This window comes from Ambystoma mexicanum, chromosome 1q (assembly GCF_040938575.1).
Source record: "Ambystoma mexicanum isolate Mex_15411 chromosome 1q, UKY_AmexF1_1, whole genome shotgun sequence".
In the NCBI taxonomy this organism is placed as follows: Eukaryota; Metazoa; Chordata; class Amphibia; order Caudata; family Ambystomatidae; genus Ambystoma; species Ambystoma mexicanum.
In genome coordinates, this window is record NC_090922.1 from 1,542,806,804 (window position 1) to 1,542,878,892 (window position 72,089).

A 72,089-nucleotide genomic window follows, 5' to 3' on the forward strand; every position below is an offset into this window, starting at 1 on the left:
CCAATATAATGAGATCATGACATCTATCGCCAAGACCTTAGCACTCCCAATATAATGAGATCATGATATAGATTGCCAGGACTTTAGCACCTACCAATATAATGAGATCATGACATAGATTACCAAGACCTTAACACCTCCCAATATAATGAGATCATAACATCTATCACCAAAACCTTAGCACCTCCCAATATAATGAGATCATGACATCTATCATCAAGACCTTATCACCTCCCAATATAATGAGATCATGACATCTATCACCAATACCTTAGCACCTCCCAATATAATCAGATCATGACATCTACCACCAAAACCTTAGCAACTCCCACTGTAATGAGATCATGACATCACCAAGACCTTAGCACCTCCCAATATAATGAGATCATAACATCTATCACCAAGACCTTAGCACCTCCCAATATAATGAGATCATGACATCTACCACCAAGACCTTAGTACCTTCCAATATAATCAGATCATGACATCTATCACCAAGACCTTAGCACCTCCCAATATAATGAGATCATGACATCTATCACCAAGACCTTAGCCCCTCCCAATATAATACGATCATGACATCACCAACACCTTAGCACCTCCCAATATAATGAGATCATGACATCTACCACCAAGCCTTAGCACCTCCAAATATAATGAGATCATGACATCTACCACCAATACCTTAGCACCTCCAAATATAATGAGCTCATGACATCTATCACCAAGACCTTAGCACCTCCCAATATAATGAGATCATGACATCTATCACCAAGACCTTAGCACCTCCCAATATAATGAGATCATGACATCTATCGCCAAGACCTTAGCACCTCCCAATATAATGAGATCATGACATCTATCGCCAAGACCTTAGCATTCCCAATATAATGAGATCATGACATAGATTACTAAGACTTTAGCACCTCCCAATATAATGAGATCATGACATAGATTACCAAGACCTTAACACCTCCCAATATAATGAGATCATGACATCTATCACCAAAACCTTAGCACCTCCCAATATAATGAGATCATGACATCTATCACCAAGAACTTAGCGCCTCCCAATATAATGAGATCATGACATCTATCACCAAGAACTTAGCACCTCCCAATATAATGAGATCATGACATCTACCACCAAGACCTTAGCAACTCCAAATATAATGAGCTCATGACATCTATCACCAAGACCTTAGCACCTCCCAATATAATGAGATCATGACATCTATCACCAAGACCTTAGCACCTCCCAATATAATGAGATCATGACATCTATCGCCAAGACCTTAGCACCTCCCAATATAATGAGATCATGACATCTATCGCCAAGACCTTAGCACTCCCAATATAATGAGATCATGACATAGATTACCAAGACTTTAGCACCTACCAATATAATGAGATCATGACATAGATTACCAAGACCTTAACACCTCCCAATATAATGAGATCATGGCATCTATCACCAAAACCTTAGCACCTCCCAATATAATGAGATCATGACATCTATCACCAAGACCTTAGCACATCCCAATATAATGAGATCATGACATCTACCACCAAGACCTGAGCACCTCCCAATATAATGAGATCATGACATCCACCACCAAAATCTTAGCAACTCCCAATATAATGAGATAATGACATCACCAAGACCTTAGCACCTCCCAATATAATGAGATCATGACATCTATCATCAAGACCTTAGCACCTCCCAATATAATGAGATCATGACATCCACCACCAAAACCTTAGCAACTCCCAATATGAGATAATGAAATCACCAAGACCTTAGCACCTCCCAATATAATGAGATCATGACATCAATCACCAAGAATTTAGCACCTCCCAATATAATGAGATCATGACATCTATCACCAAGACCTTAGCACCTCCCAATATAATGAGATCATAACATCTATCACCAAGACCTTAGCACATCCCAATATAATGAGATCATGACATCTACCACCAAGACCTGAGCACCGCCCAATATAATGAGATCATGACATCAGCAATACCTTAGCATCTCCCAATATAATGAGATCATGACATCTATCATCAAGACCTTAGCACCTCCCAATATATGAGATCATGACATCCACCACCAAAACCTTAGCAACTCCCAATATAATGAGATAATGACATCACCAAGACCTTAGCACCTCCCAATATAATGAGATCATGACATCTATCGCCAAGACCTTAGCACCTCCCAATATAATGAGATCATGACATCTACCACCAAGACCTTAGCACCTCCCAATATAATGAGATCAGGACATCTACCACCAAGACCTTAGCACCTCCCAATATAATGAGATCATGACATCCACCACCAAAACCTTAGCACCTCCCAATATAATGAGATAATGACATCACCAAGACCTTAGCACCTCCCAATATAATGAGATCATGACATCTATCACCAAGACCTTAGCACCTCCCAATATAATGAGATCATGACATCTATCACCAAGACCTTAACACCTGCCCATATAATGAGATCATGACATCTATCACCAAGACCTTAGCACCTCTGAATATAATGAGATCATGACATCTATCACCAAGACCTTAGCACCTCCCAATATAATGAGATCATGACATCTATCACCAAGACCTTAGCACCTCCCAATATAATGAGATCATGACATCTATCAGCAAGACCTTAGCACATCCCAATATAATGAGATCATGACATCTATCAACAAGACCTAAGCACCTCCCAATATAATGAGATAATGACATCTATCAACAAGACCTTAGCACCTCCCAATATAATGAGATCATGACATCACCAAGACCTTAGCACCTCCCAATATAATGAGATCATGGCATCTATCACCAAGACCTTAGCACCTCTCAATATAATGAGATCATGACATCTATCACTAAGACCTTAGCACCTCCCAATATAATGAGATCATAACATCTATCACCAAGACCTTAGCACCTCCCAATATAATGAGATCATGACATCTACCACCAAGACCTTAGCACTTCCCAATATAATGAGATCATGACATCTATCACCAAGACCTTAGCACCTCCCAATATAATGAGATCATGACATCAATCACCAGGACCTTAGCACCTCCCAATATAATGAGATCATGACATCTATCACCAAGACCTTAGCACATCCCAATATAATGAGATCATGACAGCTACCACCAAGACCTTAGCACCTCCAAATATAATGAGATCATGACATCTATCACCAAGACCTTAGCACCTCCCAATATAATGAGATCATGACATCTATCACCAAGACCTTAGCACATCCCAATATAATGAGATCATGACATCTACCACCAAGACCTGAGCACCTCCCAATATAATGAGATCATATCATCCACCACCAAAACCTTAGCAACTCCCAATATAATGAGATAATGACATCACCAAGACCTAAGCACCTCCCAATATAATGAGATCATGACATCTATCATCAAGACCTTAGCACCTCCCAATATAATGAGATCATGACATCCACCACCAAAACCTTAGCAACTCCCAATTTAATGAGATAATGACATCACCAAGACCTTAGCACCTCCCAATATAATGAGATCATAACATCAATCACCAAGCACTTAGCACCTCCCAATATAATGAGATCATGACATCTATCACCAACGCCTTAGCACCTCCCAATATAATGAGATCATGGCATCTATCACCAAGACCTTAGCACCTCCCAATATAATGAGATCATGACATCTATCACCAAGACCTTAGCACCTCCCAATATAATGAGATCATGACATCTATCACCAAGACCTTAGCACCTCCCAATATAATGATATCACATCTATCACCAAGACCTTAGCACCTCCCAATATAATGATATCACATCTATCACCAAGACCTTAGCACCTCCCAATATAATGATATCACATCTATCACCAATACCTTAGCACCTCCCGATATAATCAGATCATGATATCTACCACCAAGACCTTAGCACCGCCCAATATAATGAGATCATGACATCACCAATACCTTAGCACCTCCCAATATAATGAGATCATGACATCTATCACCAAGACCTTAGCACCTCCCAATATAATGAGATCATGACATCTATCACCAAGACCTTAGCACCTCCCAATATAATGAGATCATGACATCTATCGCCAAGACCTTAGTACCTCCCAATATAATGAGATCATGACATCTATCAGCAAGACCTTAGCACCTCCCAATATAATGAGATCATGACATCTATCACCAAGACCTTAGCACCTCCCAATATAATGAGATCATGACATCTATCACCAAGACCTTAGCACTTCCCAATATAATGAGATCATGACATCACCAACACCTTAGCACCTCCCAATATAATGAGATCATGACATCTACCACCAAGCCTTAGCACCTCCCAATATAATGAGATCATGACATCTACCACCAAGACCTTAGCACCTCCAAATATAATGAGCTCATGACATCTATCGCCAAGACCTTAGCACCTCCCAATATAATGAGATCATGACATCTATCACCAAGACCTTAGCACCTCCCAATATAATGAGATCATGACATCTATCACCAAGACCTTAGCATCTCCCAATGTAATGAGATCATGACATCAATCACGAAGACCTTAGCACCTCCCAATATAATGAGATCATGACATCACCAACATCTTAGCACCTCCCAATATAATGAGATCATGACATCTATCACCAACACCTTAGCACCTCCCAATATAACGAGATCATGACATCTACCACCAAGCCTTAGCACCTCCCAATATAATGAGATCATGACATCTACCACCACGACCTTAGCACCTCCAAATATAATGAGCTCATAACATCTATCACCAAGACCGTAGCACCTCCCAATATAATGAGATCATGACATCTATCACCAAGACCTTAGCACCTCCCAATATAATGAGATCATGACATCTATCGCCAAGATCTTAGCACCTCCCAAGATAATGAGATCATGATATCTATCGCGAAGACCTTAGCACCTCCCAATATAATGAGATCATGACATCTACCACCAAGACCTTAGAACCTCCCAATATAATGAGATCATGACATCTATCACCAAGACCTTAGCACCTCCCAATATAATGAGATCATGACATCACCAACACCTTAGCACCTCCCAATATAATGAGATCATGACATCTATCACCAACACCTTAGCACCTCCCAATATAATGAGATCATGACATCTACCACAAAGCCTTAGCACCTCCCAATATAATGAGATCATGACATCTATCGCCAAGACCTCCCAATATAATGAGATCATGACATCTACCACCAAGACCTTAGCACCTCCCAATATAATGAGATCATGACATCACCAAGACCTTAACACCTCCCAATATAATGAGATCATGACATCTACCACCAAGACCTTAGCACCTCCAAATATAATGAGCTCATGACATCTATCACCAAGACCTTAGCACCTCCAAATATAATGAGCTCATGACATCTATCACCAAGACCTTAGCACCTCCCAATATAATGAGCTCATGACATCTATCACCAAGACCTTAGCACCTCCCAATATAATGAGATCATGACATCTATCACCAAGACCTTAGCACCTCCCAATATAATGAGATCATGACATCACCAACACCTTAGCACCTCCCAATATAATGAGATCATGACATCTATCACCAACACCTTAGCACCTCCCAATATAATGAGATCATGACATCTACCACCAAGACCTTAGCACCTCCCCATATAATGAGATCATGACATCACCAAGACCTTAACACCTCCCAATATAATGAGATCATGACATCTATCGCCAAGACCTCCCAATATAATCAGATCATGACATCTACCACCAAGACCTTAGCACCTCCCAATATAATGAGATCATGACATCTATCACCAAGACCTTAGCACATCCCAATATAATGAGATCACATCTACCACCAAGACCTTAGCACCTCCCAATATAATGAGATCATGACATCACCAAGACCTTAACACCTCCCAATATAATGAGATCATGACATCTATCGCCAAGACCTCCCAATATAATCAGATCATGATATCTACCACCAAGACCTTAGCACCGACCAATATAATGAGATCATGACATCACCAATACCTTAGCACCTCCCAATATAATGAGATCATGACATCTATCACCAAGACCTTAGCACCTCCCAATATAATGAGATCATGACATCTATCACCAAGACCTTAGCACCTCCCAATATAATGAGATCATGACATCTATCGCCAAGACCTTAGTACCTCCCAATATAATGAGATCATGACATCTATCAGCAAGACCTTAGCACCTCCCAATATAATGAGATCATGACATCTATCACCAAGACCTTAGCACCTCCCAATATAATGAGATCATGACATCTATCACCAAGACCTTAGCACTCCCAATATAATGAGATCATGACATAGATTACTAAGACTTTAGCACCTCCCAATATAATGAGATCATGACATAGATTACCAAGACCTTAACACCTCCCAATATAATGAGATCATGACATCTATCACCAAAACCTTAGCACCTCCCAATATAATGAGATCATGACATCTATCACCAAGAACTTAGCACCTCCCAATATAATGAGATCATGACATCTATCACCAAGAACTTAGCACCTCCCAATATAATGAGATCATGACATCTACCACCAAGACCTTAGCACCTCCAAATATAATGAGCTCATGACATCTATCACCAAGACCTTAGCACCTCCCAATATAATGAGATCATGACATCTATCGCCAAGACCTTAGCACCTCCCAATATAATGAGATCATGACATCTATCGCCAAGACCTTAGCACTCCCAATATAATGAGATCATGACATAGATTACCAAGACTTTAGCACCTACCAATATAATGAGATCATGACATAGATTACCAAGACCTTAACACCTCCCAATATAATGAGATCATGACATCTATCACCAAAACCTTAGCACCTCCCAATATAATGAGATCATGACATCTATCACCAAGACCTTAGCACATCCCAATATAATGAGATCATGACATCTACCACCAAGACCTGAGCACCTCCCAATATAATGAGATCATGACATCCACCACCAAAACCTTAGCAACTCCCAATATAATGAGATAATGACATCACCAAGACCTTAGCACCTCCCAATATAATGAGATCATGACATCTATCATCAAGACCTGAGCACCTCCCAATATAATGAGATCATGACATCCACCACCAAAACCTTAGCAACTCCCAATATGAGATAATGACATCACCAAGACCTTAGCACCTCCCAATATAATGAGATCATGACATCAATCACCAAGAACTTAGCACCTCCCAATATAATGAGATCATGACATCTATCACCAAGACCTTAGCACCTCCCAATATAATGAGATCATAACATCTATCACCAAGACCTTAGCACATCCCAATATAATGAGATCATGACATCTAACACCAAGACCTGAGCACCGCCCAATATAATGAGATCATAACATCAGCAATACCTTAGCATCTCCCAATATAATGAGATCATGACATCTATCATCAAGACCTTAGCACCTCCCAATATAATGAGATCATGACATCCACCACCAAAACCTTAGCAACTTCCAATATAATGAGATAATGACATCACCAAGACCTTAGCACCTCCCAATATAATGAGATCATGACATCTATCGCCAAGACCTTAGCAACTCCCAATATAATGAGATCATGACATCTACCACCAAGACCTTAGCACCTCCCAATATAATGAGATCAGGACATCTACCACCAAGACCTTAGCACCGCCCGATATAATGAGATCATGACATCTACCACCAAAACCTTAGCAACTCCCAATATAATGAGATCATGACATCACCAAGACCTTAGCACCTCCCAATATAATGAGATCATGACATCTATCACCAAGACCTTAGCACCTCCCAATATAATGAGATCATGACATCTATCGCCAAGACCTTAGCACCTCCCAATATAATGAGATCATGACATCTATTGCCAAGACCTTAGCACTCCCAATATAATGAGATCATGACATAGATTACTAAGACTTTAGCACCTCCCAATATAATGAGATCATGACATAGATTACCAAGACCTTAACACCTCCCAATATAATGAGATCATGACATCTATCACCAAAACCTTAGCACCTCCCAATATAATGAGATCATGACATCTATCACCAAGAACTTAGCACCTCCCAATATAATGAGATCATGACATCTATCACCAAGACCTTAGCACCTCCCAATATAATGAGATCATGACATCTACCACCAAGACCTTAGCACCTCCAAATATAATGAGCTCATGACATCTATCACCAAGACCTTAGCACCTCCCAATATAATGAGATCATGACATCTATCACCAAAACCTTAGCACCTCCCAATATAATGAGATCATGACATCTATCACCAAGAACTTAGCACCTCCCAATATAATGAGATCATGACATCTATCACCAAGAACTTAGCACCTCCCAATATAATGAGATCATGACATCTACCACCAAGACCTTAGCACCTCCAAATATAATGAGCTCATGACATCTATCACCAAGACCTTAGCACCTCCAAATATAATGAGCTCATGACATCTATCACCAAGACCTTAGCACCTCCCAATATAATGAGATCATGACATCTATCGCCAAGACCTTAGCACCTCCCAATATAATGAGATCATGACATCTATCGCCAAGACCTTAGCACTCCCAATATAATGAGATCATGACATAGATTACCAAGACTTTAGCACCTACCAATATAATGAGATCATGACATAGATTACCAAGACCTTAACACCTCCCAATATAATGAGATCATGACATCTATCACCAAAACCTTAGCACCTCCCAATATAATGAGATCATGACATCTATCACCAAGACCTTAGCACATCCCAATATAATGAGATCATGACATCTACCACCAAGACCTGAGCACCTCCCAATATAATGAGATCATGACATCCACCACCAAAACCTTAGCAACTCCCAATATAATGAGATAATGACATCACCAAGACCTTAGCACCTCCCAATATAATGAGATCATGACATCTATCATCAAGACCTGAGCACCTCCCAATATAATGAGATCATGACATCCACCACCAAAACCTTAGCAACTCCCAATATGAGATAATGACATCACCAAGACCTTAGCACCTCCCAATATAATGAGATCATGACATCAATCACCAAGAACTTAGCACCTCCCAATATAATGAGATCATGACATCTATCACCAAGACCTTAGCACCTCCCAATATAATGAGATCATAACATCTATCACCAAGACCTTAGCACATCCCAATATAATGAGATCATGACATCTAACACCAAGACCTGAGCACCGCCCAATATAATGAGATCATGACATCAGCAATACCTTAGCATCTCCCAATATAATGAGATCATGACATCTATCATCAAGACCTTAGCACCTCCCAATATAATGAGATCATGACATCCACCACCAAAACCTTAGCAACTTCCAATATAATGAGATAATGACATCACCAAGACCTTAGCACCTCCCAATATAATGAGATCATGACATCTATCACCAAGAACTTAGCACCTCCCAATATAATGAGATCATGACATCTATCACCAAGACTTTAGCACCTCCCAATATAATGAGATCATGACATCTACCACCAAGACCTTAGCACCTCCAAATATAATGAGCTCATGACATCTATCACCAAGACCTTAGCACCTCCCAATATAATGAGATCATGACATCTATCACCAAGACCTTAGCACCTCCCAATATAATGAGATCATGACATCTATCAGCAAGACCTTAGCACATCCCAATATAATGAGATCATGACATCTATCAACAAGACCTAAGCACCTCCCAATATAATGAGATAATGACATCTACCACCAAAACCTTAGCAACTCCCAATATAATGAGATCATGACATCACCAAGACCTTAGCACCTCCCAATATAATGAGATCATGACATCTACCACCAAAACCTTAGCAACTCCCAATATAATGAGATCATGACATCACCAAGACCTTAGCACCTCCCAATATAATGAGATCATGACATCTATCACCAAGACCTTAGCACCTCCCAATATAATGAGATCATGACATCTATCGCCAAGACCTTAGCACCTCCCAATATAATGAGATCATGACATCTATTGCCAAGACCTTAGCACTCCCAATATAATGAGATCATGACATAGATTACTAAGACTTTAGCACCTCCCAATATAATGAGATCATGACATAGATTACCAAGACCTTAACACCTCCCAATATAATGAGATCATGACATCTATCACCAAAACCTTAGCACCTCCCAATATAATGAGATCATGACATCTATCACCAAGACCTTAGCACCTCCCAATATAATGAGATCATGACATCTACCACCAAGACCTTAGCACCTCCAAATATAATGAGCTCATGACATCTATCACCAAGACCTTAGCACCTCCCAATATAATGAGATCATGACATCTATCACCAAGACCTTAGCACCTCCCAATATAATGAGATCATGACATCTATCACCAAGACCTTAGCACCTCCCAATATAATGAGATCATGACATCTATCGCCAAGACCTTAGCACCTCCCAATATAATGAGATCATGACATCTATTGCCAAGACCTTAGCACTCCCAATATAATGAGATCATGACATAGATTACTAAGACTTTAGCACCTCCCAATATAATGAGATCATGACATAGATTACCAAGACCTTAACACCTCCCAATATAATGAGATCATGACATCTATCACCAAAACCTTAGCACCTCCCAATATAATGAGATCATGACATCTATCACCAAGAACTTAGCACCTCCCAATATAATGAGATCATGACATCTATCACCAAGACTTTAGCACCTCCCAATATAATGAGATCATGACATCTACCACCAAGACCTTAGCACCTCCAAATATAATGAGCTCATGACATCTATCACCAAGACCTTAGCACCTCCCAATATAATGAGATCATGACATCTATCACCAAGACCTTAGCACCTCCCAATATAATGAGATCATGACATCTATCAGCAAGACCTTAGCACATCCCAATATAATGAGATCATGACATCTATCAACAAGACCTAAGCACCTCCCAATATAATGAGATAATGACATCTATCAACAAGACCTTAGCACCTCCCAATATAATGAGATCATGACATCACCAAGACCTTAGCACCTCCCAATATAATGAGATCATGGCATCTATCACCAAGACCTTAGCACCTCTCAATATAATGAGATCATGACATCTATCACTAAGACCTTAGCACCTCCCAATATAATGAGATCATAACATCTATCACCAAGACCTTAGCACCTCCCAATATAATGAGATCATGACATCTACCACCAAGACCTTAGCACTTCCCAATATAATGAGATCATGACATCTATCACCAAGACCTTAGCACCTCCCAATATAATGAGATCATGACATCAATCACCAGGACCTTAGCACCTCCCAATATAATGAGATCATGACATCTATCACCAAGACCTTAGCACATCCCAATATAATGAGATCATGACAGCTACCACCAAGACCTTAGCACCTCCAAATATAATGAGATCATGACATCTATCACCAAGACCTTAGCACCTCCCAATATAATGAGATCATGACATCTATCACCAAGACCTTAGCACATCCCAATATAATGAGATCATGACATCTACCACCAAGACCTGAGCACCTCCCAATATAATGAGATCATATCATCCACCACCAAAACCTTAGCAACTCCCAATATAATGAGATAATGACATCACCAAGACCTAAGCACCTCCCAATATAATGAGATCATGACATCTATCATCAAGACCTTAGCACCTCCCAATATAATGAGATCATGACATCCACCACCAAAACCTTAGCAACTCCCAATATAATGAGATAATGACATCACCAAGACCTTAGCACCTCCCAATATAATGAGATCATAACATCAATCACCAAGCACTTAGCACCTCCCAATATAATGAGATCATGACATCTATCACCAACGCCTTAGCACCTCCCAATATAATGAGATCATGGCATCTATCACCAAGACCTTAGCACCTCCCAATATAATGAGATCATGACATCTATCACCAAGACCTTAGCACCTCCCAATATAATGAGATCATGACATCTATCACCAAGACCTTAGCACCTCCCAATATAATGATATCACATCTATCACCAAGACCTTAGCACCTCCCAATATAATGATATCACATCTATCACCAAGACCTTAGCACCTCCCAATATAATGATATCACATCTATCACCAATACCTTAGCACCTCCCAATATAATCAGATCATGATATCTACCACCAAGACCTTAGCACCGCCCAATATAATGAGATCATGACATCACCAATACCTTAGCACCTCCCAATATATTGAGATCATGACATCTATCACCAAGACCTTAGCACCTCCCAATATAATGAGATCATGACATCTATCACCAAGACCTTAGCACCTCCCAATATAATGAGATCATGACATCTATCGCCAAGACCTTAGTACCTCCCAATATAATGAGATCATGACATCTATCAGCAAGACCTTAGCACCTCCCAATAAAATGAGATCATGACATCTATCACCAAGACCTTAGCACCTCCCAATATAATGAGATCATGACATCTATCACCAAGACCTTAGCACTTCCCAATATAATGAGATCATGACATCACCAACACCTTAGCACCTCCCAATATAATGAGATCATGACATCTACCACCAAGCCTTAGCACCTCCCAATATAATGAGATCATGACATCTACCACCAAGACCTTAGCACCTCCAAATATAATGAGCTCATGACATCTATCGCCAAGACCTTAGCACCTCCCAATATAATGAGATCATGACATCTATCACCAAGACCTTAGCACCTCCCAATATAATGAGATCATGACATCTATCACCAAGACCTTAGCATCTCCCAATGTAATGAGATCATGACATCAATCACGAAGACCTTAGCACCTCCCAATATAATGAGATCATGACATCACCAACATCTTAGCACCTCCCAATATAATGAGATCATGACATCTATCACCAACACCTTAGCACCTCCCAATATAATGAGATCATGACATCTACCACCAAGCCTTAGCAGCTCCCAATATAATGAGATCATGACATCTACCACCACGACCTTAGCACCTCCAAATATAATGAGCTCATAACATCTATCACCAAGACCGTAGCACCTCCCAATATAATGAGATCATGACATCTATCACCAAGACCTTAGCACCTCCCAATATAATGAGATCATGACATCTATCGCCAAGATCTTAGCACCTCCCAAGATAATGAGATCATGATATCTATCGCGAAGACCTTAGCACCTCCCAATATAATGAGATCATGACATCTACCACCAAGACCTTAGCACCTCCCAATATAATGAGATCATGACATCTATCACCAAGACCTTAGCACCTCCCAATATAATGAGATCATGACATCACCAACACCTTAGCACCTCCCAATATAATGAGATCATGACATCTATCACCAACACCTTAGCACCTCCCAATATAATGAGATCATGACATCTATCGCCAAGACCTCCCAATATAATGAGATCATGACATCTACCACCAAGACCTTAGCACCTCCCAATATAATGAGATCATGACATCACCAAGACCTTAACACCTCCCAATATAATGAGATCATGACATCTACCACCAAGACCTTAGCACCTCCAAATATAATGAGCTCATGACATCTATCACCAAGACCTTAGCACCTCCAAATATAATGAGCTCATGACATCTATCACCAAGACCTTAGCACCTCCCAATATAATGAGCTCATGACATCTATCACCAAGACCTTAGCACCTCCCAATATAATGAGATCATGACATCTATCACCAAGACCTTAGCACCTCCCAATATAATGAGATCATGACACCACCAACACCTTAGCACCTCCCAATATAATGAGATCATGACATCTATCACCAACACCTTAGCACCTCCCAATATAATGAGATCATGACATCTACCACCAAGACCTTAGCACCTCCCAATATAATGAGATCATGACATCACCAAGACCTTAACACCTCCCAATATAATGAGATCATGACATCTATCGCCAAGACCTCCCAATATAATCAGATCATGACATCTACCACCAAGACCTTAGCACCTCCCAATATAATGAGATCATGACATCTATCACCAAGACCTTAGCACATCCCAATATAATGAGATCACATCTACCACCAAGACCTTAGCACCTCCCAATATAATGAGATCATGACATCACCAAGACCTTAACACCTCCCAATATAATGAGATCATGACATCTATCGCCAAGACCTCCCAATATAATCAGATCATGATATCTACCACCAAGACCTTAGCACCGCCCGATATAATGAGATCATGACATCACCAATACCTTAGCACCTCCCAATATAATGAGATCATGACATCTATCACCAAGACCTTAGCACCTCCCAATATAATGAGATCATGACATCTATCACCAAGACCTTAGCACCTCCCAATATAATGAGATCATGACATCTATCGCCAAGACCTTAGTACCTCCCAATATAATGAGATCATGACATCTATCAGCAAGACCTTAGCACCTCCCAATATAATGAGATCATGACATCTATCACCAAGACCTTAGCACCTCCCAATATAATGAGATCATGACATCTATCACCAAGACCTTAGCACTCCCAATATAATGAGATCATGACATAGATTACTAAGACTTTAGCACCTCCCAATATAATGAGATCATGACATAGATTACCAAGACCTTAACACCTCCCAATATAATGAGATCATGACATCTATCACCAAAACCTTAGCACCTCCCAATATAATGAGATCATGACATCTATCACCAAGAACTTAGCACCTCCCAATATAATGAGATCATGACATCTATCACCAAGAACTTAGCACCTCCCAATATAATGAGATCATGACATCTACCAGCAAGACCTTAGCACCTCCAAATATAATGAGCTCATGACATCTATCACCAAGACCTTAGCACCTCCCAATATAATGAGATCATGACATCTATCGCCAAGACCTTAGCACCTCCCAATATAATGAGATCATGACATCTATCGCCAAGACCTTAGCACTCCCAATATAATGAGATCATGACATAGATTACCAAGACTTTAGCACCTACCAATATAATGAGATCATGACATAGATTACCAAGACCTTAACACCTCCCAATATAATGAGATCATGACATCTATCACCAAAACCTTAGCACCTCCCAATATAATGAGATCATGACATCTATCACCAAGACCTTAGCACATCCCAATATAATGAGATCATGACATCTACCACCAAGACCTGAGCACCTCCCAATATAATGAGATCATGACATCCACCACCAATACCTTAGCAACTCCCAATATAATGAGATAATGACATCACCAAGACCTTAGCACCTCCCAATATAATGAGATCATGACATCTATCATCAAGACCTTAGCACCTCCCAATATAATGAGATCATGACATCCACCACCAAAACCTTAGCAACTCCCAATATGAGATAATGACATCACCAAGACCTTAGCACCTCCCAATATAATGAGATCATGACATCAATCACCAAGAACTTAGCACCTCCCAATATAATGAGATCATGACATCTATCACCAAGACCTTAGCACCTCCCAATATAATGAGATCATAACATCTATCACCAAGACCTTAGCACATCCCAATATAATGAGATCATGACATCTAACACCAAGACCTGAGCACCGCCCAATATAATGAGATCATGACATCAGCAATACCTTAGCATCTCCCAATATAATGAGATCATGACATCTATCATCAAGACCTTAGCACCTCCCAATATAATGAGATCATGACATCCACCACCAAAACCTTAGCAACTTCCAATATAATGAGATAATGACATCACCAAGACCTTAGCACCTCCCAATATAATGAGATCATGACATCTATCGCCAAGACCTTAGCAACTCCCAATATAATGAGATCATGACATCTACCACCAAGACCTTAGCACCTCCCAATATAATGAGATCAGGACATCTACCACCAAGACCTTAGCACCGCCCGATATAATGAGATCATGACATCTACCACCAAAACCTTAGCAACTCCCAATATAATGAGATCATGACATAGATTACCAAGACCTTAACACCTCCCAATATAATGAGATCATGACATCTATCACCAAAACCTTAGCACCTCCCAATATAATGAGATCATGACATCTATCACCAAGACCTTAGCACATCCCAATATAATGAGATCATGACATCTACCACCAAGACCTGAGCACCTCCCAATATAATGAGATCATGACATCCACCACCAAAACCTTAGCAACTCCCAATATAATGAGATAATGACATCACCAAGACCTTAGCACCTCCCAATATAATGAGATCATGACATCTATCATCAAGACCTTAGCACCTCCCAATATAATGAGATCATGACATCCACCACCAAAACCTTAGCAACTCCCAATATGAGATAATGACATCACCAAGACCTTAGCACCTCCCAATATAATGAGATCATGACATCAATCACCAAGAACTTAGCACCTCCCAATATAATGAGATCATGACATCTATCACCAAGACCTTAGCACCTCCCAATATAATGAGATCATAACATCTATCACCAAGACCTTAGCACATCCCAATATAATGAGATCATGACATCTAACACCAAGACCTGAGCACCGCCCAATATAATGAGATCATGACATCAGCAATACCTTAGCATCTCCCAATATAATGAGATCATGACATCTATCATCAAGACCTTAGCACCTCCCAATATAATGAGATCATGACATCCACCACCAAAACCTTAGCAACTTCCAATATAATGAGATAATGACATCACCAAGACCTTAGCACCTCCCAATATAATGAGATCATGACATCTATCGCCAAGACCTTAGCAACTCCCAATATAATGAGATCATGACATCTACCACCAAGACCTTAGCACCTCCCAATATAATGAGATCAGGACATCTACCACCAAGACCTTAGCACCGCCCGATATAATGAGATCATGACATCTACCACCAAAACCTTAGCAACTCCCAATATAATGAGATCATGACATCTACAAGACCTTAGCACCTCCCAATATAATGAGATCATGACATCTATCACCAAGACCTTAGCACCTCCCAATATAATGAGATCATGACATCTATCGCCAAGACCTTAGCACCTCCCAATATAATGAGATCATGACATCTACAAGACCTTAGCACCTCCCAATATAATGAGATCATGACATCTATCACCAAGACCTTAGCACCTCCCAATATAATGAGATCATGACATCTATCGCCAAGACCTTAGTACCTCCCAATATAATGAGATCATGACATCTATCAGCAAGACCTTAGCACCTCCCAATATAATGAGATCATGACATCTATCACCAAGACCTTAGCACCTCCCAATATAATGAGATCATGACATCTATCACCAAGACCTTAGCACTCCCAATATAATGAGATCATGACATAGATTACTAAGACTTTAGCACCTCCCAATATAATGAGATCATGACATAGATTACCAAGACCTTAACACCTCCCAATATAATGAGATCATGACATCTATCACCAAAACCTTAGCACCTCCCAATATAATGAGATCATGACATCTATCACCAAGAACTTAGCACCTCCCAATATAATGAGATCATGACATCTATCACCAAGAACTTAGCACCTCCCAATATAATGAGATCATGACATCTACCAGCAAGACCTTAGCACCTCCAAATATAATGAGCTCATGACATCTATCACCAAGACCTTAGCACCTCCCAATATAATGAGATCATGACATCTATCGCCAAGACCTTAGCACCTCCCAATATAATGAGATCATGACATCTATCGCCAAGACCTTAGCACTCCCAATATAATGAGATCATGACATAGATTACCAAGACTTTAGCACCTACCAATATAATGAGATCATGACATAGATTACCAAGACCTTAACACCTCCCAATATAATGAGATCATGACATCTATCACCAAAACCTTAGCACCTCCCAATATAATGAGATCATGACATCTATCACCAAGACCTTAGCACATCCCAATATAATGAGATCATGACATCTACCACCAAGACCTGAGCACCTCCCAATATAATGAGATCATGACATCCACCACCAAAACCTTAGCAACTCCCAATATAATGAGATAATGACATCACCAAGACCTTAGCACCTCCCAATATAATGAGATCATGACATCTATCATCAAGACCTTAGCACCTCCCAATATAATGAGATCATGACATCCACCACCAAAACCTTAGCAACTCCCAATATGAGATAATGACATCACCAAGACCTTAGCACCTCCCAATATAATGAGATCATGACATCAATCACCAAGAACTTAGCACCTCCCAATATAATGAGATCATGACATCTATCACCAAGACCTTAGCACCTCCCAATATAATGAGATCATAACATCTATCACCAAGACCTTAGCACATCCCAATATAATGAGATCATGACATCTAACACCAAGACCTGAGCACCGCCCAATATAATGAGATCATGACATCAGCAATACCTTAGCATCTCCCAATATAATGAGATCATGACATCTATCATCAAGACCTTAGCACCTCCCAATATAATGAGATCATGACATCCACCACCAAAACCTTAGCAACTTCCAATATAATGAGATAATGACATCACCAAGACCTTAGCACCTCCCAATATAATGAGATCATGACATCTATCGCCAAGACCTTAGCAACTCCCAATATAATGAGATCATGACATCTACCACCAAGACCTTAGCACCTCCCAATATAATGAGATCAGGACATCTACCACCAAGACCTTAGCACCGCCCGATATAATGAGATCATGACATCTACCACCAAAACCTTAGCAACTCCCAATATAATGAGATCATGACATAGATTACCAAGACCTTAACACCTCCCAATATAATGAGATCATGACATCTATCACCAAAACCTTAGCACCTCCCAATATAATGAGATCATGACATCTATCACCAAGACCTTAGCACATCCCAATATAATGAGATCATGACATCTACCACCAAGACCTGAGCACCTCCCAATATAATGAGATCATGACATCCACCACCAAAACCTTAGCAACTCCCAATATAATGAGATAATGACATCACCAAGACCTTAGCACCTCCCAATATAATGAGATCATGACATCTATCATCAAGACCTTAGCACCTCCCAATATAATGAGATCATGACATCCACCACCAAAACCTTAGCAACTCCCAATATGAGATAATGACATCACCAAGACCTTAGCACCTCCCAATATAATGAGATCATGACATCAATCACCAAGAACTTAGCACCTCCCAATATAATGAGATCATGACATCTATCACCAAGACCTTAGCACCTCCCAATATAATGAGATCATAACATCTATCACCAAGACCTTAGCACATCCCAATATAATGAGATCATGACATCTAACACCAAGACCTGAGCACCGCCCAATATAATGAGATCATGACATCAGCAATACCTTAGCATCTCCCAATATAATGAGATCATGACATCTATCATCAAGACCTTAGCACCTCCCAATATAATGAGATCATGACATCCACCACCAAAACCTTAGCAACTTCCAATATAATGAGATAATGACATCACCAAGACCTTAGCACCTCCCAATATAATGAGATCATGACATCTATCGCCAAGACCTTAGCAACTCCCAATATAATGAGATCATGACATCTACCACCAAGACCTTAGCACCTCCCAATATAATGAGATCAGGACATCTACCACCAAGACCTTAGCACCGCCCGATATAATGAGATCATGACATCTACCACCAAAACCTTAGCAACTCCCAATATAATGAGATCATGACATCTACAAGACCTTAGCACCTCCCAATATAATGAGATCATGACATCTATCACCAAGACCTTAGCACCTCCCAATATAATGAGATCATGACATCTATCGCCAAGACCTTAGCACCTCCCAATATAATGAGATCATGACATCTATTGCCAAGACCTTAGCACTCCCAATATAATGAGATCATGACATAGATTACTAAGACTTTAGCACCTCCCAATATAATGAGATCATGACATAGATTACCAAGACCTTAACACCTCCCAATATAATGAGATCATGACATCTATCACCAAAACCTTAGCACCTCCCAATATAATGAGATCATGACATCTATCACCAAGAACTTAGCACCTCCCAATATAATGAGATCATGACATCTATCACCAAGACCTTAGCACCTCCCAATATAATGAGATCATGACATCTACCACCAAGACCTTAGCACCTCCAAATATAATGAGCTCATGACATCTATCACCAAGACCTTAGCACCTCCCAATATAATGAGATCATGACATCTATCACCAAGACCTTAGCACCTCCCAATATAATGAGATCATGACATCTATCAGCAAGACCTTAGCACATCCCAATATAATGAGATCATGACATCTATCAACAAGACCTAAGCACCTCCCAATATAATGAGATAATGACATCTATCAACAAGACCTTAGCACCTCCCAATATAATGAGATCATGACATCACCAAGACCTTAGCACCTCCCAATATAATGAGATCATGGCATCTATCACCAAGACCTTAGCACCTCTCAATATAATGAGATCATGACATCTATCACTAAGACCTTAGCACCTCCCAATATAATGAGATCATAACATCTATCACCAAGACCTTAGCACCTCCCAATATAATGAGATCATGACATCTACCACCAAGACCTTAGCACTTCCCAATATAATGAGATCATGACATCTATCACCAAGACCTTAGCACCTCCCAATATAATGAGATCATGACATCAATCACCAGGACCTTAGCACCTCCCAATATAATGAGATCATGACATCTATCACCAAGACCTTAGCACATCCCAATATAATGAGATCATGACAGCTACCACCAAGACCTTAGCACCTCCAAATATAATGAGATCATGACATCTATCACCAAGACCTTAGCACCTCCCAATATAATGAGATCATGACATCTATCACCAAGACCTTAGCACATCCCAATATAATGAGATCATGACATCTACCACCAAGACCTGAGCACCTCCCAATATAATGAGATCATATCATCCACCACCAAAACCTTAGCAACTCCCAATATAATGAGATAATGACATCACCAAGACCTAAGCACCTCCCAATATAATGAGATCATGACATCTATCATCAAGACCTTAGCACCTCCCAATATAATGAGATCATGACATCCACCACCAAAACCTTAGCAACTCCCAATATAATGAGATAATGACATCACCAAGACCTTAGCACCTCCCAATATAATGAGATCATAACATCAATCACCAAGCACTTAGCACCTCCCAATATAATGAGATCATGACATCTATCACCAACGCCTTAGCACCTCCCACTATAATGAGATCATGGCATCTATCACCAAGACCTTAGCACCTCCCAATATAATGAGATCATGACATCTATCACCAAGACCTTAGCACCTCCCAATATAATGAGATCATGACATCTATCACCAAGACCTTAGCACCTCCCAATATAATGATATCACATCTATCACCAAGACCTTAGCACCTCCCAATATAATGATATCACATCTATCACCAAGACCTTAGCACCTCCCAATATAATGATATCACATCTATCACCAATACCTTAGCACCTCCCAATATAATCAGATCATGATATCTACCACCAAGACCTTAGCACCGCCCAATATAATGAGATCATGACATCACCAATACCTTAGCACCTCCCAATATAATGAGATCATGACATCTATCACCAAGACCTTAGCACCTCCCAATATAATGAGATCATGACATCTATCACCAAGACCTTAGCACCTCCCAATATAATGAGATCATGACATCTATCGCCAAGACCTTAGTACCTCCCAATATAATGAGATCATGACATCTATCAGCAAGACCTTAGCACCTCCCATTATAATGAGATCATGACATCTATCACCAAGACCTTAGCACCTCCCAATATAATGAGATCATGACATCTATCACCAAGACCTTAGCACTTCCCAATATAATGAGATCATGACATCACCAACACCTTAGCACCTCCCAATATAATGAGATCATGACATCTACCACCAAGCCTTAGCACCTCCCAATATAATGAGATCATGACATCTACCACCAAGACCTTAGCACCTCCAAATATAATGAGCTCATGACATCTATCGCCAAGACCTTAGCACCTCCCAATATAATGAGATCATGACATCTATCACCAAGACCTTAGCACCTCCCAATATAATGAGATCATGACATCTATCACCAAGACCTTAGCATCTCCCAATGTAATGAGATCATGACATCAATCACGAAGACCTTAGCACCTCCCAATATAATGAGATCATGACATCACCAACATCTTAGCACCTCCCAATATAATGAGATCATGACATCTATCACCAACACCTTAGCACCTCCCAATATAATGAGATCATGACATCTACCACCAAGCCTTAGCACCTCCCAATATAATGAGATCATGACATCTACCACCACGACCTTAGCACCTCCAAGTATAATGAGCTCATAACATCTATCACCAAGACCGTAGCACCTCCCAATATAATGAGATCATGACATCTATCACCAAGACCTTAGCACCTCCCAATATAATGAGATCATGACATCTATCGCCAAATTCTTAGCACCTCCCAAGATAATGAGATCATGATATCTATCGCGAAGACCTTAGCACCTCCCAATATAATGAGATCATGACATCTACCACCAAGACCTTAGCACCTCCCAATATAATGAGATCATGACATGTATCACCAAGACCTTAGCACCTCCCAATATAATGAGATCATGACATCACCAACACCTTAGCACCTCCCAATATAATGAGATCATGACATCTATCACCAACACCTTAGCACCTCCCAATATAATGAGATCATGACATCTACCACCAAGCCTTAGCACCTCCCAATATAATGAGATCATGACATCTATCGCCAAGACCTCCCAATATAATGAGATCATGACATCTACCACCAAGACCTTAGCACCTCCCAATATAATGAGATCATGACATCACCAAGACCTTAACACCTCCCAATATAATGAGATCATGACATCTACCACCAAGACCTTAGCACCTCCAAATATAATGAGCTTATGACATCTATCACCAAGACCTTAGCACCTCCAAATATAATGAGCTCATGACATCTATCACCAAGACCTTAGCACCTCCCAATATAATGAGCTCATGACATCTATCACCAAGACCTTAGCACCTCCCAATATAATGAGATCATGACATCTATCACCAAGACCTTAGCACCTCCCAATATAATGAGATCATGACATCACCAACACCTTAGCACCTCCCAATATAATGAGATCATGACATCTATCACCAACACCTTAGCACCTCCCAATATAATGAGATCATGACATCTACCACCAAGACCTTAGCACCTCCCAATATAATGAGATCATGACATCACCAAGACCTTAACACCTCCCAATATAATGAGATCATGACATCTATCGCCAAGACCTCCCAATATAATCAGATCATGACATCTACCACCAAGACCTTAGCACCTCCCAATATAATGAGATCATGACATCTATCACCAAGACCTTAGCACATCCCAATATAATGAGATCACATCTACCACCAAGACCTTAGCACCTCCCAATATAATGAGATCATGACATCACCAAGACCTTAACACCTCCCAATATAATGAGATCATGACATCTATCGCCAAGACCTCCCAATATAATCAGATCATGATATCTACCACCAAGACCTTAGCACCGCCCGATATAATGAGATCATGACATCACCAATACCTTAGCACCTCCCAATATAATGAGATCATGACATCTATCACCAAGACCTTAGCACCTCCCAATATAATGAGATCATGACATCTATCACCAAGACCTTAGCACCTCCCAATATAATGAGATCATGACATCTATCGCCAAGACCTTAGTACCTCCCAATATAATGAGATCATGACATCTATCAGCAAGACCTTAGCACCTCCCAATATAATGAGATCATGACATCTATCACCAAGACCTTAGCACCTCCCAATATAATGAGATCATGACATCTATCACCAAGACCTTAGCACTCCCAATATAATGAGATCATGACATAGATTACTAAGACTTTAGCACCTCCCAATATAATGAGATCATGACATAGATTACCAAGACCTTAACACCTCCCAATATAATGAGATCATGACATCTATCACCAAAACCTTAGCACCTCCCAATATAATGAGATCATGACATCTATCACCAAGAACTTAGCACCTCCCAATATAATGAGATCATGACATCTATCACCAAGAACTTAGCACCTCCCAATATAATGAGATCATGACATCTACCACCAAGACCTTAGCACCTCCAAATATAATGAGCTCATGACATCTATCACCAAGACCTTAGCACCTCCCAATATAATGAGATCATGACATCTATCGCCAAGACCTTAGCACCTCCCAATATAATGAGATCATGACATCTATCGCCAAGACCTTAGCACTCCCAATATAATGAGATCATGACATAGATTACCAAGACTTTAGCACCTACCAATATAATGAGATCATGACATAGATTACCAAGACCTTAACACCTCCCAATATAATGAGATCATGACATCTATCACCAAAACCTTAGCACCTCCCAATATAATGAGATCATGACATCTATCACCAAGACCTTAGCACATCCCAATATAATGAGACCATGACATCTACCACCAAGACCTGAGCACCTCCCAATATAATGAGATCATGACATCCACCACCAAAACCTTAGCAACTCCCAATATAATGAGATAATGACATCAACAAGACCTTAGCACCTCCCAATATAATGAGATCATGACATCTATCATCAAGACCTTAGCACCTCCCAATATAATGAGATCATGACATCCACCACCAAAACCTTAGCAACTCCCAATATGAGATAATGACATCACCAAGACCTTAGCACCTCCCAATATAATGAGATCATGACATCAATCACCAAGAACTTAGCACCTCCCAATATAATGAGATCATGACATCTATCACCAAGACCTTAGCACCTCCCAATATAATGAGATCATAACATCTATCACCAAGACCTTAGCACATCCCAATATAATGAGATCATGACATCTAACACCAAGACCTGAGCACCGCCCAATATAATGAGATCATGACATCAGCAATACCTTAGCATCTCCCAATATAATGAGATCATGACATCTATCATCAAGACCTTAGCACCTCCCAATATAATGAGATCATGACATCCACCACCAAAACCTTAGCAACTTCCAATATAATGAGATAATGACATCACCAAGACCTTAGCACCTCCCAATATAATGAGATCATGACATCTTTCGCCAAGACCTTAGCAACTCCCAATATAATGAGATTATGACATCTACCACCAAGACCTTAGCACCTCCCAATATAATGAGATCAGGACATCTACCACCAAGACCTTAGCACCGCCCGATATAATGAGATCATGACATCTACCACCAAAACCTTAGCAACTCCCAATATAATGAGATCATGACATCACCAAGACCTTAGCACCTCCCAATATAATGAGATCATGACATCTATCACCAAGACCTTAGCACCTCCCAATATAATGAGATCATGACATCTATCGCCAAGACCTTAGCACCTCCCAATATAATGAGATCATGACATCTATTGCCAAGACCTTAGCACTCCCAATATAATGAGATCATGACATAGATTACTAAGACTTTAGCACCTCCCAATATAATGAGATCATGACATAGATTACCAAGACCTTAACACCTCCCAATATAATGAGATCATGACATTTATCACCAAAACCTTAGCACCTCCCAATATAATGAGATCATGACATCTATCACCAAGAACTTAGCACCTCCCAATATAATGAGATCATGACATCTATCACCAAGACCTTAGCACCTCCCAATATAATGAGATCATGACATCTACCACCAAGACCTTAGCACCTCCAAATATAATGAGCTCATGACATCTATCACCAAGACCTTAGCACCTCCCAATATAATGAGATCATGACATCTATCACCAAGACCTTAGCACCTCCCAATATAATGAGATCATGACATCTATCGCCAAGACCTTAGCACCTCCCAATATAATTAGATCATGACATCTATCGCCAAGACCTTAGCACTCCCAATATAATGAGATCATGATATAGATTACCAAGACTTTAGCACCTACCAATATAATGAGATCATGACATAGATTACCAAGACCTTAACACCTCCCAATATAATGAGATCATAACATCTATCACCAAAACCTTAGCACCTCCCAATATAATGAGATCATGACATCTATCATCAAGACCTTAGCACCTCCCAATATAATGAGATCATGACATCTATCACCAATACCTTAGCACCTCCCAATATAATCAGATCATGACATCTACCACCAAAACCTTAGCAACTCCCACTATAATGAGATCATGACATCACCAAGACCTTAGCACCTCCCAATATAATGAGATCATAACATCTATCACCAAGACCTTAGCACCTCCCAATATAATGAGATCATGACATCTACCACCAAGACCTTAGTACCTTCCAATATAATCAGATCATGACATCTATCACCAAGACCTTAGCACCTCCCAATATAATGAGATCATGACATCTATCACCAAGACCTTAGCACCTCCCAATATAATACGATCATGACATCACCAACACCTTAGCACCTCCCAATATAATGAGATCATGACATCTACCACCAAGCCTTAGCACCTCCAAATATAATGAGATCATGACATCTACCACCAATACCTTAGCACCTCCAAATATAATGAGCTCATGACATCTATCACCAAGACCTTAGCACCTCCCAATATAATGAGATCATGACATCTATCACCAAGACCTTAGCACCTCCCAATATAATGAGATCATGACATCTATCGCCAAGACCTTAGCACCTCCCAATATAATGAGATCATGACATCTATCGCCAAGACCTTAGCATTTCCAATATAATGAGATCATGACATAGATTACTAAGACTTTAGCACCTCCCAATATAATGAGATCATGACATAGATTACCAAGACCTTAACACCTCCCAATATAATGAGATCATGACATCTATCACCAAAACCTTAGCACCTCCCAATATAATGAGATCATGACATCTATCACCAAGAATTTAGCACCTCCCAATATAATGAGATCATGACATCTATCACCAAGAACTTAGCACCTCCCAATATAATGAGATCATGACATCTATCACCAAGAACTTAGCACCTCCCAATATAATGAGATCATGACATCTACCACCAAGACCTTAGCACCTCCAAATATAATGAGCTCATGACATCTATCACCAAGACCTTAGCACCTCCCAATATAATGAGATCATGACATCTATCACCAAGACCTTAGCACCTCCCAATATAATGAGATCATGACATCTATCGCCAAGACCTTAGCACCTCCCAATATAATGAGATCATGACATCTATCGCCAAGACCTTAGCACTCCCAATATAATGAGATCATGACATAGATTACCAAGACTTTAGCACCTACCAATATAATGAGATCATGACATAGATTACCAAGACCTTAACACCTCCCAATATAATGAGATCATGACATCTATCACCAAAACCTTAGCACCTCCCAATATAATGAGATCATGACATCTATCACCAAGACCTGAGCACCTCCCAATATAATGAGATCATGACATCCACCACCAAAACCTTAGCAACTCCCAATATAATGAGATAATGACATCACCAAGACCTTAGCACCTCCCAATATAATGAGATCATGACATCTATCATCAAGACCTTAGCACCTCCCAATATAATGAGATCATGACATCCACCACCAAAACCTTAGCAACTCCCAATATGAGATAATGACATCACCAAGACCTTAGCACCTCCCAATATAATGAGATCATGACATCAATCACCAAGAATTTAGCACCTCCCAATATAATGAGATCATGACATCTATCACCAAGACCTTAGCACCTCCGAATATAATGAGATCATAACATCTATCACCAAGACCTTAGCACATCCCAATATAACGAGATCATGACATCTACCACCAAGACCTGAGCACCGCCCAATATAATGAGATCATGACATCAGCAATACCTTAGCATCTCCCAATATAATGAGATCATGACATCTATCATCAAGACCTTAGCACCTCCCAATATAATGAGATCATGACATCCACCACCAAAACCTTAGCAACTCCCAATATAATGAGATAATGACATCACCAAGACCTTAGCACCTCCCAATATAATGAGATCATGACATCTATCACCAAGACCTTAGCACCTCTCAATATAATGAGATCATGACATCTATCACTAAGACCTTAGCACCTCCCAATATAATGAGATCATAACATCTATCACCAAGACCTTAGCACCTCCCAATATAATGAGATCATGACATCTACCACCAAGACCTTAGAACTTCCCAATATAATGAGATCATGACATCTATCACCAAGACCTTAGCACATCCCAATATAATGAGATCACATCTACCACCAAGACCTTAGCACCTCCCAATATAATGAGATCATGACATCACCAAGACCTTAACACCTCCCAATATAATGAGATCATGACATCTATCGCCAAGACCTCCCAATATAATCAGATCATGATATCTACCACCAAGACCTTAGCACCGCCCGATATAATGAGATCATGACATCACCAATACCTTAGCACCTCCCAATATAATGAGATCATGACATCTATCACCAAGACCTTAGCACCTCCCAATATAATGAGATCATGACATCTATCACCAAGACCTTAGCACCTCCCAATATAATGAGATCATGACATCTATCGCCAAGACCTTAGTACCTCCCAATATAATGAGATCATGACATCTATCAGCAAGACCTTAGCACCTCCCAATATAATGAGATCATGACATCTATCACCAAGACCTTAGCACCTCCCAATATAATGAGATCATGACATCTATCACCAAGACCTTAGCACTCCCAATATAATGAGATCATGACATAGATTACTAAGACTTTAGCACCTCCCAATATAATGAGATCATGACATAGATTACCAAGACCTTAACACCTCCCAATATAATGAGATCATGACATCTATCACCAAAACCTTAGCACCTCCCAATATAATGAGATCATGACATCTATCACCAAGAACTTAGCACCTCCCAATATAATGAGATCATGACATCTATCACCAAGAACTTAGCACCTCCCAATATAATGAGATCATGACATCTACCACCAAGACCTTAGCACCTCCAAATATAATGAGCTCATGACATCTATCACCAAGACCTTAGCACCTCCCAATATAATGAGATCATGACATCTATCGCCAAGACCTTAGCACCTCCCAATATAATGAGATCATGACATCTATCGCCAAGACCTTAGCACTCCCAATATAATGAGATCATGACATAGATTACCAAGACTTTAGCACCTACCAATATAATGAGATCATGACATAGATTACCAAGACCTTAACACCTCCCAATATAATGAGATCATGACATCTATCACCAAAACCTTAGCACCTCCCAATATAATGAGATCATGACATCTATCACCAAGACCTTAGCACATCCCAATATAATGAGACCATGACATCTACCACCAAGACCTGAGCACCTCCCAATATAATGAGATCATGACATCCACCACCAAAACCTTAGCAACTCCCAATATAATGAGATAATGACATCAACAAGACCTTAGCACCTCCCAATATAATGAGATCATGACATCTATCATCAAGACCTTAGCACCTCCCAATATAATGAGATCATGACATCCACCACCAAAACCTTAGCAACTCCCAATATGAGATAATGACATCACCAAGACCTTAGCACCTCCCAATATAATGAGATCATGACATCAATCACCAAGAACTTAGCACCTCCCAATATAATGAGATCATGACATCTATCACCAAGACCTTAGCACCTCCCAATATAATGAGATCATAACATCTATCACCAAGACCTTAGCACATCCCAATATAATGAGATCATGACATCTAACACCAAGACCTGAGCACCGCCCAATATAATGAGATCATGACATCAGCAATACCTTAGCATCTCCCAATATAATGAGATCATGACATCTATCATCAAGACCTTAGCACCTCCCAATATAATGAGATCATGACATCCACCACCAAAACCTTAGCAACTTCCAATATAATGAGATAATGACATCACCAAGACCTTAGCACCTCCCAATATAATGAGATCATGACATCTTTCGCCAAGACCTTAGCAACTCCCAATATAATGAGATCATGACATCTACCACCAAGACCTTAGCACCTCCCAATATAATGAGATCAGGACATCTACCACCAAGACCTTAGCACCGCCCGATATAATGAGATCATGACATCTACCACCAAAACCTTAGCAACTCCCAATATAATGAGATCATGACATCACCAAGACCTTAGCACCTCCCAATATAATGAGATCATGACATCTATCACCAAGACCTTAGCACCTCCCAATATAATGAGATCATGACATCTATCGCCAAGACCTTAGCACCTCCCAATATAATGAGATCATGACATCTATTGCCAAGACCTTAGCACTCCCAATATAATGAGATCATGACATAGATTACTAAGACTTTAGCACCTCCCAATATAATGAGATCATGACATAGATTACCAAGACCTTAACACCTCCCAATATAATGAGATCATGACATTTATCACCAAAACCTTAGCACCTCCCAATATAATGAGATCATGACATCTATCACCAAGAACTTAGCACCTCCCAATATAATGAGATCATGACATCTATCACCAAGACCTTAGCACCTCCCAATATAATGAGATCATGACATCTACCACCAAGACCTTAGCACCTCCAAATATAATGAGCTCATGACATCTATCACCAAGACCTTAGCACCTCCCAATATAATGAGATCATGACATCTATCACCAAGACCTTAGCACCTCCCAATATAATGAGATCATGACATCTATCGCCAAGACCTTAGCACCTCCCAATATAATTAGATCATGACATCTATCGCCAAGACCTTAGCACTCCCAATATAATGAGATCATGATATAGATTACCAAGACTTTAGCACCTACCAATATAATGAGATCATGACATAGATTACCAAGACCTTAACACCTCCCAATATAATGAGATCATAACATCTATCACCAAAACCTTAGCACCTCCCAATATAATGAGATCATGACATCTATCATCAAGACCTTAGCACCTCCCAATATAATGAGATCATGACATCTATCACCAATACCTTAGCACCTCCCAATATAATCAGATCATGACATCTACCACCAAAACCTTAGCAACTCCCACTATAATGAGATCATGACATCACCAAGACCTTAGCACCTCCCAATATAATGAGATCATAACATCTATCACCAAGACCTTAGCACCTCCCAATATAATGAGATCATGACATCTACCACCAAGACCTTAGTACCTTCCAATATAATCAGATCATGACATCTATCACCAAGACCTTAGCACCTCCCAATATAATGAGATCATGACATCTATCACCAAGACCTTAGCACCTCCCAATATAATACGATCATGACATCACCAACACCTTAGCACCTCCCAATATAATGAGATCATGACATCTACCACCAAGCCTTAGCACCTCCAAATATAATGAGATCATGACATCTACCACCAATACCTTAGCACCTCCAAATATAATGAGCTCATGACATCTATCACCAAGACCTTAGCACCTCCCAATATAATGAGATCATGACATCTATCACCAAGACCTTAGCACCTCCCAATATAATGAGATCATGACATCTATCGCCAAGACCTTAGCACCTCCCAATATAATGAGATCATGACATCTATCGCCAAGACCTTAGCATTTCCAATATAATGAGATCATGACATAGATTACTAAGACTTTAGCACCTCCCAATATAATGAGATCATGACATAGATTACCAAGACCTTAACACCTCCCAATATAATGAGATCATGACATCTATCACCAAAACCTTAGCACCTCCCAATATAATGAGATCATGACATCTATCACCAAGAATTTAGCACCTCCCAATATAATGAGATCATGACATCTATCACCAAGAACTTAGCACCTCCCAATATAATGAGATCATGACATCTATCACCAAGAACTTAGCACCTCCCAATATAATGAGATCATGACATCTACCACCAAGACCTTAGCACCTCCAAATATAATGAGCTCATGACATCTATCACCAAGACCTTAGCACCTCCCAATATAATGAGATCATGACATCTATCACCAAGACCTTAGCACCTCCCAATATAATGAGATCATGACATCTATCGCCAAGACCTTAGCACCTCCCAATATAATGAGATCATGACATCTATCGCCAAGACCTTAGCACTCCCAATATAATGAGATCATGACATAGATTACCAAGACTTTAGCACCTACCAATATAATGAGATCATGACATAGATTACCAAGACCTTAACACCTCCCAATATAATGAGATCATGACATCTATCACCAAAACCTTAGCACCTCCCAATATAATGAGATCATGACATCTATCACCAAGACCTGAGCACCTCCCAATATAATGAGATCATGACATCCACCACCAAAACCTTAGCAACTCCCAATATAATGAGATAATGACATCACCAAGACCTTAGCACCTCCCAATATAATGAGATCATGACATCTATCATCAAGACCTTAGCACCTCCCAATATAATGAGATCATGACATCCACCACCAAAACCTTAGCAACTCCCAATATGAGATAATGACATCACCAAGACCTTAGCACCTCCCAATATAATGAGATCATGACATCAATCACCAAGAATTTAGCACCTCCCAATATAATGAGATCATGACATCTATCACCAAGACCTTAGCACCTCCGAATATAATGAGATCATAACATCTATCACCAAGACCTTAGCACATCCCAATATAACGAGATCATGACATCTACCACCAAGACCTGAGCACCGCCCAATATAATGAGATCATGACATCAGCAATACCTTAGCATCTCCCAATATAATGAGATCATGACATCTATCATCAAGACCTTAGCACCTCCCAATATAATGAGATCATGACATCCACCACCAAAACCTTAGCAACTCCCAATATAATGAGATAATGACATCACCAAGACCTTAGCACCTCCCAATATAATGAGATCATGACATCTATCACCAAGACCTTAGCACCTCTCAATATAATGAGATCATGACATCTATCACTAAGACCTTAGCACCTCCCAATATAATGAGATCATAACATCTATCACCAAGACCTTAGCACCTCCCAATATAATGAGATCATGACATCTACCACCAAGACCTTAGAACTTCCCAATATAATGAGATCATGACATCTATCACCAAGACCTTAGCACATCCCAATATAATGAGATCACATCTACCACCAAGACCTTAGCACCTCCCAATATAATGAGATCATGACATCACCAAGACCTTAACACCTCCCAATATAATGAGATCATGACATCTATCGCCAAGACCTCCCAATATAATCAGATCATGATATCTACCACCAAGACCTTAGCACCGCCCGATATAATGAGATCATGACATCACCAATACCTTAGCACCTCCCAATATAATGAGATCATGACATCTATCACCAAGACCTTAGCACCTCCCAATATAATGAGATCATGACATCTATCACCAAGACCTTAGCACCTCCCAATATAATGAGATCATGACATCTATCGCCAAGACCTTAGTACCTCCCAATATAATGAGATCATGACATCTATCAGCAAGACCTTAGCACCTCCCAATATAATGAGATCATGACATCTATCACCAAGACCTTAGCACCTCCCAATATAATGAGATCATGACATCTATCACCAAGACCTTAGCACTCCCAATATAATGAGATCATGACATAGATTACTAAGACTTTAGCACCTCCCAATATAATGAGATCATGACATAGATTACCAAGACCTTAACACCTCCCAATATAATGAGATCATGACATCTATCACCAAAACCTTAGCACCTCCCAATATAATGAGATCATGACATCTATCACCAAGAACTTAGCACCTCCCAATATAATGAGATCATGACATCTATCACCAAGAACTTAGCACCTCCCAATATAATGAGATCATGACATCTACCAGCAAGACCTTAGCACCTCCAAATATAATGAGCTCATGACATCTATCACCAAGACCTTAGCACCTCCCAATATAATGAGATCATGACATCTATCGCCAAGACCTTAGCACCTCCCAATATAATGAGATCATGACATCTATCGCCAAGACCTTAGCACTCCCAATATAATGAGATCATGACATAGATTACCAAGACTTTAGCACCTACCAATATAATGAGATCATGACATAGATTACCAAGACCTTAACACCTCCCAATATAATGAGATCATGACATCTATCACCAAAACCTTAGCACCTCCCAATATAATGAGATCATGACATCTATCACCAAGACCTTAGCACATCCCAATATAATGAGATCATGACATCTACCACCAAGACCTGAGCACCTCCCAATATAATGAGATCATGACATCCACCACCAAAACCTTAGCAACTCCCAATATAATGAGATAATGACATCACCAAGACCTTAGCACCTCCCAATATAATGAGATCATGACATCTATCATCAAGACCTTAGCACCTCCCAATATAATGAGATCATGACATCCACCACCAAAACCTTAGCAACTCCCAATATGAGATAATGACATCACCAAGACCTTAGCACCTCCCAATATAATGAGATCATGACATCAATCACCAAGAACTTAGCACCTCCCAATATAATGAGATCATGACATCTATCACCAAGACCTTAGCACCTCCCAATATAATGAGATCATAACATCTATCACCAAGACCTTAGCACATCCCAATATAATGAGATCATGACATCTAACACCAAGACCTGAGCACCGCCCAATATAATGAGATCATGACATCAGCAATACCTTAGCATCTCCCAATATAATGAGATCATGACATCTATCATCAAGACCTTAGCACCTCCCAATATAATGAGATCATGACATCCACCACCAAAACCTTAGCAACTTCCAATATAATGAGATAATGACATCACCAAGACCTTAGCACCTCCCAATATAATGAGATCATGACATCTATCGCCAAGACCTTAGCAACTCCCAATATAATGAGATCATGACATCTACCACCAAGACCTTAGCACCTCCCAATATAATGAGATCAGGACATCTACCACCAAGACCTTAGCACCGCCCGATATAATGAGATCATGACATCTACCACCAAAACCTTAGCAACTCCCAATATAATGAGATCATGACATAGATTACCAAGACCTTAACACCTCCCAATATAATGAGATCATGACATCTATCACCAAAACCTTAGCACCTCCCAATATAATGAGATCATGACATCTATCACCAAGACCTTAGCACATCCCAATATAATGAGATCATGACATCTACCACCAAGACCTGAGCACCTCCCAATATAATGAGATCATGACATCCACCACCAAAACCTTAGCAACTCCCAATATAATGAGATAATGACATCACCAAGACCTTAGCACCTCCCAATATAATGAGATCATGACATCTATCATCAAGACCTTAGCACCTCCCAATATAATGAGATCATGACATCCACCACCAAAACCTTAGCAACTCCCAATATGAGATAATGACATCACCAAGACCTTAGCACCTCCCAATATAATGAGATCATGACATCAATCACCAAGAACTTAGCACCTCCCAATATAATGAGATCATGACATCTATCACCAAGACCTTAGCACCTCCCAATATAATGAGATCATAACATCTATCACCAAGACCTTAGCACATCCCAATATAATGAGATCATGACATCTAACACCAAGACCTGAGCACCGCCCAATATAATGAGATCATGACATCAGCAATACCTTAGCATCTCCCAATATAATGAGATCATGACATCTATCATCAAGACCTTAGCACCTCCCAATATAATGAGATCATGACATCCACCACCAAAACCTTAGCAACTTCCAATATAATGAGATAATGACATCACCAAGACCTTAGCACCTCCCAATATAATGAGATCATGACATCTATCGCCAAGACCTTAGCAACTCCCAATATAATGAGATCATGACATCTACCACCAAGACCTTAGCACCTCCCAATATAATGAGATCAGGACATCTACCACCAAGACCTTAGCACCGCCCGATATAATGAGATCATGACATCTACCACCAAAACCTTAGCAACTCCCAATATAATGAGATCATGACATCTACAAGACCTTAGCACCTCCCAATATAATGAGATCATGACATCTATCACCAAGACCTTAGCACCTCCCAATATAATGAGATCATGACATCTATCGCCAAGACCTTAGCACCTCCCAATATAATGAGATCATGACATCTACAAGACCTTAGCACCTCCCAATATAATGAGATCATGACATCTATCACCAAGACCTTAGCACCTCCCAATATAATGAGATCATGACATCTATCGCCAAGACCTTAGTACCTCCCAATATAATGAGATCATGACATCTATCAGCAAGACCTTAGCACCTCCCAATATAATGAGATCATGACATCTATCACCAAGACCTTAGCACCTCCCAATATAATGAGATCATGACATCTATCACCAAGACCTTAGCACTCCCAATATAATGAGATCATGACATAGATTACTAAGACTTTAGCACCTCCCAATATAATGAGATCATGACATAGATTACCAAGACCTTAACACCTCCCAATATAATGAGATCATGACATCTATCACCAAAACCTTAGCACCTCCCAATATAATGAGATCATGACATCTATCACCAAGAACTTAGCACCTCCCAATATAATGAGATCATGACATCTATCACCAAGAACTTAGCACCTCCCAATATAATGAGATCATGACATCTACCAGCAAGACCTTAGCACCTCCAAATATAATGAGCTCATGACATCTATCACCAAGACCTTAGCACCTCCCAATATAATGAGATCATGACATCTATCGCCAAGACCTTAGCACCTCCCAATATAATGAGATCATGACATCTATCGCCAAGACCTTAGCACTCCCAATATAATGAGATCATGACATAGATTACCAAGACTTTAGCACCTACCAATATAATGAGATCATGACATAGATTACCAAGACCTTAACACCTCCCAATATAATGAGATCATGACATCTATCACCAAAACCTTAGCACCTCCCAATATAATGAGATCATGACATCTATCACCAAGACCTTAGCACATCCCAATATAATGAGATCATGACATCTACCACCAAGACCTGAGCACCTCCCAATATAATGAGATCATGACATCCACCACCAAAACCTTAGCAACTCCCAATATAATGAGATAATGACATCACCAAGACCTTAGCACCTCCCAATATAATGAGATCATGACATCTATCATCAAGACCTTAGCACCTCCCAATATAATGAGATCATGACATCCACCACCAAAACCTTAGCAACTCCCAATATGAGATAATGACATCACCAAGACCTTAGCACCTCCCAATATAATGAGATCATGACATCAATCACCAAGAACTTAGCACCTCCCAATATAATGAGATCATGACATCTATCACCAAGACCTTAGCACCTCCCAATATAATGAGATCATAACATCTATCACCAAGACCTTAGCACATCCCAATATAATGAGATCATGACATCTAACACCAAGACCTGAGCACCGCCCAATATAATGAGATCATGACATCAGCAATACCTTAGCATCTCCCAATATAATGAGATCATGACATCTATCATCAAGACCTTAGCACCTCCCAATATAATGAGATCATGACATCCACCACCAAAACCTTAGCAACTTCCAATATAATGAGATAATGACATCACCAAGACCTTAGCACCTCCCAATATAATGAGATCATGACATCTATCGCCAAGACCTTAGCAACTCCCAATATAATGAGATCATGACATCTACCACCAAGACCTTAGCACCTCCCAATATAATGAGATCAGGACATCTACCACCAAGACCTTAGCACCGCCCGATATAATGAGATCATGACATCTACCACCAAAACCTTAGCAACTCCCAATATAATGAGATCATGACATAGATTACCAAGACCTTAACACCTCCCAATATAATGAGATCATGACATCTATCACCAAAACCTTAGCACCTCCCAATATAATGAGATCATGACATCTATCACCAAGACCTTAGCACATCCCAATATAATGAGATCATGACATCTACCACCAAGACCTGAGCACCTCCCAATATAATGAGATCATGACATCCACCACCAAAACCTTAGCAACTCCCAATATAATGAGATAATGACATCACCAAGACCTTAGCACCTCCCAATATAATGAGATCATGACATCTATCATCAAGACCTTAGCACCTCCCAATATAATGAGATCATGACATCCACCACCAAAACCTTAGCAACTCCCAATATGAGATAATGACATCACCAAGACCTTAGCACCTCCCAATATAATGAGATCATGACATCAATCACCAAGAACTTAGCACCTCCCAATATAATGAGATCATGACATCTATCACCAAGACCTTAGCACCTCCCAATATAATGAGATCATAACATCTATCACCAAGACCTTAGCACATCCCAATATAATGAGATCATGACATCTAACACCAAGACCTGAGCACCGCCCAATATAATGAGATCATGACATCAGCAATACCTTAGCATCTCCCAATATAATGAGATCATGACATCTATCATCAAGACCTTAGCACCTCCCAATATAATGAGATCATGACATCCACCACCAAAACCTTAGCAACTTCCAATATAATGAGATAATGACATCACCAAGACCTTAGCACCTCCCAATATAATGAGATCATGACATCTATCGCCAAGACCTTAGCAACTCCCAATATAATGAGATCATGACATCTACCACCAAGACCTTAGCACCTCCCAATATAATGAGATCAGGACATCTACCACCAAGACCTTAGCACCGCCCGATATAATGAGATCATGACATCTACCACCAAAACCTTAGCAACTCCCAATATAATGAGATCATGACATCTACAAGACCTTAGCACCTCCCAATATAATGAGATCATGACATCTATCACCAAGACCTTAGCACCTCCCAATATAATGAGATCATGACATCTATCGCCAAGACCTTAGCACCTCCCAATATAATGAGATCATGACATCTATTGCCAAGACCTTAGCACTCCCAATATAATGAGATCATGACATAGATTACTAAGACTTTAGCACCTCCCAATATAATGAGATCATGACATAGATTACCAAGACCTTAACACCTCCCAATATAATGAGATCATGACATCTATCACCAAAACCTTAGCACCTCCCAATATAATGAGATCATGACATCTATCACCAAGAACTTAGCACCTCCCAATATAATGAGATCATGACATCTATCACCAAGACCTTAGCACCTCCCAATATAATGAGATCATGACATCTACCACCAAGACCTTAGCACCTCCAAATATAATGAGCTCATGACATCTATCACCAAGACCTTAGCACCTCCCAATATAATGAGATCATGACATCTATCACCAAGACCTTAGCACCTCCCAATATAATGAGATCATGACATCTATCAGCAAGACCTTAGCACATCCCAATATAATGAGATCATGACATCTATCAACAAGACCTAAGCACCTCCCAATATAATGAGATAATGACATCTATCAACAAGACCTTAGCACCTCCCAATATAATGAGATCATGACATCACCAAGACCTTAGCACCTCCCAATATAATGAGATCATGGCATCTATCACCAAGACCTTAGCACCTCTCAATATAATGAGATCATGACATCTATCACTAAGACCTTAGCACCTCCCAATATAATGAGATCATAACATCTATCACCAAGACCTTAGCACCTCCCAATATAATGAGATCATGACATCTACCACCAAGACCTTAGCACTTCCCAATATAATGAGATCATGACATCTATCACCAAGACCTTAGCACCTCCCAATATAATGAGATCATGACATCAATCACCAGGACCTTAGCACCTCCCAATATAATGAGATCATGACATCTATCACCAAGACCTTAGCACATCCCAATATAATGAGATCATGACAGCTACCACCAAGACCTTAGCACCTCCAAATATAATGAGATCATGACATCTATCACCAAGACCTTAGCACCTCCCAATATAATGAGATCATGACATCTATCACCAAGACCTTAGCACATCCCAATATAATGAGATCATGACATCTACCACCAAGACCTGAGCACCTCCCAATATAATGAGATCATATCATCCACCACCAAAACCTTAGCAACTCCCAATATAATGAGATAATGACATCACCAAGACCTAAGCACCTCCCAATATAATGAGATCATGACATCTATCATCAAGACCTTAGCACCTCCCAATATAATGAGATCATGACATCCACCACCAAAACCTTAGCAACTCCCAATATAATGAGATAATGACATCACCAAGACCTTAGCACCTCCCAATATAATGAGATCATAAAATCAATCACCAAGCACTTAGCACCTCCCAATATAATGAGATCATGACATCTATCACCAACGCCTTAGCACCTCCCACTATAATGAGATCATGGCATCTATCACCAAGACCTTAGCACCTCCCAATATAATGAGATCATGACATCTATCACCAAGACCTTAGCACCTCCCAATATAATGAGATCATGACATCTATCACCAAGACCTTAGCACCTCCCAATATAATGATATCACATCTATCACCAAGACCTTAGCACCTCCCAATATAATGATATCACATCTATCACCAAGACCTTAGCACCTCCCAATATAATGATATCACATCTATCACCAATACCTTAGCACCTCCCAATATAATCAGATCATGATATCTACCACCAAGACCTTAGCACCGCCCAATATAATGAGATCATGACATCACCAATACCTTAGCACCTCCCAATATAATGAGATCATGACATCTATCACCAAGACCTTAGCACCTCCCAATATAATGAGATCATGACATCTATCACCAAGACCTTAGCACCTCCCAATATAATGAGATCATGACATCTATCGCCAAGACCTTAGTACCTCCCAATATAATGAGATCATGACATCTATCAGCAAGACCTTAGCACCTCCCATTATAATGAGATCATGACATCTATCACCAAGACCTTAGCACCTCCCAATATAATGAGATCATGACATCTATCACCAAGACCTTAGCACTTCCCAATATAATGAGATCATGACATCACCAACACCTTAGCACCTCCCAATATAATGAGATCATGACATCTACCACCAAGCCTTAGCACCTCCCAATATAATGAGATCATGACATCTACCACCAAGACCTTAGCACCTCCAAATATAATGAGCTCATGACATCTATCGCCAAGACCTTAGCACCTCCCAATATAATGAGATCATGACATCTATCACCAAGACCTTAGCACCTCCCAATATAATGAGATCATGACATCTATCACCAAGACCTTAGCATCTCCCAATGTAATGAGATCATGACATCAATCACGAAGACCTTAGCACCTCCCAATATAATGAGATCATGACATCACCAACATCTTAGCACCTCCCAATATAATGAGATCATGACATCTATCACCAACACCTTAGCACCTCCCAATATAATGAGATCATGACATCTACCACCAAGCCTTAGCACCTCCCAATATAATGAGATCATGACATCTACCACCACGACCTTAGCACCTCCAAGTATAATGAGCTCATAACATCTATCACCAAGACCGTAGCACCTCCCAATATAATGAGATCATGACATCTATCACCAAGACCTTAGCACCTCCCAATATAATGAGATCATGACATCTATCGCCAAATTCTTAGCACCTCCCAAGATAATGAGATCATGATATCTATCGCGAAGACCTTAGCACCTCCCAATATAATGAGATCATGACATCTACCACCAAGACCTTAGCACCTCCCAATATAATGAGATCATGACATGTATCACCAAGACCTTAGCACCTCCCAATATAATGAGATCATGACATCACCAACACCTTAGCACCTCCCAATATAATGAGATCATGACATCTATCACCAACACCTTAGCACCTCCCAATATAATGAGATCATGACATCTACCACCAAGCCTTAGCACCTCCCAATATAATGAGATCATGACATCTATCGCCAAGACCTCCCAATATAATGAGATCATGACATCTACCACCAAGACCTTAGCACCTCCCAATATAATGAGATCATGACATCACCAAGACCTTAACACCTCCCAATATAATGAGATCATGACATCTACCACCAAGACCTTAGCACCTCCAAATATAATGAGCTTATGACATCTATCACCAAGACCTTAGCACCTCCAAATATAATGAGCTCATGACATCTATCACCAAGACCTTAGCACCTCCCAATATAATGAGCTCATGACATCTATCACCAAGACCTTAGCACCTCCCAATATAATGAGATCATGACATCTATCACCAAGACCTTAGCACCTCCCAATATAATGAGATCATGACATCACCAACACCTTAGCACCTCCCAATATAATGAGATCATGACATCTATCACCAACACCTTAGCACCTCCCAATATAATGAGATCATGACATCTACCACCAAGACCTTAGCACCTCCCAATATAATGAGATCATGACATCACCAAGACCTTAACACCTCCCAATATAATGAGATCATGACATCTATCGCCAAGACCTCCCAATATAATCAGATCATGACATCTACCACCAAGACCTTAGCACCTCCCAATATAATGAGATCATGACATCTATCACCAAGACCTTAGCACATCCCAATATAATGAGATCACATCTACCACCAAGACCTTAGCACCTCCCAATATAATGAGATCATGACATCACCAAGACCTTAACACCTCCCAATATAATGAGATCATGACATCTATCGCCAAGACCTCCCAATATAATCAGATCATGATATCTACCACCAAGACCTTAGCACCGCCCGATATAATGAGATCATGACATCACCAATACCTTAGCACCTCCCAATATAATGAGATCATGACATCTATCACCAAGACCTTAGCACCTCCCAATATAATGAGATCATGACATCTATCACCAAGACCTTAGCACCTCCCAATATAATGAGATCATGACATCTATCGCCAAGACCTTAGTACCTCCCAATATAATGAGATCATGACATCTATCAGCAAGACCTTAGCACCTCCCAATATAATGAGATCATGACATCTATCACCAAGACCTTAGCACCTCCCAATATAATGAGATCATGACATCTATCACCAAGACCTTAGCACTCCCAATATAATGAGATCATGACATAGATTACTAAGACTTTAGCACCTCCCAATATAATGAGATCATGACATAGATTACCAAGACCTTAACACCTCCCAATATAATGAGATCATGACATCTATCACCAAAACCTTAGCACCTCCCAATATAATGAGATCATGACATCTATCACCAAGAACTTAGCACCTCCCAATATAATGAGATCATGACATCTATCACCAAGAACTTAGCACCTCCCAATATAATGAGATCATGACATCTACCACCAAGACCTTAGCACCTCCAAATATAATGAGCTCATGACATCTATCACCAAGACCTTAGCACCTCCCAATATAATGAGATCATGACATCTATCGCCAAGACCTTAGCACCTCCCAATATAATGAGATCATGACATCTATCGCCAAGACCTTAGCACTCCCAATATAATGAGATCATGACATAGATTACCAAGACTTTAGCACCTACCAATATAATGAGATCATGACATAGATTACCAAGACCTTAACACCTCCCAATATAATGAGATCATGACATCTATCACCAAAACCTTAGCACCTCCCAATATAATGAGATCATGACATCTATCACCAAGACCTTAGCACATCCCAATATAATGAGACCATGACATCTACCACCAAGACCTGAGCACCTCCCAATATAATGAGATCATGACATCCACCACCAAAACCTTAGCAACTCCCAATATAATGAGATAATGACATCAACAAGACCTTAGCACCTCCCAATATAATGAGATCATGACATCTATCATCAAGACCTTAGCACCTCCCAATATAATGAGATCATGACATCCACCACCAAAACCTTAGCAACTCCCAATATGAGATAATGACATCACCAAGACCTTAGCACCTCCCAATATAATGAGATCATGACATCAATCACCAAGAACTTAGCACCTCCCAATATAATGAGATCATGACATCTATCACCAAGACCTTAGCACCTCCCAATATAATGAGATCATAACATCTATCACCAAGACCTTAGCACATCCCAATATAATGAGATCATGACATCTAACACCAAGACCTGAGCACCGCCCAATATAATGAGATCATGACATCAGCAATACCTTAGCATCTCCCAATATAATGAGATCATGACATCTATCATCAAGACCTTAGCACCTCCCAATATAATGAGATCATGACATCCACCACCAAAACCTTAGCAACTTCCAATATAATGAGATAATGACATCACCAAGACCTTAGCACCTCCCAATATAATGAGATCATGACATCTTTCGCCAAGACCTTAGCAACTCCCAATATAATGAGATCATGACATCTACCACCAAGACCTTAGCACCTCCCAATATAATGAGATCAGGACATCTACCACCAAGACCTTAGCACCGCCCGATATAATGAGATCATGACATCTACCACCAAAACCTTAGCAACTCCCAATATAATGAGATCATGACATCACCAAGACCTTAGCACCTCCCAATATAATGAGATCATGACATCTATCACCAAGACCTTAGCACCTCCCAATATAATGAGATCATGACATCTATCGCCAAGACCTTAGCACCTCCCAATATAATGAGATCATGACATCTATTGCCAAGACCTTAGCACTCCCAATATAATGAGATCATGACATAGATTACTAAGACTTTAGCACCTCCCAATATAATGAGATCATGACATAGATTACCAAGACCTTAACACCTCCCAATATAATGAGATCATGACATTTATCACCAAAACCTTAGCACCTCCCAATATAATGAGATCATGACATCTATCACCAAGAACTTAGCACCTCCCAATATAATGAGATCATGACATCTATCACCAAGACCTTAGCACCTCCCAATATAATGAGATCATGACATCTACCACCAAGACCTTAGCACCTCCAAATATAATGAGCTCATGACATCTATCACCAAGACCTTAGCACCTCCCAATATAATGAGATCATGACATCTATCACCAAGACCTTAGCACCTCCCAATATAATGAGATCATGACATCTATCGCCAAGACCTTAGCACCTCCCAATATAATTAGATCATGACATCTATCGCCAAGACCTTAGCACTCCCAATATAATGAGATCATGATATAGATTACCAAGACTTTAGCACCTACCAATATAATGAGATCATGACATAGATTACCAAGACCTTAACACCTCCCAATATAATGAGATCATAACATCTATCACCAAAACCTTAGCACCTCCCAATATAATGAGATCATGACATCTATCATCAAGACCTTAGCACCTCCCAATATAATGAGATCATGACATCTATCACCAATACCTTAGCACCTCCCAATATAATCAGATCATGACATCTACCACCAAAACCTTAGCAACTCCCACTATAATGAGATCATGACATCACCAAGACCTTAGCACCTCCCAATATAATGAGATCATAACATCTATCACCAAGACCTTAGCACCTCCCAATATAATGAGATCATGACATCTACCACCAAGACCTTAGTACCTTCCAATATAATCAGATCATGACATCTATCACCAAGACCTTAGCACCTCCCAATATAATGAGATCATGACATCTATCACCAAGACCTTAGCACCTCCCAATATAATACGATCATGACATCACCAACACCTTAGCACCTCCCAATATAATGAGATCATGACATCTACCACCAAGCCTTAGCACCTCCAAATATAATGAGATCATGACATCTACCACCAATACCTTAGCACCTCCAAATATAATGAGCTCATGACATCTATCACCAAGACCTTAGCACCTCCCAATATAATGAGATCATGACATCTATCACCAAGACCTTAGCACCTCCCAATATAATGAGATCATGACATCTATCGCCAAGACCTTAGCACCTCCCAATATAATGAGATCATGACATCTATCGCCAAGACCTTAGCATTTCCAATATAATGAGATCATGACATAGATTACTAAGACTTTAGCACCTCCCAATATAATGAGATCATGACATAGATTACCAAGACCTTAACACCTCCCAATATAATGAGATCATGACATCTATCACCAAAACCTTAGCACCTCCCAATATAATGAGATCATGACATCTATCACCAAGAATTTAGCACCTCCCAATATAATGAGATCATGACATCTATCACCAAGAACTTAGCACCTCCCAATATAATGAGATCATGACATCTATCACCAAGAACTTAGCACCTCCCAATATAATGAGATCATGACATCTACCACCAAGACCTTAGCACCTCCAAATATAATGAGCTCATGACATCTATCACCAAGACCTTAGCACCTCCCAATATAATGAGATCATGACATCTATCACCAAGACCTTAGCACCTCCCAATATAATGAGATCATGACATCTATCGCCAAGACCTTAGCACCTCCCAATATAATGAGATCATGACATCTATCGCCAAGACCTTAGCACTCCCAATATAATGAGATCATGACATAGATTACCAAGACTTTAGCACCTACCAATATAATGAGATCATGACATAGATTACCAAGACCTTAACACCTCCCAATATAATGAGATCATGACATCTATCACCAAAACCTTAGCACCTCCCAATATAATGAGATCATGACATCTATCACCAAGACCTGAGCACCTCCCAATATAATGAGATCATGACATCCACCACCAAAACCTTAGCAACTCCCAATATAATGAGATAATGACATCACCAAGACCTTAGCACCTCCCAATATAATGAGATCATGACATCTATCATCAAGACCTTAGCACCTCCCAATATAATGAGATCATGACATCCACCACCAAAACCTTAGCAACTCCCAATATGAGATAATGACATCACCAAGACCTTAGCACCTCCCAATATAATGAGATCATGACATCAATCACCAAGAATTTAGCACCTCCCAATATAATGAGATCATGACATCTATCACCAAGACCTTAGCACCTCCGAATATAATGAGATTATAACATCTATCACCAAGACCTTAGCACATCCCAATATAACGAGATCATGACATCTACCACCAAGACCTGAGCACCGCCCAATATAATGAGATCATGACATCAGCAATACCTTAGCATCTCCCAATATAATGAGATCATGACATCTATCATCAAGACCTTAGCACCTCCCAATATAATGAGATCATGACATCCACCACCAAAACCTTAGCAACTCCCAATATAATGAGATAATGACATCACCAAGACCTTAGCACCTCCCAATATAATGAGATCATGACATCTATCGCCAAGACCTTAGCACCTCCCAATATAATGAGATCATGACATCTACCACCAAGACCTTAGCACCTCCCAATATAATGAGATCAGGACATCTACCACCAAGACCTTAGCACCTCCCAATATAATGAGATCATGACATCCACCACCAAAACCTTAGCAACTCCCAATATAATGAGATAATGACATCAAAAAGACCTTAGCACCTCCCAATATAATGAGATCATGACATCTATCACCAAGACCTTAGCACCTCCCAATATAATGAGATCATGACATCTATCACCAAGACCTTAACACCTCCCCATATAATGAGATCATGACATCTATCACCAAGACCTTAGCACCTCTGAATATAATGAGATCATGACATCTATCACCAAGACCTTAGCACCTCCCAATATAATGAGATCATGACATCTATCACCAAGACCTTAGCACCTCCCAATATAATGAGATCATGACATCTACCACCAAGACCTTAGCACCTCCCAATATAATGAGATCATGACATCTATCACCAAGACCTTAGCACTTCCCAATATAATGATATCATGACATCACCAACACCTTAGCACCTCCCAATATAATGAGATCATGACATCTACCACCAAGCCTTAGCACCTCCCAATATAATGAAATCATGACATCTACCACCAAGACCTTAGCACCTCCAAATATAATGAGCTCATGACATCTATCGCCAAGACCTTAGCACCTCCTAATATAATGAGATCATGACATCTATCACCAAGACCTTAGCACCTCCCAATATAATGAGATCATGACATCTATCACCAAGACCTTAGCATCTCCCAATGTAATGAGATCATGACATCAATCACGAAGACCTTAGCACCTCCCAATATAATGAGATCATGACATCACCAACATCTTAGCACCTCCCAATATAATGAGATCATGACATCTATCACCAACACCTTAGCACCTCCCAATATAATGAGATCATGACATCTACCACCAAGCCTTAGCACCTCCCAATATAATGAGATCATGACATCTATCACCAAGACCTTAGCTCCTCCCAATATAATGAGATCATGACATCTATCGCCAAGATCTTAGCACCTCCCAATATAATGAGATCATGATATCTATCGCCAAGACCATAGCACCTCCCAATATAATGGGATCATGACATCTACCACCAAGACCTTAGCACCTCCCAATATAATGAGATCATGACATCTATCACCAAGACCTTAGCACCTCCCAATATAATGAGATCATGACATCACCAACACCTTAGCACCTCCCAATATAATGAGATCATGACATCTATCACCAACACCTTAGCACCTCCCAATATAATGAGATCATGACATCTACCACCAAGCCTTAGCAAATCCCAATATAATGAGATCATGACATCTATCGCCAAGACCTCCCAATATAATGAGATCATGACATCTACCACCAAGACCTTAGCACCTCCCAATATAATGAGATCATGACATCACCAAGACCTTAACAACTCCCAATATAATGAGATCATGACATCTACCACCAAGACCTTAGCACCTCCAAATATAATGAGCTCATGACATCTATCACCAAGACCTTAGCACCTCCAAATATAATGAGCTCATTACATCTATCACCAAGACCTTAGCACCTCCAAATATAATGAGCTCATGACATCTATCACCAAGACCTTAGCACCTCCCAATATAATGAGATCATGACATCTATCACCAAGACCTTAGCACCTCCCAATATTATGAGATCATGACATCTATCGCCAAGATCTTAGCACCTCCCAATATAATGAGATCATGACATCTATCGCCAAGACCTTAGCACCTCCCAATATGATGAGATCATGACATCTATCGCCAAGACCTTAGCACTCCCAATATAATGAGATCATGACATCTACCACCAAGACCTTAGCACCTCCCAATATAATGAGATCATGACATCTATCACCAAGACCTTAGCACCTCCCAATATAATGAGATCATGACATCACCAACACCTTAGCACCTCCCAATATAATGAGATCATGACATCTATCACCAACACCTTAGCACCTCCCAATATAATGAGATCATGACATCTACCACCAAGACCTTAGCACCTCCCAATATAATGAGATCATGACATCACCAAGACCTTAACACCTCCCAATATAATGAGATCATGACATCTATCGCAAGACCTCCAAATATAATCAGATCATGACATCTACCACCAAGACCTTAGCACCTCCCAATATAATGAGATCATGACATCACCAAGACCTTAACACCTCCCAATATAATGAGATCATGACATCTATCACCAAGACCTTAGCACATCCCAATATAATGAGATCACGACATCTACCACCAAGACCTTAGCACCGCCCAATATAATGAGATCATGACATCTATCACCAAGACCATAGCACATCCCAATATAATGAGATCACGACATCTACCACCAAGACCTTAGCACCTTCCAATGTAATGAGATCATGACATCAATCACCAAGACCTTACCACCTCCCAATATAATGAGATCATGAAATCTATCACCAAGACCTTAGCACATCCCAATATATTGAGATCACATCTACCAACAAAACCTTAGCACCTCCCAATATAATGAGATCATGACATCTATCACCAAGACCTTAGCACATCCCAATATAATGAGATCACGACATCTACCACCAAGACCTTAGCACCGCCCGATATAATGAGATCATGACATCACCAAAACCTTAGCACCTCCCAATATAATGAGATCATGACATCTATCATCAAGACCTTAGCACCTCCCAATATAATGAGATCATGACATCTATCACCAAGACCTTAGCACCTCCCAATATAATCAGATCATGACATCTACCACCAAAACCTTAGCAACTCCCAATATAATGAGATCATGACATCACCAAGACCTTAGCACCTCCCAATATAATGAGATCATAACATCTACCACCAAGACCTTAGCACCTCCCAATATAATCAGATCATGACATCTATCACCAAGACCTTAGCACCTCCCAATATAATGAGATCATGACGTCTATCACCAAGACCTTAGCACCTCCCAATATAATGAGATCATGACATCACCAACACCTTAGCACCTCCCAATATAATGAGATCATGACATCTATCACCAAGACCTTAGCACCTCCCAATATAATGAGATCATGACATCTACCACCAAGACCTTAGCACCTCCCAGTATAATGAGATCATGACATCTATCACCAAGACCTTAGCACCTCCCAATATAATGAGATCATGACATCTATCACCAAGACCTTAGCACCTCCCAATATAATGAGATCATGACATCTATCAACAAGACCTTAGCACCTCCCAATATAATGAGATCATGACATCTACCACCACGACCTTAGCACCTCCCAATATAATGAGATCATGACATCTATCGCCAAGACCTTAGTACCTCCCAATATAATGAGATCATGACATCTATCAGCAAGACCTTAGCACCTCCCATTATAATGAGATCATGACATCTATCACCAAGACCTTAGCACCTCCCAATATAATGAGATCATGACATCTATCACCAAGACCTTAGCACTTCCCAATATAATGAGATCATGACATCACCAACACCTTAGCACCTCCCAATATAATGAGATCATGACATCTACCACCAAGCCTTAGCACCTCCCAATATAATGAGATCATGACATCTACCACCAAGACCTTAGCACCTCCAAATATAATGAGCTCATGACATCTATCGCCAAGACCTTAGCACCTCCCAATATAATGAGATCATGACATCTATCACCAAGACCTTAGCACCTCCCAATATAATGAGATCATGACATCTATCACCAAGACCTTAGCATCTCCCAATGTAATGAGATCATGACATCAGTCACGAAGACCTTAGCACCTCCCAATATAATGAGATCATGACATCACCAACATCTTAGCACCTCCCAATATAATGAGATCATGACATCTATCACCAACACCTTAGCACCTCCCAATATAATGAGATCATGACATCTACCACCAAGCCTTAGCACCTCCCAATATAATGAGATCATGACATCTACCACCACGACCTTAGCACCTCCAAATATAATGAGCTCATAACATCTATCACCAAGACCGTAGCACCTCCCAATATAATGAGATCATGACATCTATCACCAAGACCTTAGCACCTCCCAATATAATGAGATCATGACATCTATCGCCAAATTCTTAGCACCTCCCAAGATAATGAGATCATGATATCTATCGCGAAGACCTTAGCACCTTCCAATATAATGAGATCATGACATCTACCACCAAGACCTTAGCACATCCCAATATAATGAGATCATGACATCTATCACCAAGACCTTAGCACCTCCCAATATAATGAGATCATGACATCACCAACACCTTAGCACCTCCCAATATAATGAGATCATGACATCTATCACCAACACCTTAGCACCTCCCAATATAATGAGATCATGACATCTACCACCAAGCCTTAGCACCTCCCAATATAATGAGATCATGACATCTATCGCCAAGACCTCCCAATATAATGAGATCATGACATCTACCACCAAGACCTTAGCACCTCCCAATATAATGAGATCATGACATCACCAAGACCTTAACACCTCCCAATATAATGAGATCATGACATCTACCACCAAGACCTTAGCACCTCCAAATATAATGAGCTCATGACATCTATCACCAAGACCTTAGCACCTCCAAATATAATGAGCTCATGACATCTATCACCAAGACCTTAGCACCTCCCAATATAATGAGCTCATGACATCTATCACCAAGACCTTAGCACCTCCCAATATAATGAGATCATGACATCTATCACCAAGACCTTAGCACCTCCCAATATAATGAGATCATGACATCACCAACACCTTAGCACCTCCCAATATAATGAGATCATGACATCTATCACCAACACCTTAGCACCTCCCAATATAATGAGATCATGACATCTACCACCAAGACCTTAGCACCTCCCAATATAATGAGATCATGACATCACCAAGACCTTAACACCTCCCAATATAATGAGATCATGACATCTATCGCCAAGACCTCCCAATATAATCAGATCATGACATCTACCACCAAGACCTTAGCACCTCCCAATATAATGAGATCATGACATCTATCACCAAGACCTTAGCACATCCCAATATAATGAGATCACATCTACCACCAAGACCTTAGCACCTCCCAATATAATGAGATCATGACATCACCAAGACCTTAACACCTCCCAATATAATGAGATCATGACATCTATCGCCAAGACCTCCCAATATAATCAGATCATGATATCTACCACCAAGACCTTAGCACCGCCCGATATAATGAGATCATGACATCACCAATACCTTAGCACCTCCCAATATAATGAGATCATGACATCTAGTTCCAAGACCTTAGCACCTCCCAATATAATGAGATCATGACATCTATCACCAAGACCTTAGCACCTCCCAATATAATGAGATCATGACATCTATCGCCAAGACCTTAGTACCTCCCAATATAATGAGATCATGACATCTATCAGCAAGACCTTAGCACCTCCCAATATAATGAGATCATGACATCTATCACCAAGACCTTAGCACCTCCCAATATAATGAGATCATGACATCTATCACCAAGACCTTAGCACTCCCAATATAATGAGATCATGACATAGATTACTAAGACTTTAGCACCTCCCAATATAATGAGATCATGACATAGATTACCAAGACCTTAACACCTCCCAATATAATGAGATCATGACATCTATCACCAAAACCTTAGCACCTCCCAATATAATGAGATCATGACATCTATCACCAAGAACTTAGCACCTCCCAATATAATGAGATCATGACATCTATCACCAAGAACTTAGCACCTCCCAATATAATGAGATCATGACATCTACCACCAAGACCTTAGCACCTCCAAATATAATGAGCTCATGACATCTATCACCAAGACCTTAGCACCTCCCAATATAATGAGATCATGACATCTATCGCCAAGACCTTAGCACCTCCCAATATAATGAGATCATGACATCTATCGCCAAGACCTTAGCACTCCCAATATAATGAGATCATGACATAGATTACCAAGACTTTAGCACCTACCAATATAATGAGATCATGACATAGATTACCAAGACCTTAACACCTCCCAATATAATGAGATCATGACATCTATCACCAAAACCTTAGCACCTCCCAATATAATGAGATCATGACATCTATCACCAAGACCTTAGCACATCCCAATATAATGAGACCATGACATCTACCACCAAGACCATAGCACCTCCCAATATAATGAGATCATGACATCCACCACCAAAACCTTAGCAACTCCCAATATAATGAGATAATGACATCAACAAGACCTTAGCACCTCCCAATATAATGAGATCATGACATCTATCATCAAGACCTTAGCACCTCCCAATATAATGAGATCATGACATCCACCACCAAAACCTTAGCAACTCCCAATATGAGATAATGACATCACCAAGACCTTAGCACCTCCCAATATAATGAGATCATGACATCAATCACCAAGAACTTAGCACCTCCCAATATAATGAGATCATGACATCTATCACCAAGACCTTAGCACCTCCCAATATAATGAGATCATAACATCTATCACCAAGACCTTAGCACATCCCAATATAATGAGATCATGACATCTAACACCAAGACCTGAGCACCGCCCAATATAATGAGATCATGACATCAGCAATACCTTAGCATCTCCCAATATAATGAGATCATGACATCTATCATCAAGACCTTAGCACCTCCCAATATAATGAGATCATGACATCCACCACCAAAACCTTAGCAACTTCCAATATAATGAGATAATGACATCACCAAGACCTTAGCACCTCCCAATATAATGAGATCATGACATCTTTCGCCAAAACCTTAGCAACTCCCAATATAATGAGATCATGACATCTACCACCAAGACCTTAGCACCTCCCAATATAATGAGATCAGGACATCTACCACCAAGACCTTAGCACCGCCCGATATAATGAGATCATGACATCTACCACCAAAACCTTAGCAACTCCCAATATAATGAGATCATGACATCACCAAGACCTTAGCACCTCCCAATATAATGAGATCATGACATCTATCACCAAGACCTTAGCACCTCCCAATATAATGAGATCATGACATCTATCGCCAAGACCTTAGCACCTCCCAATATAATGAGATCATGACATCTATTGCCAAGACCTTAGCACTCCCAATATAATGAGATCATGACATAGATTACTAAGACTTTAGCACCTCCCAATATAATGAGATCATGACATAGATTACCAAGACCTTAACACCTCCCAATATAATGAGATCATGACATCTATCACCAAAACCTTAGCACCTCCCAATATAATGAGATCATGACATCTATCACCAAGAACTTAGCACCTCCCAATATAATGAGATCATGACATCTATCACCAAGACCTTAGCACCTCCCAATATAATGAGATCATGACATCTACCACCAAGACCTTAGCACCTCCAAATATAATGAGCTCATGACATCTATCACCAAGACCTTAGCACCTCCCAATATAATGAGATCATGACATCTATCACCAAGACCTTAGCACCTCCCAATATAATGAGATCATGACATCTATCGCCAAGACCTTAGCACCTCCCAATATAATTAGATCATGACATCTATCGCCAAGACCTTAGCACTCCCAATATAATGAGATCATGATATAGATTACCAAGACTTTAGCACCTACCAATATAATGAGATCATGACATAGATTACCAAGACCTTAACACCTCCCAATATAATGAGATCATAACATCTATCACCAAAACCTTAGCACCTCCCAATATAATGAGATCATGACATCTATCATCAAGACCTTAGCACCTCCCAATATAATGAGATCATGACATCTATCACCAATACCTTAGCACCTCCCAATATAATCAGATCATGACATCTACCACCAAAACCTTAGCAACTCCCACTATAATGAGATCATGACATCACCAAGACCTTAGCACCTCCCAATATAATGAGATCATAACATCTATCACCAAGACCTTAGCACCTCCCAATATAATGAGATCATGACATCTACCACCAAGACCTTAGTACCTTCCAATATAATCAGATCATGACATCTATCACCAAGACCTTAGCACCTCCCAATATAATGAGATCATGACATCTATCACCAAGACCTTAGCACCTCCCAATATAATACGATCATGACATCACCAACACCTTAGCACCTCCCAATATAATGAGATCATGACATCTACCACCAAGCCTTAGCACCTCCAAATATAATGAGATCATGACATCTACCACCAATACCTTAGCACCTCCAAATATAATGAGCTCATGACATCTATCACCAAAACCTTAGCACCTCCCAATATAATGAGATCATGACATCTATCACCAAGACCTTAGCACCTCCCAATATAATGAGATCATGACATCTATCGCCAAGACCTTAGCACCTCCCAATATAATGAGATCATGACATCTATCGCCAAGACCTTAGCATTCCCAATATAATGAGATCATGACATAGATTACTAAGACTTTAGCACCTCCCAATATAATGAGATCATGACATAGATTACCAAGACCTTAACACCTCCCAATATAATGAGATCATGACATCTATCACCAAAACCTTAGCACCTCCCAATATAATGAGATCATGACATCTATCACCAAGAATTTAGCACCTCCCAATATAATGAGATCATGACATCTATCACCAAGAACTTAGCACCTCCCAATATAATGAGATCATGACATCTACCACCAAGACCTTAGCACCTCCAAATATAATGAGCTCATGACATCTATCACCAAGACCTTAGCACCTCCCAATATAATGAGATCATGACATCTATCACCAAGACCTTAGCACCTCCCAATATAATGAGATCATGACATCTATCGCCAAGACCTTAGCACCTCCCAATATAATGAGATCATGACATCTATCGCCAAGACCTTAGCACTCCCAATATAATGAGATCATGACATAGATTACCAAGACTTTAGCACCTACCAATATAATGAGATCATGACATAGATTACCAAGACCTTAACACCTCCCAATATAATGAGATCATGACATCTATCACCAAAACCTTAGCACCTCCCAATATAATGAGATCATGACATCTATCACCAAGACCTGAGCACCTCCCAATATAATGAGATCATGACATCCACCACCAAAACCTTAGCAACTCCCAATATAATGAGATAATGACATCACCAAGACCTTAGCACCTCCCAATATAATGAGATCATGACATCTATCATCAAGACCTTAGCACCTCCCAATATAATGAGATCATGACATCCACCACCAAAACCTTAGCAACTCCCAATATGAGATAATGACATCACCAAGACCTTAGCACCTCCCAATATAATGAGATCATGACATCAATCACCAAGAATTTAGCACCTCCCAATATAATGAGATCATGACATCTATCACCAAGACCTTAGCACCTCCGAATATAATGAGATCATAACATCTATCACCAAGACCTTAGCACATCCCAATATAATGAGATCATAACATCTACCACCAAGACCTGAGCACCGCCCAATATAATGAGATCATGACATCAGCAATACCTTAGCATCTCCCAATATAATGAGATCATGACATCTATCATCAAGACCTTAGCACCTCCCAATATAATGAGATCATGACATCCACCACCAAAACCTTAGCAACTCCCAATATAATGAGATAATGACATCACCAAGACCTTAGCACCTCCCAATATAATGAGATCATGACATCTATCGCCAAGACCTTAGCACCTCCCAATATAATGAGATCATGACATCTACCACCAAGACCTTAGCACCTCCCAATATAATGAGATCAGGACATCTACCACCAAGACCTTAGCACCTCCCAATATAATGAGATCATGACATCCACCACCAAAACCTTAGCAACTCCCAATATAATGAGATAATGACATCAAAAAGACCTTAGCACCTCCCAATATAATGAGATCATGACATCTATCACCAAGACCTTAGCACATCCCAATATAATGAGATCATGACATCTACCACCAAGACCTGAGCACCGCCCAATATAATGAGATCATGACATCAGCAATACCTTAGCATCTCCCAATATAATGAGATCATGACATCTATCATCAAGACCTTAGCACCTCCCAATATAATGAGATCATGACATCCACCACCAAAACCTTAGCAACTCCCAATATAATGAGATAATGACATCACCAAGACCTTAGCACCTCCCAATATAATGAGATCATGACATCTATCGCCAAGACCTTAGCACCTCCCAATATAATGAGATCATGACATCTACCACCAAGACCTTAGCACCTCCCAATATAATGAGATCAGGACATCTACCACCAAGACCTTAGCACCTCCCAATATAATGAGATCATGACATCCACCACCAAAACCTTAGCAACTCCCAATATAATGAGATAATGACATCAAAAAGACCTTAGCACCTCCCAATATAATGAGATCATGACATCTATCACCAAGACCTTAGCACCTCCCAATATAATGAGATCATGACATCTATCACCAAGACCTTAACACCTCCCCATATAATGAGATCATGACATCTATCACCAAGACCTTAGCACCTCTGAATATAATGAGATCATGACATCTATCACCAAGACCTTAGCACCTCCCAATATAATGAGATCATGACATCTATCACCAAGACCTTAGCACCTCCCAATATAATGAGATCATGACATCTACCACCAAGACCTTAGCACCTCCCAATATAATGAGATCATGACATCTATCACCAAGACCTTAGCACTTCCCAATATAATGATATCATGACATCACCAACACCTTAGCACCTCCCAATATAATGAGATCATGACATCTACCACCAAGCCTTAGCACCTCCCAATATAATGAAATCATGACATCTACCACCAAGACCTTAGCACCTCCAAATATAATGAGCTCATGACATCTATCGCCAAGACCTTAGCACCTCCTAATATAATGAGATCATGACATCTATCACCAAGACCTTAGCACCTCCCAATATAATGAGATCATGACATCTATCACCAAGACCTTATCATCTCCCAATGTAATGAGATCATGACATCAATCACGAAGACCTTAGCACCTCCCAATATAATGAGATCATGACATCACCAACATCTTAGCACCTCCCAATATAATGAGATCATGACATCTATCACCAACACCTTAGCACCTCCCAATATAATGAGATCATGACATCTACCACCAAGCCTTAGCACCTCCCAATATAATGAGATCATGACATCTACCACCACGACCTTAGCACCTCCAAATATAATGAGCTCATAACATCTATCACCAAGACCTTAGCACCTCCCAATATAATGAGATCATGACATCTATCACCAAGACCTTAGCTCCTCCCAATATAATGAGATCATGACATCTATCGCCAAGATCTTAGCACCTCCCAATATAATGAGATCATGATATCTATCGCCAAGACCATAGCACCTCCCAATATAATGGGATCATGACATCTACCACCAAGACCTTAGCACCTCCCAATATAATGATATCATGACATCTATCACCAAGACCTTAGCACCTCCCAATATAATGAGATCATGACATCACCAACACCTTAGCACCTCCCAATATAATGAGATCATGACATCTATCACCAACACCTTAGCACCTCCCAATATAATGAGATCATGACATCTACCACCAAGCCTTAGCAAATCCCAATATAATGAGATCATGACATCTATCGCCAAGACCTCCCAATATAATGAGATCATGACATCTACCACCAAGACCTTAGCACCTCCCAATATAATGAGATCATGACATCACCAAGACCTTAACAACTCCCAATATAATGAGATCATGACATCTACCACCAAGACCTTAGCACCTCCAAATATAATGAGCTCATGACATCTATCACCAAGACCTTAGCACCTCCCAATATAATGAGATCATGACATCTATCACCAAGACCTTAGCACCTCCCAATATAATGAGATCATGACGTCTATCACCAAGACCTTAGCACCTCCCAATATAATGAGATCATGACATCACCAACACCTTAGCACCTCCCAATATAATGAGATCATGACATCTATCACCAAGACCTTAGCACCTCCCAATATAATGAGATCATGACATCTACCACCAAGACCTTAGCACCTCCCAGTATAATGAGATCATGACATCTATCACCAAGACCTTAGCACCTCCCAATATAATGAGATCATGACATCTATCACCAAGACCTTAGCACCTCCCAATATAATGAGATCATGACATCTATCAACAAGACCTTAGCACCTCCCAATATAATGAGATCATGACATCTACCACCAAGACCTTAGCACCTCCCAATATAATGAGATCATGACATCTATCGCCAAGACCTTAGTACCTCCCAATATAATGAGATCATGACATCTATCAGCAAGACCTTAGCACCTCCCATTATAATGAGATCATGACATCTATCACCAAGACCTTAGCACCTCCCAATATAATGAGATCATGACATCTATCACCAAGACCTTAGCACTTCCCAATATAATGAGATCATGACATCACCAACACCTTAGCACCTCCCAATATAATGAGATCATGACATCTACCACCAAGCCTTAGCACCTCCCAATATAATGAGATCATGACATCTACCACCAAGACCTTAGCACCTCCAAATATAATGAGCTCATGACATCTATCGCCAAGACCTTAGCACCTCCCAATATAATGAGATCATGACATCTATCACCAAGACCTTAGCACCTCCCAATATAATGAGATCATGACATCTATCACCAAGACCTTAGCATCTCCCAATGTAATGAGATCATGACATCAATCACGAAGACCTTAGCACCTCCCAATATAATGAGATCATGACATCACCAACATCTTAGCACCTCCCAATATAATGAGATCATGACATCTATCACCAACACCTTAGCACCTCCCAATATAATGAGATCATGACATCTACCACCAAGCCTTAGCACCTCCCAATATAATGAGATCATGACATCTACCACCACGACCTTAGCACCTCCAAATATAATGAGCTCATAACATCTATCACCAAGACCGTAGCACCTCCCAATATAATGAGATCATGACATCTATCACCAAGACCTTAGCACCTCCCAATATAATGAGATCATGACATCTATCGCCAAATTCTTAGCACCTCCCAAGATAATGAGATCATGATATCTATCGCGAAGACCTTAGCACCTCCCAATATAATGAGATCATGACATCTACCACCAAGACCTTAGCACCTCCCAATATAATGAGATCATGACATCTATCACCAAGACCTTAGCACCTCCCAATATAATGAGATCATGACATCACCAACACCTTAGCACCTCCCAATATAATGAGATCATGACATCTATCACCAACACCTTAGCACCTCCCAATATAATGAGATCATGACATCTACCACCAAGCCTTAGCGCATCCCAATATAATGAGATCATGACATCTATCGCCAAGACCTCCCAATATAATGAGATCATGACATCTACCACCAAGACCTTAGCACCTCCCAATATAATGAGACATGACATCACCAAGACCTTAACACCTCCCAATATAATGAGATCATGACATCTACCACCAAGACCTTAGCACCTCCAAATATAATGAGCTCATGACATCTATCACCAAGACCTTAGCACCTCCAAATATAATGAGCTCATGACATCTATCACCAAGACCTTAGCACCTCCCAATATAATGAGCTCATGACATCTATCACCAAGACCTTAGCACCTCCCAATATAATGAGATCATGACATCTATCACCAAGACCTTAGCACCTCCCAATATAATGAGATCATGACATCACCAACACCTTAGCACCTCCCAATATAATGAGATCATGACATCTATCACCAACACCTTAGCACCTCCCAATATAATGAGATCATGACATCTACCACCAAGACCTTAGCACCTCCCAATATAATGAGATCATGACATCACCAAGACCTTAACACCTCCCAATATAATGAGATCATGACATCTATCGCCAAGACCTCCCAATATAATCAGATCATGACATCTACCACCAAGACCTTAGCACCTCCCAATATAATGAGATCATGACATCTATCACCAAGACCTTAGCACATCCCAATATAATGAGATCACATCTACCACCAAGACCTTAGCACCTCCCAATATAATGAGATCATGACATCACCAAGACCTTAACACCTCCCAATATAATGAGATCATGACATCTATCGCCAAGACCTCCCAATATAATCAGATCATGATATCTACCACCAAGACCTTAGCACCGCCCGATATAATGAGATCATGACATCACCAATACCTTAGCACCTCCCAATATAATGAGATCATGACATCTATCACCAAGACCTTAGCACCTCCCAATATAATGAGATCATGACATCTATCACCAAGACCTTAGCACCTCCCAATATAATGAGATCATGACATCTATCGCCAAGACCTTAGTACCTCCCAATATAATGAGATCATGACATCTATCAGCAAGACCTTAGCACCTCCCAATATAATGAGATCATGACATCTATCACCAAGACCTTAGCACCTCCCAATATAATGAGATCATGACATCTATCACCAAGACCTTAGCACTCCCAATATAATGAGATCATGACATAGATTACTAAGACTTTAGCACCTCCCAATATAATGAGATCATGACATAGATTACCAAGACCTTAACACCTCCCAATATAATGAGATCATGACATCTATCACCAAAACCTTAGCACCTCCCAATATAATGAGATCATGACATCTATCACCAAGAACTTAGCACCTCCCAATATAATGAGATCATGACATCTATCACCAAGAACTTAGCACCTCCCAATATAATGAGATCATGACATCTACCACCAAGACCTTAGCACCTCCCAATATAATGAGATCATGACATCACCAAGACCTTAACAACTCCCAATATAATGAGATCATGACATCTACCACCAAGACCTTAGCACCTCCAAATATAATGAGCTCATGACATCTATCACCAAGACCTTAGCACCTCCCAATATAATGAGATCATGACATCTATCACCAAGATCTTAGCACCTCCCAATATAATGAGATCATGATGTCTATCACCAAGACCTTAGCACCTCCCAATATAATGAGATCATGACATCACCAACACCTTAGCACCTCCCAATATAATGAGATCATGACATCTATCACCAAGACCTTAGCACCTCCCAATATAATGAGATCATGACATCTACCACCAAGACCTTAGCACCTCCCAGTATAATGAGATCATGACATCTATCACCAAGACCTTAGCACCTCCCAATATAATGAGATCATGACATCTATCACCAAGACCTTAGCACCTCCCAATATAATGAGATCATGACATCTATCAACAAGACCTTAGCACCTCCCAATATAATGAGATCATGACATCTACCACCAAGACCTTAGCACCTCCCAATATAATGAGATCATGACATCTATCGCCAAGACCTTAGTACCTCCCAATATAATGAGATCATGACATCTATCAGCAAGACCTTAGCACCTCCCATTATAATGAGATCATGACATCTATCACCAAGACCTTAGCACCTCCCAATATAATGAGATCATGACATCTACCACCAAGACCTTAGCACCTCCCAATATAATGAGATCATGACATCACCAAGACCTTAACAACTCCCAATATAATGAGATCATGACATCTACCACCAAGACCTTAGCACCTCCAAATATAATGAGCTCATGACATCTATCACCAAGACCTTAGCACCTCCCAATATAATGAGATCATGACATCTATCACCAAGACCTTAGCACCTCCCAATATAATGAGATCATGACGTCTATCACCAAGACCTTAGCACCTCCCAATATAATGAGATCATGACATCACCAACACCTTAGCACCTCCCAATATAATGAGATCATGACATCTATCACCAAGACCTTAGCACCTCCCAATATAATGAGATCATGACATCTACCACCAAGACCTTAGCACCTCCCAGTATAATGAGATCATGACATCTATCACCAAGACCTTAGCACCTCCCAATATAATGAGATCATGACATCTATCACCAAGACCTTAGCACCTCCCAATATAATGAGATCATGACATCTATCAACAAGACCTTAGCACCTCCCAATATAATGAGATCATGACATCTACCACCAAGACCTTAGCACCTCCCAATATAATGAGATCATGACATCTATCGCCAAGACCTTAGTACCTCCCAATATAATGAGATCATGACATCTATCAGCAAGACCTTAGCACCTCCCATTATAATGAGATCATGACATCTATCACCAAGACCTTAGCACCTCCCAATATAATGAGATCATGACATCTATCACCAAGACCTTAGCACTTCCCAATATAATGAGATCATGACATCACCAACACCTTAGCACCTCCCAATATAATGAGATCATGACATCTACCACCAAGCCTTAGCACCTCCCAATATAATGAGATCATGACATCTACCACCAAGACCTTAGCACCTCCAAATATAATGAGCTCATGACATCTATCGCCAAGACCTTAGCACCTCCCAATATAATGAGATCATGACATCTATCACCAAGACCTTAGCACCTCCCAATATAATGAGATCATGACATCTATCACCAAGACCTTAGCATCTCCCAATGTAATGAGATCATGACATCAATCACGAAGACCTTAGCACCTCCCAATATAATGAGATCATGACATCACCAACATCTTAGCACCTCCCAATATAATGAGATCATGACATCTATCACCAACACCTTAGCACCTCCCAATATAATGAGATCATGACATCTACCACCAAGCCTTAGCACCTCCCAATATAATGAGATCATGACATCTACCACCACGACCTTAGCACCTCCAAATATAATGAGCTCATAACATCTATCACCAAGACCGTAGCACCTCCCAATATAATGAGATCATGACATCTATCACCAAGACCTTAGCACCTCCCAATATAATGAGATCATGACATCTATCGCCAAATTCTTAGCACCTCCCAAGATAATGAGATCACGATATCTATCGCGAAGACCTTAGCACCTCCCAATATAATGAGATCATGACATCTACCACCAAGACCTTAGCACCTCCCAATATAATGAGATCATGACATCTATCACCAAGACCTTAGCACCTCCCAATATAATGAGATCATGACATCACCAACACCTTAGCACCTCCCAATATAATGAGATCATGACATCTATCACCAACACCTTAGCACCTCCCAATATAATGAGATCATGACATCTACCACCAAGCCTTAGCGCATCCCAATATAATGAGATCATGACATCTATCGCCAAGACCTCCCAATATAATGAGATCATGACATCTACCACCAAGACCTTAGCACCTCCCAATATAATGAGATCATGACATCACCAAGACCTTAACACCTCCCAATATAATGAGATCATGACATCTACCACCAAGACCTTAGCACCTCCAAATATAATGAGCTCATGACATCTATCACCAAGACCTTAGCACCTCCAAATATAATGAGCTCATGACATCTATCACCAAGACCTTAGCACCTCCCAATATAATGAGCTCATGACATCTGTCACCAAGACCTTAGCACCTCCCAATATAATGAGATCATGACATCTATCACCAAGACCTTAGCACCTCCCAATATAATGAGATCATGACATCACCAACACCTTAGCACCTCCCAATATAATGAGATCATGACATCTATCACCAACACCTTAGCACCTCCCAATATAATGAGATCATGACATCTACCACCAAGACCTTAGCACCTCCCAATATAATGAGATCATGACATCACCAAGACCTTAACACCTCCCAATATAATGAGATCATGACATCTATCGCCAAGACCTCCCAATATAATCAGATCATGACATCTACCACCAAGACCTTAGCACCTCCCAATATAATGAGATCATGACATCTATCACCAAGACCTTAGCACATCCCAATATAATGAGATCACATCTACCACCAAGACCTTAGCACCTCCCAATATAATGAGATCATGACATCACCAAGACCTTAACACCTCCCAATATAATGAGATCATGACATCTATCGCCAAGACCTCCCAATATAATCAGATCATGATATCTACCACCAAGACCTTAGCACCGCCCGATATAATGAGATCATGACATCACCAATACCTTAGCACCTCCCAATATAATGAGATCATGACATCTATCACCAAGACCTTAGCACCTCCCAATATAATGAGATCATGACATCTATCACCAAGACCTTAGCACCTCCCAATATAATGAGATCATGACATCTATCGCCAAGACCTTAGTACCTCCCAATATAATGAGATCATGACATCTATCAGCAAGACCTTAGCACCTCCCAATATAATGAGATCATGACATCTATCACCAAGACCTTAGCACCTCCCAATATAATGAGATCATGACATCTATCACCAAGACCTTAGCACTCCCAATATAATGAGATCATGACATAGATTACTAAGACTTTAGCACCTCCCAATATAATGAGATCATGACATAGATTACCAAGACCTTAACACCTCCCAATATAATGAGATCATGACATCTATCACCAAAACCTTAGCACCTCCCAATATAATGAGATCATGACATCTATCACCAAGAACTTAGCACCTCCCAATATAATGAGATCATGACATCTATCACCAAGAACTTAGCACCTCCCAATATAATGAGATCATGACATCTACCACCAAGACCTTAGCACCTCCAAATATAATGAGCTCATGACATCTATCACCAAGACCTTAGCACCTCCCAATATAATGAGATCATGACATCTATCGCCAAGACCTTAGCACCTCCCAATATAATGAGATCATGACATCTATCGCCAAGACCTTAGCACTCCCAATATAATGAGATCATGACATAGATTACCAAGACTTTAGCACCTACCAATATAATGAGATCATGACATAGATTACCAAGACCTTAACACCTCCCAATATAATGAGATCATGACATCTATCACCAAAACCTTAGCACCTCCCAATATAATGAGATCATGACATCTATCACCAAGACCTTAGCACATCCCAATATAATGAGACCATGACATCTACCACCAAGACCTGAGCACCTCCCAATATAATGAGATCATGACATCCACCACCAAAACCTTAGCAACTCCCAATATAATGAGATAATGACATCAACAAGACCTTAGCACCTCCCAATATAATGAGATCATGACATCTATCATCAAGACCTTAGCACCTCCCAATATAATGAGATCATGACATCCACCACCAAAACCTTAGCAACTCCCAATATGAGATAATGACATCACCAAGACCTTAGCACCTCCCAATATAATGAGATCATGACATCAATCACCAAGAACTTAGCACCTCCCAATATAATGAGATCATGACATCTATCACCAAGACCTTAGCACCTCCCAATATAATGAGATCATAACATCTATCACCAAGACCTTAGCACATCCCAATATAATGAGATCATGACATCTAACACCAAGACCTGAGCACCGCCCAATATAATGAGATCATGACATCAGCAATACCTTAGCATCTCCCAATATAATGAGATCATGACATCTATCATCAAGACCTTAGCACCTCCCAATATAATGAGATCATGACATCCACCACCAAAACCTTAGCAACTTCCAATATAATGAGATAATGACATCACCAAGACCTTAGCACCTCCCAATATAATGAGATCATGACATCTTTCGCCAAGACCTTAGCAACTCCCAATATAATGAGATCATGACATCTACCACCAAGACCTTAGCACCTCCCAATATAATGAGATCAGGACATCTACCACCAAGACCTTAGCACCGCCCGATATAATGAGATCATGACATCTACCACCAAAACCTTAGCAACTCCCAATATAATGAGATCATGACATCACCAAGACCTTAGCACCTCCCAATATAATGAGATCATGACATCTATCACCAAGACCTTAGCACCTCCCAATATAATGAGATCATGACATCTATCGCCAAGACCTTAGCACCTCCCAATATAATGAGATCATGACATCTATTGCCAAGACCTTAGCACTCCCAATATAATGAGATCATGACATAGATTACTAAGACTTTAGCACCTCCCAATATAATGAGATCATGACATAGATTACCAAGACCTTAACACCTCCCAATATAATGAGATCATGACATCTATCACCAAAACCTTAGCACCTCCCAATATAATGAGATCATGACATCTATCACCAAGAACTTAGCACCTCCCAATATAATGAGATCATGACATCTATCACCAAGACCTTAGCACCTCCCAATATAATGAGATCATGACATCTACCACCAAGACCTTAGCACCTCCAAATATAATGAGCTCATGACATCTATCACCAAGACCTTAGCACCTCCCAATATAATGAGATCATGACATCTATCACCAAGACCTTAGCACCTCCCAATATAATGAGATCATGACATCTATCGCCAAGACCTTAGCACCTCCCAATATAATTAGATCATGACATCTATCGCCAAGACCTTAGCACTCCCAATATAATGAGATCATGATATAGATTACCAAGACTTTAGCACCTACCAATATAATGAGATCATGACATAGATTACCAAGACCTTAACACCTCCCAATATAATGAGATCATAACATCTATCACCAAAACCTTAGCACCTCCCAATATAATGAGATCATGACATCTATCATCAAGACCTTAGCACCTCCCAATATAATGAGATCATGACATCTATCACCAATACCTTAGCACCTCCCAATATAATCAGATCATGACATCTACCACCAAAACCTTAGCAACTCCCACTATAATGAGATCATGACATCACCAAGACCTTAGCACCTCCCAATATAATGAGATCATAACATCTATCACCAAGACCTTAGCACCTCCCAATATAATGAGATCATGACATCTACCACCAAGACCTTAGTACCTTCCAATATAATCAGATCATGACATCTATCACCAAGACCTTAGCACCTCCCAATATAATGAGATCATGACATCTATCACCAAGACCTTAGCACCTCCCAATATAATACGATCATGACATCACCAACACCTTAGCACCTCCAAATATAATGAGCTCATGACATCTATCACCAAGACCTTAGCACCTCCCAATATAATGAGATCATGACATCTATCACCAAGACCTTAGCACCTCCCAATATAATGAGATCATGACATCTATCGCCAAGACCTTAGCACCTCCCAATATAATGAGATCATGACATCTATCGCCAAGACCTTAGCATTCCCAATATAATGAGATCATGACATAGATTACTAAGACTTTAGCACCTCCCAATATAATGAGATCATGACATAGATTACCAAGACCTTAACACCTCCCAATATAATGAGATCATGACATCTATCACCAAAACCTTAGCACCTCCCAATATAATGAGATCATGACATCTATCACCAAGAATTTAGCACCTCCCAATATAATGAGATCATGACATCTATCACCAAAAACTTAGCACCTCCCAATATAATGAGATCATGACATCTACCACCAAGACCTTAGCACCTCCAAATATAATGAGCTCATGACATCTATCACCAAGACCTTAGCACCTCCCAATATAATGAGATCATGACATCTATCACCAAGACCTTAGCACCTCCCAATATAATGAGATCATGACATCTATCGCCAAGACCTTAGCACCTCCCAATATAATGAGATCATGACATCTATCGCCAAGACCTTAGCACTCCCAATATAATGAGATCATGACATAGATTACCAAGACTTTAGCACCTACCAATATAATGAGATCATGACATAGATTACCAAGACCTTAACACCTCCCAATATAATGAGATCATGACATCTATCACCAAAACCTTAGCACCTCCCAATATAATGAGATCATTACATCTATCACCAAGACCTGAGCACCTCCCAATATAATGAGATCATGACATCCACCACCAAAACCTTAGCAACTCCCAATATAATGAGATAATGACATCACCAAGACCTTAGCACCTCCCAATATAATGAGATCATGACATCTATCATCAAGACCTTAGCACCTCCCAATATAATGAGATCATGACATCCACCACCAAAACCTTAGCAACTCCCAATATGAGATAATGACATCACCAAGACCTTAGCACCTCCCAATATAATGAGATCATGACATCAATCACCAAGAATTTAGCACCTCCCAATATAATGAGATCATGACATCTATCACCAAGACCTTAGCACCTCCGAATATAATGAGATCATAACATCTATCACCAAGACCTTAGCACATCCCAATATAATGAGATCATGACATCTACCACCAAGACCTGAGCACCGCCCAATATAATGAGATCATGACATCAGCAATACCTTAGCATCTCCCAATATAATGAGATCATGACATCTATCATCAAGACCTTAGCACCTCCCAATATAATGAGATCATGACATCCACCACCAAAACCTTAGCAACTCCCAATATAATGAGATAATGACATCACCAAGACCTTAGCACCTCCCAATATAATGAGATCATGACATCTATCGCCAAGACCTTAGCACCTCCCAATATAATGAGATCATGACATCTACCACCAAGACCTTAGCACCTCCCAATATAATGAGATCAGGACATCTACCACCAAGACCTTAGCACCTCCCAATATAATGAGATCATGACATCCACCACCAAAACCTTAGCAACTCCCAATATAATGAGATAATGACATCAAAAAGACCTTAGCACCTCCCAATATAATGAGATCATGACATCTATCACCAAGACCTTAGCACATCCCAATATAATGAGATCATGACATCTACCACCAAGACCTGAGCACCGCCCAATATAATGAGATCATGACATCAGCAATACCTTAGCATCTCCCAATATAATGAGATCATGACATCTATCATCAAGACCTTAGCACCTCCCAATATAATGAGATCATGACATCCACCACCAAAACCTTAGCAACTCCCAATATAATGAGATAATGACATCACCAAGACCTTAGCACCTCCCAATATAATGAGATCATGACATCTATCGCCAAGACCTTAGCACCTCCCAATATAATGAGATCATGACATCTACCACCAAGACCTTAGCACCTCCCAATATAATGAGATCAGGACATCTACCACCAAGACCTTAGCACCTCCCAATATAATGAGATCATGACATCCACCACCAAAACCTTAGCAACTCCCAATATAATGAGATAATGACATCAAAAAGACCTTAGCACCTCCCAATATAATGAGATCATGACATCTATCACCAAGACCTTAGCACCTCCCAATATAATGAGATCATGACATCTATCACCAAGACCTTAACACCTCCCCATATAATGAGATCATGACATCTATCACCAAGACCTTAGCACCTCTGAATATAATGAGATCATGACATCTATCACCAAGACCTTAGCACCTCCCAATATAATGAGATCATGACATCTATCACCAAGACCTTAGCACCTCCCAATATAATGAGATCATGACATCTACCACCAAGACCTTAGCACCTCCCAATATAATGAGATCATGACATCTATCACCAAGACCTTAGCACTTCCCAATATAATGATATCATGACATCACCAAAACCTTACCACCTCCCAATATAATGAGATCATGACATCTACCACCAAGCCTTAGCACCTCCCAATATAATGAAATCATGACATCTACCACCAAGACCTTAGCACCTCCAAATATAATGAGCTCATGACATCTATCGCCAAGACCTTAGCACCTCCTAATATAATGAGATCATGACATCTATCACCAAGACCTTAGCACCTCCCAATATAATGAGATCATGACATCTATCACCAAGACCTTAGCATCTCCCAATGTAA